Source organism: Canis lupus, chromosome 22 (assembly GCF_048164855.1).
Source record: "Canis lupus baileyi chromosome 22, mCanLup2.hap1, whole genome shotgun sequence".
Taxonomy (NCBI): Eukaryota; Metazoa; Chordata; class Mammalia; order Carnivora; family Canidae; genus Canis; species Canis lupus.
Window position 1 is genome coordinate 47,647,148 of NC_132859.1, and position 72,089 is coordinate 47,719,236.

Below are 72,089 nucleotides of genomic sequence, written 5' to 3' on the forward strand. Positions count from 1 at the left end.
AACACTCAGGGGGTCCAGCCTGCCCACCATTCAATAATGAGAGATCTAGATGATTCATGAGATTGCCAAGATCTGTCTTGGGCTGTAGAGAGAAGAGAAGTAGAAAGCCAAACTCTCCAGTCTATTCTCTAAGAATTCTGTCATTTTTTCCCCACCACTTGAAAACAAGTTTGTAAAAAAAAAAAAAAAAAAAACAATGTAAATACCTTTAACAAGGTTTAAGAGCATGACACGTTGATTATAGAAAATAAGAAAATAAAAATTTCTATAAGACAATAAACATAGTCTAAAAACACCCAGATAGAACCACTGTCCATGCGTTAATATATTTCTTTACAATCTTTCATCTATTTAATCTCTCTGTATGTGTTTATAATACATATCTATATATAATCTATGTTACTATTATTCATCTAAGATATAAGCTAAGATTGTTTAGAGAGCTCAGCCTTCTTTTCTTCTCCTTGCCATCTCATATACATGTGTGTGCACTTCTGACTTATTAGTGACTCTGATTTTACCCTTGTGAATTTGTAGCTGCTGCTGCCACAATTGCCTCTTTATCACTCTCTCATAGCTGCCCAGACCTTGCTATTATTTATTTATTGAAGTTCCAAAATATTTGTCAAAATCCTTATATTTTGAAATGTAGGAAAACTTTATAATTTAAAAATAAAATCAACCCTATTTTCAAACACCCATCTTCTTGACTTTCCTATTTGGTCTCAGCTCTGGTAAAATAATTCTCAATTAAAGGTCCCATTAATCAAGGTCACATCGAGGTGTCATTCCTCTTATTTCCCACGCATTTCTGGCCCTCATGCAGGAACTTGGGGCTGTTTGTGACACCACCCCCTTGCAGAACTTGCACAAACCTTGACTAACCTTCTGATAATGATCTTTCCCTGTTTTACATTCCAAGTAATACCATCATTCACCTTATTACCCAGACTAGAAATCTGTAGGCATCCAAGACTCCTCCCTTACCTTCATCCTACCATACAATTCCAGGTCCTTTAACCCAAGTTCCAAATTACTCCTAATAAATCTCTTCCTGTTCATTCCCTTCAATGTCACCCCAGTTCAAACTCTGTTCATGTTTCTCCTGAGTTACAACAGAAGCCTCCTCCTTGGATGGCTTCTCTCTGGCCCAGCCTTCCTTTCTTGCAGCTTCCATATGGCCTCTTTCAAACACCACTTGTCTCTACACTCGTTGCGTCTGGAGCCTTATATCTCTATCATTCAAAAATCTTCAAAGCTCGCTATCTCTCAGGCTTTCTTTCAATGTCCATTCCATAGTGCCTGAGAACCACACTAAAGCAATAAAGTGTGATTGCCACACCAGCAGCAACAGCATCAACATCACCTAGGAACTGGTAAAAGATGAATATTTCCAGGTCCCAGACAAGACCCTGCTGGTGGGACCTGGAGGTTGACATTTTACAAACTTTCCTGGTAATTCTGACACCCACTGAAGTTTGTGCAAAAAGAATGCCCTATTCAAATACATATTTCACTGGTTCTTATAACTATGAAAATTTACATCTATAAAGAACATTTGGGGGTTTTCCTTTACTCAAGTGAAGGCACTAATGCTCAAAAAGGATGTATAGAGTGGCCAGAATGACCAATGGATTTAGGAAAATGCCAGACTCAGCACCCCCATCAGTGATGGTTTCTACCATTCCATGCTGCTTCCCGGGCAATCCTCCTGCCTATAGTCAAAAGAAGTACCTTTGAATCCATTGGAGATTCTTGGTCATATAGAACACCACTGAGACAACTCACTTCTGCAGACTTTATGATCATAGAACAGAAGCCCACAACAAATATCAGAAAGTCATCAAAAATGACCATTACTCTGTGATGTATTGTTTTGTGTTTTTGGAAGTTTCATTATTATCTTTATTTCTTAATTACCTTCTTTATTTTACCATAAACCACAGAGATGTTGATTGCCAGTTTGGGCAGGGCAAGATTTATGTCCTCTATGCATCAGTAATAATAGATATAATAATATAATTACTAAGAAAAACACAGATCACAAGAAAATTATACAATAGGGTATTTGTAAAGTGTGCCAGGCAATTTTATATGCTGCTTAGAGGCATCAGGATTGGTTCAACCATGCTTGAGGGAAATTTTAAGAGATGTATTATCATTTTAAACCATAAATCTATTTCTTAGAATTTTTCCGAGAAAAGTACTTCCACATATGCACATGGAGGCATAGAACAAGGAGGTTCCATGCAGGTATTCTTATAAAAACAACAGTAAGTGGGATAACTATTAAGTTAACTAAAGCACATTCATCTTAAGCAATGCACCCCCCTATTACAATTGAATGAAGTCCTTTTATATATTTTGATGGGAAAATCTCCCCAATACATACTGTTGCATTAAAAAAGAAAGCTATAGAATCCTTAAAATTTGTAAGAATTTATTTAAAACTGCCACCAAAAATGATTGCATGTCTATATTATATATCATGTGTATGTTAATACACAGCATATTATAGGGATACATATAAAAATATAAATAGTGGTTACATCCTTGGAGAGAACTAGAATCAGTTAGGAGGACTCTGTTTCTTTCTTTCTTTTTTTTTTTTTTTGAACTAAAAGATTATTATTTTTTTGTTGTTGTTATTGAGTTCAATTTGCCAACATATAGCATAACACCCAGTGCTCATCCCATCAAGTGCCCCCAGGAGGACTCTGTTTCAATGTAATATTTTTCTAGGTTGATGAATTCAGGTTATAATTAAGGAATTAAAATGAATTTTAAAAAGCAACTCCTTCTCCCACCCCCCTCAAAAAAAAGCTATGTTATATTAACCTTGGAGAGAGAGAGAGAGAGAGAGAGAGAGATGAAATATTCACACCCTTTTGTGTTAGACTTAGGATTGCCTCTATATATCTTATTAAGGAACTCCCCACATTCCCAGTTGAGAAGCCTATCCCTGAAGTCAAAATTTCTCCCCAGTGTATGCAAATATCTGTATATTTCTTGTTCTATTCATTTTGAAGCTGTATCGACAACTTTCTATATAGTCTCAAATGCCAGAAGATTTAGTCCTCCTTCATCAAGGTGGATGGAATCTTCATACCATGCCAGAAGTGTCCTTCTGCTCAAGGAAATTTAATCTTCATTTGAGATAACCTAAAGAAAATATAGCTACATCCACACACATTGGAAGTCCCTTTATGTTTCTTTTCAATATTATGTACCTACATCTTTTTCTCTCTTCCCTTCCATAGACCAGCCTGTCTCCTCACTTCAGAACTTCTGGGAAAAACAATAGCATAGTGCCACAAATCTGAGCTTTGGAATCCAAAATCCCAGCTCCTATAATGATCAGCTTTGTGACCCAGGGAAACCAAGTTCTCTGAGCATTATCTCCTTCAACCAGCAAATTATGAAAATGCCAGTTTAGCACACAGTAGACCCTTAACACTTTCTTTCCTCCAGATTATGTTCCTCCACCTTAGACCTCAGATCTCTGACAGATGCCCTCCTGAAACATCACTTATTAATTTTCTACCCCAAAACTCCAAAGCCTACTTGTTGTTCATAGGATAAATGATAATTCCTGTATTTTTTATTATGAGGACTAGTCTGGTAACTGACTCCAAACTTTGTTTTTCCCCCAAAACGCCTTTGGTGATCTCTGTCTTGGTTATATGAACCAATCTCTGATCAAGAGTATTCCAACCCTAACCTTTTCCTCTATTGTGTTTGACTTACCATAGTTTAATTTACATGCAGCAAAATGTACAACTCAGTGACATTTTATACATGCATACACCTATGTAACTACCACACAGTGCAAGCTGCAGAACATTTCTATCAGCCCAGAATGTTCCTTAATTCCCATTCCTGATTTATTTCCTTCACACTCAAAAATGAATCACTTTTCTGACTTTTATCCCATAGATTTGTTCTGTTTAATTTTGAATTTCATACAGATGGAACCAAACCATACATACTCTTTTGTGTCTAGATTCTTTTACCCATCATAAGGCATTTGAGATTCATCAATGTTGTTGCATGTGTTAGTAGTTTATTCCTTTTTATCACTGGATAATATCCCATTGGGCAAATATGCTACCATTTGTTTAGCCATTGTCCTCTTGATGGACTTTTGGGTTGCTTCCAATTTTTGCTGAAGCTTCATTAATTTTTGCAAACAAACCATCCCATCTGTTTTACTCTCTACTTCCTACCAGAGCCTTGCAGGTTTATTCCCCTCAAGACCTCACCCAAACCCACGTCTTTCCTGACCACAGAGAACCCCATTGCTGACTCCTTTTTTTTTCCCCCTGCTGCCCATGGTAATAGTGACTTCTGTTGTCTAGAACTATTATATATCAGAGTCACATGCTGCTTTAACTTAATTTCTCCCAAGATAGCATTCTCCACATTAGATGGAAATGTAGAACAAAGCACAGGTAGCATTGTATGTTTCCTTACATGCATCATAGCCTCTAGCACTATGCCATAGGCAATATTTGTTAAATGAAAAAAAATTAACTTCAAATAACTTTCGTCATAGCTCAATATTATAAAAATATTAACAAATTCCATAAACAACATAACTAATGGGTACCTGTTGTGAGCCAGATGCTCACACCTGAATTCCATTGCCAGCTTTACCTTTAACTAGCTAGGCTTACTTGACAAGTTACACAGCTACTCAAAGTCTCAGCTGCAGGGTCTACAAAATAATATAGGTTTTTATTGATACGAGGTTTATTTAAGGCACAGTGCTTTGCACAGTGCCAGGAACCCAAAAATGCTTAATAAATGGTGGTCATTATTATCTCATTTAATTGCTATTAATATCATTTAATTTCACTTAATTCCACAGATTTGGCAGCATTTCCACCACCATTTTCTATCCCTTATTGCCAGTATTAGCACAGCCAAGTATCTATTTGCTTGCTTTCTGCCTTTTTTCATTAACATGCAAGCTCCCTGAGGGCAAGGACTTCACTTCTTTTGTTAATCATTCTATTCTCATCCCTGGAAGAATGCCTAGTATACTGCAGATTCCCAATAAATATTTATTGAATATGTGACTGAATGAATATAATATCCATCATCTTGTGGGTGAAAGACTGAGGCTGAAAGCTTTGAGTTAACTTAGCAAGTCTTCAGGCTCAGAGGTAGACCCATCTTTGCTTTCCCCACCAAGCCACCTCTCTGCCTGTCCTTGGCCAGTAGTGGAGATCCCAGTACTCAACTAAAGAGTCTACCTAGTGATTGAGAGTTCTGATTTTCAGGAAGTTCTTTCTTCTGCTGAGGTGACAACTTTCTCCCTGTGCAAAATTATAGTGTCACTGAGTTGAAAGAGACTTCAGGTAAAGATCCCATGCCTGGGCACCCAGCAGTTCCTGTTTGCCTGTGACATGTCATGCTGGAGGCAGCATTTAATTCAAATAAGAAGTGACACCCACATCCTGGTGCCTCAGCTGCCAGCAAAGGGCCAGTGACAACTTCCATTACACAGAAGGGCGAGCCAGATGTCCTAGAAAAGCTTCAGCTTCTCAAATCCCATCTACCTAATTAGATTCTCTCCACAGAGTTAGCTGGATCCCTTCCTCTGTGTCAAGTCCTAAATTCTGCTTTAAAATGTGTGCTGCTTCAGTGCTATAGTCCTGCAAAGAAAGAGGTGCAGCTGATGATCAGAGGGACAGCAGGAGCTGAGTGATAGGAAGGATGAAGGGAAGGAGATTTGGGAGAGGGAAAAATGAATATTGAAACATATCCACTTCCATATTTAGCAGAAGATATTTGGTTTTAGGACATTGATTTGTGGGAAGTGTTCAACCTCAGTAAGTTTTCAGTTTTGGGGCTTAGGGGAAAAAATACTTCTTTCCATCCCAACCTTGGTCCTGTAGGACATTCAGATGTCTGACTTTAGAAAACCTTTACATGAAACAGTTATCATTAACTCCAATTATCATGGCCTTCCTTCTCTTCCTGGTTCTGAAAATTCTATTCCAGTGGTTAGAAAGCTCTGATCCCCAGTACTCAAGGCATGCATTAGCAAAAGTACTGCAGAGCTGCTGATGAGATGTGCTGGCAGCAGAAGACCTTTGAAAACAAAACAAAACAAAACAAAAAAAGAAGAGTTTTGAGATGGTCAAGAGAAGAGTTTGCACTGATTTCAGTCTTACTGATGATACAACACAGACATCAAACTTGTGTTTTTGTTTGTTTACATTCATATGAATTGGAACAACTACAAGTAAAGTACAATATAGGGGAAAAATGAATTTTGCTTTGAGTTTAGAGTAGAAATGATACTCCTGTGTTGAGCAGTATATTTCACATAAAGAGAAATGTAAAACACTATTGTCACCAAATTTTTAATATGGAATTCAAGATTTGTGAAAATAAGACAAAATTTTTTAAATGGAGGGAAATCTCAGAAAATCTGGGTCTTATATGAATGCCTTCTGTTCACAGTAGTCCATGATATGGCTGTCAGTAAACTCAAAGAGCACCTGTAGTTCCTATCAGTCACTGCCATAGAGGAAATGTTTTCTTGAGCCATGTGCAAGGCCCTGAAGAGGGGAAGCTGCAGACATAAATAAAATAGAACTTATACTATGGTGGAGGAGGAATTATGCTTATGCAGTTGCCATGGGACATGGTCTATAGTGATACACAGTGAACCCCTATAGAAAAAGTGGACTGGAGCACCCCAAGGGAAGAGATTGTATGTTACCATTACAGCTGATGACTCATGATGTAAATCTACAGAATGAATGTAATGCAATTGAGACAAAAAGGTGGTACAGTGAGGGAGAGGTGCCCTGAGGCATGTGTGAGTTACCAGAGTGAAGAGGGTTTTTCTATGTACTTAGGTGTTGGAGTTTAGTGTGGTGCTTGAGGCCAAGGGTGGAGATAGGATGTCATGGGAGCAGGGTACTGAAGCACAGGGGAGGCCAACTGCAGAGGGCCTTGTGTTAGGTGGTGGAGTCCAGCCTAGACACAGAAAGGTGCTACAGGAAGCACTGCAGGCTTCTGAGCAAGAGGATTTAGGAAAAGCCTTCAGGTAAACAAAATAGCTTTTACAAGCCAATTCTTGGTTCCTCTTTCTCCTCCAGCCAGGTAAGGCAGAGACCTCCTGGAAAAGGTGGCATTGGAGGAGGTACTGTGGTAATGAGAAGAGAAGATGAACATGAGACTAAGAGAAACAGAGACAAAGTAAGACAAGCAAGATTTAGCCTCTGTCCTCTTCCAGGCTTTCTTTCAAGCCCATGTTTCATTCTTCAGCATCCACACTGGGGCTACAAGAAGACTGAAACAGAAATGACCTTTCCTTAGACAAAAGCAGCCTCTAGGGTCTCAGGACATCAGTAGATCAGTAGATCATATACCTTTGCTCAGTTCTAAGCAAGAAACTCTCATCTTCATCCTCTTCCTTAAGTTCCTTTGATGGGGGATGGAAAAATGTTTTAAAATACAAAAATGTCTACTGATGCAGGGTCAAATTATAGCATCTCGCTAATGCCAACATACAGGAGTTGCTCACCATGATGGTCCTGAGCCACTGACACTTTCAAAAACTCAGGTTATGGGAATGGAGGGAACAAAGAGGAAAAGGGTCACATGGCATGAGAAATAAAGAGATTGGGAAGGGTCATTGGAGAGGGAAGAAAAAAATAAAATATAAAATCAGGGGGACTGTTGACTTCTCTGGGTAGGACAAACCCTACATTTTCATTTTTGGAAAATAAAGCACTTGACACATTAAGGAAGCTATATTAGGCCACAATACAAGGTCTTCTCTTTAGAGTTGTATCAGTATCAAATGTCAAGTTCGTCTTCTGGCACTTATGCATAGCAAGTCATTAAACGAGGAGATATCACACAACTACATATGCTATAATAATGAATATCATTTTTTATTGAGACAGTGTCATCCTGGCATATTATCTTCCACTTTTGTTCATGGGGAAAAAAGTAAACATTCACCCATTCTTAGAACTAAAATACCTTTTAATATTAGAAATGTATTATTTAAAGGAAGTTAATTTTTGTTACGGATACTAGGAAGCAAAGATCTATGGAAGAAACACAGCATGTGGAAAAAGCGTGTGTGTTGAAATTCCTTATCTCCTACCTTGTGTGTGACATGAGCCTAGTGCTATGGACACTTCTGAGTCTCTGAAGCTTCACACATAGAGTGGTGGCATCAGTCTTACAGGATTTACATCATGGTGGCATAAATTAAAGAGAGAATTCAGGGAAAACTGTTTCATGGTCACCTAGTTAATTCTTAAGAAAAATTAGATACCCTGGCCCTTCATACATACTAACGAGGTCCTTTAAACTACTAATAAAATTAAGAAGAAGGCAAAATGCCTACAATCTCACATTTTTAAATAATCCATGTGGATAAATTTTGTAATGAAAACATCTCATGGTCAAGTTTGGAAAATCCAAATAATATAGAAAAATAAAAGTGTAAAGAAAACTGTCCTCTCACATTCCAAGTGCTGTGGTCCAAAGCCACCAAGACAACAGACTCACATAATTCCTTTAAGACCAATTTTTAAAATGCATTTATCAGTGTATACTTGTTTATGAATATAAAGATAATCATCATTCATATTTATACAATGGCTAATAGTGTACATGTATAATGATCTTTGTTTATTGTGCTTAGTAACACATGCTAGAGATCTTTCCATAATAATGTATGTATATATCCTCTTCATATATTGTAATGGTTATAAAAGAGCCTATTGTAATATTTATTTATATTTTTAAATACATTTTGACCATTGTTTGTTTACTGTTGTTTGTTTAATAGTAAACAGAGCAGTGCAGAACATTCTAGACCTAACAATTTGGCCAACTTTTCCTGGTACAAATCAAAAGATTGGAATCACTGAATCTAAGCACTCAGCTTTTTTTTTAATTTTCCGCTGAAGAGAAATAATAATTTACACAACTTTCTAGTACCGACTTTACCAAATTAAAACTTTTGCCATTTGAATAGATGAGAAAGTTTATCTCATTTCATTTAAGTATCTTTGTTTAGAGTATGTTTTAAGAGTATGAATGTCCTTCTAGATGCTTCCAGAACAATTTGCAGAACTGACCCCCCAAAGCAGCTGGTACCTCTGAACATCTCACTGAGTCCAGGATCACACCACCTTCACCTGGATCTTGAAGTCAGAGAGATGCCTCCATGCTTGATAACTTAAGGAAATCACCATTCAAGTTAAGATCTAGATCAGAGATAGCCATCAATCACCTTTGTAATTTTTGGTCTTGGCAACTAACATCCTCTTTTTAGTATTTTCTTTTTGCAGTGTGGCTATGTAGGATAAGATATGTGGTGATGTAAGATATTAGGATATGTGGGGTGTCTGTGTGTTGTGTGACTTCCTTCTTATATTTTAAATGATCCAGAGTCTCCTTATGGTTTTTCAAGTGATTACTTGGTCATCTGTCTCTCTGCCACAGAGAAAGCATCACATGCAGAATTTTAGCTGCTTAGCCTCTTCAACAGTGGCATATGCCTTGGAAGAACCAAACCACCATATTTGCTATATATTCTAACAGTGAACCATATTTGCATACTTACCATTTGGGACATGGTACATTTTATTTTTGAAATTCATGGAGTTATGTTTTTATATGTAATTTCTAGTTTGACCTTAATATTCATAAGTAAAGTCAGTTCATACATTTCCATTATTGTTGCTATCTTTGTAAATTTTTGAGCCTCATAGTTAAAATAGTTGTTTAAGTATCATCTAATGGTGATCCCTTAAAAACTCCCCCTACTCCTAGCTTGACATCAATTTCACTTATTTTTGCCGCTACACTTCAGTACTCACTTGTCCATCCTTTTATATTTTACTTTTCTGAGTCACACTGTTTTAGATGTTTCTTACATGTAATATGCATTGGGCATTACTCTTTGATGCAATCTGAGCCTTTAATGCTTTCGAGAGATTAAAATTTATGTCATTTTTCTATTGAACTAGCAGAATCAGTCCCCCTAGTATCCTTTTATGTAATTTTCTTCCTTTTAGTATTTTCTGTCTTTTTGCAACGTGGTTAATGTAGATTTTAGGATATGTGGTGTGTGTGTGTGATTTCCTTCTTATATTTTAAAAGATCTAGAGTCTCCTTATGGTTTTTAAGTGATTACACTTACTTTTTATAGTACACATACCTCTCTGGGTCATTTTTTTACAACCTATATTGAGTGTCTTTACAGCAGGTGAAAAAATAAGAACCTTGCATCTCTTGTCACCTCCTCTGTTCCTTCTAGGTTTCCATATTTACTTTTGTTGTTGTTATTAACATATTCTAATTATTATCTCTTCCACTGGTGTACTCTGCAACTTCCTTCATCCCTTTCTAAGGTGCATCTAAATTAAGCAGAAGCTATTAACAGAGTATTTAAAAAATATATAAGGACATTTGCACAGTCTTTCACAACTTCCTTTATCTCCCATCTCCAGGTTTTGTTTTCATCATATTTGCTTTTATGTTGTCAGAGTTCCTAGTATTTACTTTCTGCAACTACATTCCCAAAAGACACTTGGTCTTCATTTTATATTTAAATGAATTCAGCATTCACCTTTAGTTCTGTTTCCATGCTTTCCTTCTTCATATGCAGTCATATCTCTGCCATTTTGTTGTCAAGTTCTTTTCACAAGAATATTTCATGTTTCTTTTCAATTAAAAAAAATGGCCAAAAGATATGCCTGAACAACATACAAAAGAACTTCGGTTGTCTACCAAACCTTAAACAAAGCCTTTGTATTACTAACGATCAAAGGACTATTTAGTAACACACTATATTATTATTATTATTATTATTATTATTATTATTACAATTACTACTATTATTATTTGCTGTTGTGGAGACTACTAGTTGCCTACCCCAATATCTAGTCTCCTCTTCCTCTCTACCAGTATTTGCTTTTTACTTGAGTTTTTCATGGGACATATTGCTATTGTGGGAAAAAAATCTCCCAACACAATTTCACTTGTGACTAAGTATATTCATGGGGTGTTCTGGCAAATAAGAAGTGATTGGAAGTTTAATATGGAATTTCTGAGAATGCTCTGAAAGAAAGTCAAGTCAGCTAGGAGGTGTTTTTTCCTACTGCTCTGTTTTGTCTCCTTCCAACATGTAATGCATAGATCATGGCTAGAGCTCTCTAGAAGATCTTTTTTGTACTATATTTTACCTTGAAGTGGAGAAGCCATGCGCTAGGATTGTGAAGATAAACATTAGGAGCTGGGTACCCTTAACACATAGTGGACTGTTTCTACTTTTTTTATACTTGAGAGAAAAATAACATTTTATTTTTTTATTTTTATGTTTTTAATACAAAATTAATTTTTTATTGGTGTTCAAAATGCCAAAATACAGAATAACACCCAGTGCTCATCCTGTCAAGTGTGCCCCTCAGTGCCCGTCACCCAGTCACCCCCACCCCTACCCCGCCCTCCTCCCCTTCTGCCACCCCTAGTTCATTTCCCAGAGTTAGGAGCCTTCATGTTCTGGCTCCCTTTCTGATATTTCCTACCCATTTCTTCTCCCTTCCCTTCTATTCCATTTCACTATTATTTATTGTCCCCAAATGAATGAGACCATATAATGTTTGTCTTCTCCGATTGACTTACTTCACTCAGCATAACACCCTCCATTTCCATCCACGTTGAAGCAAATGGTGGGTATTTGTCATTTCTAATGGCTGAGGAATATTCCATTGTATACATAGACCACACCTTCTTTATCCATTCATCTTTCGATGGACACTGAGGCTCCTTCCACAGTTTGGCTATTGTGACATTGCTGCTAGAAACATTGGGGTGCAGGTGTCCCGGCGTTTCATTGCATCTGTATCTTTGGGGTAAATCCCCAGCAGTGCAATTGCTGGGTCGTAGGGCAGGTCTATTTTTAACCCTTTGAGGAACCTCCACACAGTTTTCCAGAGTGGCTGCACCAGTTCACATTCCCACCAACAGTGCAAGAGGTTCCCTTTTCTCCGCATCCTCTCCAACATTTGTGGTTTCCTGCCTTGTTAATTTTCCCCATTCCAACTGGTGTGAAATAGTATCTCATTGTGGTTTTGATTTGTATTTCCCTGATGGCAAGTGATGCGGAGCACTTTCTCATGTGCGTGTTGACCATGTCTATGTCTTCCTCTGTGATATTTCTGTTCATGTCTTTTGCCCATTTCATGATTGGATTGTTTGTATCTTTGATGTTGAGTTTAATAAGTTCTTTATAGATCTTGGAAACTAGCCCTTTATCTGAAACGTCATTTGCAAATATCTTCTCCCATTCTGTAGGTTGTCTTTGAGTTTTGTTGACTGTATCCTTTGCTGTGCAAAAGCTTCTTATCTTGATGAAGTCCCAATAGTTCATTTTTGCTTTTGTTTCTTTTGCCTTCATGGATGTATCTTGCAAGAAGTTAGTGTGGCCGAGTTCAAAAAGGGTGTTGCCTGTGTTCTCCTCTAGGATTTTGATGGAATCTTGTCTCACATTTAGATCTTTCATCCATTTTGAGTTTATCTTTGTGTCTGGTGAAAGAGAGTGGTCTAGTCTCATTCTTCTGCATGTGGATGTCCAATTTTCCCAGCACCATTTATTGAAGAGGCTGTCTTTCTTCCAATGGATAGTCTTTCCTCCTTTATCGAATATTAGTTCATCATAAAGTTCAGGGTCCACTTCTGGGTTCTCTACTCTGTTCCATTGATCTATGTGTCTGTTTTTGTGCCAGTACCACACTGTCTTGATGACCACAGCTTTGTAGTACAACCTGAAATCTGGCATTGTGATGCTCCCAGCTATGGTTTTCTTTTTTAAAATTCCCCTGGCTATTCGGGGTCTTTTCTGATTCCACACAAATCTTAAAATAATTTGTTCTAACTCTCTAAAGAAAGTCCATGGTATTTTGATAGGGATTGCATTAAACGTGTAAATTGCCCTGGGTAACATTGACATTTTCACAATATTAGTTCTGCCAATCCATGAGCATGGAATATTTTTCCATCTATTTGTGTCTTCCTCAATTTCTTTCAGAAGTGTTCTATAGTTTTTAGGGTATAGATCCTTTACCTCTTTGGTTAGGTTTATTCCTAGGTATCTTATGCTTTTGGGTGCAATTGTAAATGGGATTGACTCCTTAATTTCTCTTTCTTCAGTCTCATTATTAGTGTATAGAAATGCCACTGACTTCTGGGCAGTGATTTTGTATCCTGCCATGCTACCAAATTGCTGTATGAGTTCTAGCAATCTTGGGGTGGAGGCTTTGGGTTTTCTACGTAGAGTATCATGTCATCGGCGAAGAGGGAGAGTTTGACTTCTTCTTTGCCAATTTAATGCCTTTTATATCTTTTTGTTGTCTGACTGCTGAGGCTAGGACTTCCAGTACTATGTTGAATAGCAGTGATGAGAGTGGACATCCCTGTCTTGTTCCTGATCTTAGGGGAAAGGCTCCCAGTGCTTCTGCATTGAGAATGATATTTGCTGTGGGCTTTTCGTAGATGGCTTTTAAGATGTTGAGGAATGTTCCCTCTCTCTCTACACTCTGAAGAGTTTTGATCAGGAATGGATTCTGTATTTTGTCAAATGCTTTCTCTGCATCTAATGAGAGGATCATATGGTTCTTGGTTTTTCTCTTGCTGATATGATGAATCACATTGATTGTTTCACGAGTGTTGAACCAGCCTTGTGTCCCGGGGATAAATCCTACTTGGTCATGGTGAATAATTTTCTTAATGTACTGATGGATCCTATTGGCTAGTATCTTGTTGAGAATTTTTGCATCCGTGTTCATCAGGGATATTGGTCTGTAATTCTCCTTTTTGGTGGGGTCTTTGTCTGGTTTTGGAATTAAGGTGATGCTGGCCTCATAGAACGAATTTGGAAGTACTCCATCTCTTTCTATCTTTCCAAACAGCTTCAGTAGAATAGGTATGACTTCTTTAAACGTTTGATAAAATTCCCCTGGGAAGCCATCTGGCCCTGGACTCTTGTGTCTTGGGAGGTTTTTGATGACTGCTTCAATCATCCTGGTTATTGGCCTATTCATGTTTTCTATTTCTTCCTGTTCCAGTTTTGGTAGTTTGTGGCTTTCCAGGAATGCGTCTATTTCTTCTAGATTGCCTAATTTTTTGGCGTATAGCTGTTCATAATATGTTTTTAAAATCGTTTGCATTTCCTTGGTGTTGGTAGTGATCTCTCCTTTCTCATTCATGATTTTATTAATTTGAGTCTTCTCTCTCTTCTTTTTAATAAGGCTGGCTAATGGTTTATCTATCTTATTAATTCTTTCAAAGAACCAACTCCTGGTTCTGTTGATCTGTTCCACAGTTCTTCTGGTCTCGATTTCGTTGAGTTCTGCTCGAATCTTTATTAACTCTCTTCATCTGCTTGGTGTAGGATCTATTTGCTGTTTTTTCTCTAGCTCTTTTAGTTGTAAGGTTAGCCTTTGAGTTCTTTTCAGTGTTTGGAAGGATGCTTGTATTGCGATGTATTTCCCCCTTAGGACTGCTTTTGCTGTATCCCAAAGATTTTGAACGGTTGTATCTTCATTCTCATCAGTTTCCATGAATCTTTTTAATTTTTCCTTAATTTCCTGGTTGACCCTTTCATCTTTTAACAAGATGGTCCTTAACCTCCATGTGTTTGAAGTCCTTCCAAACTTCTTGTTGTGATTTAGTAATAATTTCAAGGCATTATGATCTGAGAATACGCAGGGGACGATCCCAATCTTTTGGTATTAGTTCAGACCTGATTTGTGACCCAGTATGTGGTCTATTCTGGAGAAAGTTCCATGTGCACTTGAGAAGAATGTGTATTCAGTTGAGTTTGGATGTAAAGTTCTGTAAATATCTGTGAAATCCATCTGGTCCAGTGTATCATTTAAAGCTCTCGTTTTTGGAGATGTTGTGCTTAGAAGACCTATCGAGTGTAGAAAGTGCTATATTGAAGTCACCAAGTATAAGTGTATTATTATCTAAGTATGTCTTAATTTTGGTTATTAATTGATTGATATATTTAGCAGCTCCCACACTCGGAGCATATATATTGAGGATTGTTAAGTCCTCTTGTTGGATAGATCCCTTAAGTATGATATACTGTCCCTCTTCATCTCTCACTACTGTCTTCGGGGTAAATTTTAGTTTATCTGATATAAGGATGGCTACCCCTGCTTTCTTTTGAGGACCATTTGAATGGTAAATGGTTCTCCAACCTTTTATTTTCAGGCTCTAGGTGTCCTTCTGTCTTAAATGAGTCTCTTGTAGACAGCAAATAGATGGGTCCTGCTTTTTTATCCAGTCTGAAACCCTGTGCCATTTGATGGGGTCATTAAGCCCGTTCACGTTCAGAGTTACTATTGAGAGATATGAGTTTATTGTCATCATGATATCTATTCAGTCCCTGTTTTTGTGGATTATTCCATTGGACTTCTTCTAAAAGGGGAATTTTGAGAGTCCCCTTAAAATTTCTTGCAGAGCTGGTTTGAGGTCACTTATACTTTCAGTTCCTGCCTGTCTTGGAAGCTCTTTATCTCTCCTTCCATTCTGAATGAGAGCCTTGCTGGATAAAGTATTCTTGGTTGCACGTTTTTGTCCTTTAGGACCCTGAATATATCCTGCCAGCCCTTTCTTGCCTGCCAGATCTCTGTGGAGAGGTCTGCTGTTACCCTAATACTCCTCCCCATAAAAGTCAGGGATTTCTTGTCTCTTGCTGCTTTAAGGATCTTCTCTTTATCTTTGGAATTTGCAAGCTTCACAATTAAATGTCGAGGTGTTGAATGGTTTTTATTGATTTTAGGGGGGGCATCTCTCTATTTCCTGGATCTGAATGCCTGTTTCCCTTCCCAGATTAAGAAAGTTTTCAGCTATGATTTGTTCAAATACATATTCTGGCCCTCTGTCCCTTTCGGCGCCCTCGGGAACCCCAATTAAACGTAGGTTTTTCTTCCTCAGGCTGTCATTTATTTCCCTTAATCTATCTTCATGGTCTTTTAAGTGTCTCTTTTTTCCTCAGTTTCCCTCTTTGCCTTCTACTTGTCTTCTATGTCACTCACTCGTTCTTCCACCTCGATAACCCTCGTCCTTAGGACTTCTATTTGGATTGCATCTCATTCAATTGATTTTTAATTTCTGCCTGATTAGATCTAAATTCTGCAATCCTGAAGTCTCTTGAGTCCTTTATGCTTTATTCTAGAGCCACCAGTAGCTTTATAATAGTGCTTCTGAATTGACTTTCTGACATTGAATTGTAATCCAGATTAAGTAACTGTGGGAGAGAGGATGGTTTCTTGATTCTTTCTTTTGAGGTGAGGTTTTCCTTCTAGTCATTTTGCTCAGTGCAGCGAGGCCAAAAATAAGTTGTGTTGGGAAAAGGAGAAAAAGAGAGAAGAGAAAGAAGGTAAGAAAAGAAAAAAGGAAGAAAAAATAAGAAAAAGAGAAAAAAAGAAAGAAAGGGGAAAAAAAAGGGTGGGGCAAGCAAACAGAAATCAAAAGGCAAAAAAAAAAAAAAAAAAAACTAAAAACCAAACCAAAACAAAACAAAAAACAACAACAAAAAAAAACCAAGGTGAAGTATCCTCTGATTCTGTATACTGTAAATCCCTCGACTTCCCCTGGAACTTTCCAGTGCTTCTTGGTCAGTAATTTGTTTTTCCCCTGTCCGACTAGCTGGTCTTCTGGGGGAGGGGCCTGTTTTGCTGATTTTCAGGTGTTAGCCTTGGGGGAGCTGCTCTGCCCCCTGCCTGGTGCAGGGCTCAGTGGGGGTTGTTTACCCCGTGAGGCCCCAGGAGGAACAACTGCAGTGGCGGAGCCAGCTCTGGAGCCCTGGAGTCAGCTCCTGTAGCTCAGGAGCTCTCCGTCTGCAGGGCCTGGAGGCTCCGGGGCGGGGCCGCTGATCTGCTCAGTTCTGGGCAGGAGCGTCTTTGCTGTCCTGGGCCCTCCCGGCCTCTGCCTGTCCCGGGGGAGGCCGGCTCCCGGGCTGTGTCCCGGCGCCCTGTGCTCCGGGGCCTGCGCTGTTGGATTCGAGCTCCCGCCCCGCAGCCCCCTCCGCGGAGCCGCCCCCGAGCTGCTCCCGCCCCGCAGCCCCCTCCGCGGAGCCGCCCCCGAGCCCCCCCGAGCTGCTCCCGCCCCGCAGCCCCCTCCGCGGAGCCGCCCCCGAGCCCCCCGAGCTGCTCCGGGTCCCCCGTGCACGCTGCAGCCCTTAGGGAGCTCGGCGCACTCTCCCGGGCGCAGGTGTCTGTCAGTGTCCCCGGGAGCCCGAGGGCATCCCCGCCCTCCTGGGTCCTGCTCCACCTCCCCGCGAGCCCCTTTCCGCCCGGGAAGGTCGGTGCAGCTCCTGCTCCTCCGGGACGGGGCTCTCCTGTCCTGGGGACACTCGCCCCGGCCTCAGCCCGGCTCCTCGCGGGGCCCCTCCCCCTTGGAGGCCTTTGTTTCTTTATTTCTTTTTCCCCGTCTTCCTACCTGATAGAAGCGCGAACTCTTCTCACTGTAGCATTCCAGCTGGTCTCTCTTTAAATCTCAAGAAAATGGTGTGATGAGTTATGATATTTCCATATAATTAAATATTCTGAGGACAAGTTCAGTGTATACTAATTTTTAAGTGCCCTAAAATGAACATTCTAAACAGTGTTTTATGTAGTATATAATGTCTCTGTTTAGAAACAAACAAATAAGATTAAGAATGTGAGAGAAAGAAAGAGAGAAAGGTGAGAGAGATGCCTCTCTCCCAGGAGAAAATATAAATAAAAATTAATATAAGTCTAAGGGGAAAATTACAAAAGCCATACTTAAGTAAATATGAAAAAATGAGTAATTCTGGAGGGCAATTATATACATTTATGGATATAATTATATATACATTATGTATACATTATTTGGAATGGTCAATTATCTGGAATGTGACCTCAGTTATTTTTTTAAGATTTTCTCTATTTATTTGATAGAAAGAGCAAGAGTGAGAGAGAGAGAGAGAGAAAGAGACAGAGACAGAGACTGAGAGAGAGACAGAATATGAGGCAGGGGTGCAGACGGAGAGGGAGGAGCAGATTCCCTGCTGAGCAGGAACTTCCATGCAGGCTCCATCCCAGGACCCTGGAATCATAACCTGAGCTGAAAGCAGACACTTAATGGACTCTGCTCCATAAGTGTAAAGTTTTCTTAACAGAATTAGAATGCCATGGTCAAACAGGAGCAGAAATGGTCTATAGCCTCACCACTCCCTTTTTCCCCTAACTCTAAATGCTAGTACACACCCTGAGCACTAAAATGGATGAACTCAGACAAGTCATCAATGCTGTAAAAATCTGTGAAGATTTTCCTTCATAGTGTTCTGAAACACTGAAAATATGCATCAAGACCAGAGTGTATGGATCATAAAAGGGAAGCAGGGCTGGAAGAAATTCAATCTGAGTTCAGCTCTAGAAGAGCACTATAAAAGAGAGGAGTGGTTCCCAGTAACAGGCTTAGAAGCTGTTTTCCTTGTCCATTCTCCTTTTCTGTATAACAGAGGAGGAGGAACTCCTGTCATGGAGCTCAAGACCCAGGATCTGGGCCCTCAGAGAGGCTTTGAATTTTGAACACTTGATCACTAGAAGAATGGCCATGTGAAATCATAGAAGAGAGAGAATCCAATTCCGTGACTTCCAGGCTCTTGAGTCTGGAAGTCATGAGTATCTCCATGCCAGAAGAGAATTATTCATAATCAGGGGGTTAAATTCCAAACACAGGGTAGATGCCCACACAGAAAACCACAGGGAAATCTTTATGTTGTACTGTTTAGTGGACACCCAGGAATTACAAACGTTGGTGAGGATGTGGGGAAAAAAGGACCCTCGTGCACTGTTGGTGGGAGTGTAAATTGATGCAGCCACTGTGGAAAACAGTATGGAAGTTCGCTCCAAAATTAAACAAATAAAGCTACTATACGATCCAGTAATTCCACAACTGGGTATTTGCCCAAAGAAAATGACAACACTAATTTGAAAAAATATATGCACCATTCTGCTTGTTTGCTTATTGCAGTATTATTTACAATAGTGAAGATATAGAAGCCGCCCAAATACTCATCCATACATGAATGAATAATGATGTGATACATGCATGCACGCATACACACATATGCACGCTAGATATCAGCCATAAAAAGGTTGAGATCTTGTCATTTGCAACCACATGGATGGATATAGAGAGTATAATACTAAGGGGAATAAATCAGAGAAAGACAAATACCATATAATTGCACTCATATGTGGAATTTAAGAAACAAACCAAAAAAAAAAAAAAGAGAGAGACAAACAAAAAACCAGACTCTTTAAACTCACAGAGAACAAACTGGGTCACCAGAGGGAGGTGGGTAGGGAGATGAGTGAAATAGGTGATTGGGTACCCTTAGTTGATGAGCACTGAGAAATGTATAGAATTGTTGAATCACTATATTGTATACCCCAAACTAACATACACCGTTTATTAATTATACTTCAATTAAAAAAAGGAATCAACATTCCCTTTTCTGTTCCACTTATTACTAGCCTCTTACTAGCCTCTTCTGAAAGTGTGTGATTTTTTACTTCCTTGATTCCTTACTTGACTGCCGTTTATCATATTCAAGGACATTTTCCACCAGCTTCATTGGAACCAAACCAAGATAAGCATCATCTTCCTCACATTAAGCACAAACTATAAAGATACAATTTTAATATCTTCCTAGGAGTATAAAAAAGTAGAAAAAAAGACATTTGATAAACATTTCTAAATTACTACCTAGAAACACTATATAGATTTATATTCATACTGATTCTACATAAGTGTGTAAATTTTCTTTGCTTTCATCAACAGAGGTTATGATTATTTTTAAAATTTTTCCAGTGTGACAGGAAAGGGTCATATGATATACATTTATTTGATTAAAAGTGAAGTTTAAAGTTTGTTATTGACCGTTTATAGTTTGTCTCTTGTGATATGTCTCTTCCTGTCTTTAAACCAATTTTCATCTTTGTGTTCATTTTTCTTCTTGATTTAGTTGTAATTGTACGTTGTGTATGAAAGATATTGACCATGGGCCATAGTTTTTAATGAAAAATAATTTCTCATGTTTTCATAAAGTTTTTTTTATTTGCAATAACATTCTAGGGTCTCCCCAGTATTATCCAATTCACCCAATCTCTGATTAAATACTGGAGTGTTATCTTTTGGGGAAGGAATATCTATTCTATTCTAGGCATCTTGGAATAATACCATAGTTTGGAAGGAGGCAGTAGACAATTTGGGGGATTAAAGTCAATGATTCTAACTCTTTAACAAATGAGAATTTGAGATAAAATTGTATGACTATTTGTGTATATATTTGTAAAATAAGAACCAAATCCTTGTTTTTCCTTATATATAGTCCTTTAGTCCTTACTCATTTCTTGACTTGACTTTACGATAAAAGTTGATACATGTTTAAATAATTTTTAAATGAATGAATAAGTAAGTAAATAGGTAATAGAATTTTCCTCACTGATAACTTTCTTTTTTTTAAGGTTTTATTTATTTATTTGAGAGAGAGAGTGAGAGAGAGATCACGCACGAGCAGGGGGGAAGGGCAGAGGGAGAAGGGAGGGCTGAACAGGGAACCTGACACTGGACCCTATTCCCAGGAACCCCAGATCATGACCTGAGCCAAGGTGGACGCTCAACTGACTGAGCTACCCAGGCGCTCACACTGATAACTTTCAAGGCAGTGTGATCACTAACCTTCCTAGCTATTTTTGCCTTCTTCCATGATAGACAGATTTAGTTCTGCATATTTTTTTTAGAAATCTGCAACTAACAAGTTTCAATAAAATATTTTGGATCTTATAAATATTGAATCAAAGAGCTTTCTCTTTCTGAGAAATGTATTTGGATGATTATAGGCATTCTCTTATTTTGTTTATCACTTATCATAAGTTTATAGGACATAAATAAACAGTAGTCTGACTGTACTGCCTGGTTCTGAAATGCAAGCTCAAATAATAATTCCCTTATTAGATAAAAATAAAAGTCTTATTGACTATAAATTGTACTACTGGGTAATTTTAAATGTCAAAGTTCATAAATACATCATTTATGATATCATAGAGGGGTACATTTTAAGGTTTGGGAGAGCAAGACCTGGGCAGATACATAACATTGTGAAAGAAACACAATGAGTCACTCTAGGCTGGGATGACCTGGGGTCTACAATATAGGGAACCCTAAATACTCAAGAGTGCACATCAAGGGCCAAAGAGTGACAGATATGAGTATGGAACTGATGAGTACATCACTACTTTAGGGTTGAAGATTATGGAGTTAAGGGAGAAGCTGTGAGATGTCACTGGAAAAGCATATAGACTTTGCAGTCAGACATTCACAGGCTATAGTCCTGGCTATGCTCACCTGGGTGATCATAAGTGGGTTACTTATCCTCTAGGATCTTTAATTTTCTTATTTGTGAAATTATAACAATGAAGCCCATCTCATAGAATTGTTTAAAAGACATGTCCTTGCATTGCATCCGGCTTTTTTACATTCACTCTGGTTCTGCTGTAATAACCCATATTACTCAGTTATAAACTGGTAGCACCTTGCCTCAGCTCTGCACAGCACAATCTCTAGCATCCCTTATCACTATCCTCTGACATAGAGTCACAGGGACCTTCAAGACTCTCACATATGCATAGCCTACAAGTCCTATCAGAATGCTCGATCAATGGGGCACAGGAGTTAGTGGATAAATGCTCTCTTCTTAAGGCCCTTGAGATAGAAAAATTGGATGTCTGTTCTTTATGGTTTCTCAGAAGATCTTGAGGTTCTGATCTGCCTTTCCTTTCCTGCTTCACACTCCTAGTCTCTCACTCCTGTTCCCTCTGATGACTTCCTAGACTTTATCATCGGCCCCTTTCTCAATCTCAGTGTCTAGGAGGAACTTAGGTTAAGAAAAGTCTCTAGTCAAGCATATGCTAAATGACTTTGAACATTAATATCTTAATTTTGGATCCCTCCATTCTTTTGTTGTTGCTGCTTTTTGGTTTTTGGGCCCTCCACCCCCATTCTTTAAAAAAAAACAACTCATATCCCACCTAGGCTAACATCTTCTGCTTTAGAGTTGTGGTCTATTAAGTGCTTGATGGGAACCACTAACTATCTTCTCTAGTTTTAATCCCTTCCGGACCAGGTAACCCATCAAATGCCATTTTTTCTCTATATGTATTAAAAGTTAGCATTGGGCACTTAGAAGTCAGAAGGTAAGCTTACCATTTATGTATTGATTCACTCACACTCAGTAAATCATTTAATTTCTGCTGAGTATCCCATGTTCTGGAGTCATGTAAGGACACAAAAATGCCATGTCTATCCTAACCTAAATCTTTTTCAGGAGAGGAGAGAACATACAAAAAAATTTAAGAATATTAATGTAACTCAGAACACCAGAAAAGTTACCAAAATCAGCTTCCCTTGTTAGGTGTGGCCAATCTCCCCCAGGCACAAATGTGTGCCATGACAATTTCCCTAGGTCTCTCAACACAACTCTCCTTATGCATTAGAAAGATAGGCTAAAAAAAAAAAAAAAAAAAAAAGAAAAGAAAAAAAAAAGAAACAAAAAGAAAGATAGGCTCATATGACTGATTCTCCAAGCAGACTGTGACCAATTCAAGGGCAAGTATCATGATTTATTTACCTCTACATCAACATTCAGAAATTGGTAGCAATCAAAATATCATGTTGATTGGTCATCAGTTTATTCATAGGAGCTCTCTGAAGGATATTCCACTTAAGTATACCTTGCTTTACTCCCCTTCTCAATGGTCATATAACATTTAAGGTGGTCTTTCTAAAATGCATATCTACTCATGGTTATTTTCCTGTTTAAAACGTCAATGGGTTCCCATAATTTTTATGATAAATTTTAAGCCCTTTAAGATGGTTTATGATATTCTTTGTGAAATGGCCTTCACAGCTTCATCTCTTGCTATTTTTTTTCAAATCCCCTTTCTGCACCAGAGAACTATATTATGAAAGTCCTATGAGTAACTATCATTATCTTAATTGAAACAAGACTGTGTGTGGACATTCATATGGGATGACAATATAAAAGAATGAAGGCTAGATTAAATTGGGCAAGCTCTTTAATAGCGACTCTGAGAGTATGACTTAAACCAATAAGCAGAGAAAGTCACAGTAGGACCTAGAACAAGAGAGCAAGAGCTGAATCAGTGGCCTTTCAAGTGTTACCATGGACTAGAATCACCTGGAGGGCCTGACCTCCACCCCCGTCCCCCAGATTTCTGACTCAGCAATAACATGAGCAAGCTCCCAGGTGGTGGTGATGCTCTATGCTCTGAGGACCACTCATCTAGAATATGCAGAGAAATATCTGAGGAAGATTCACCCCACAGATAGGCAAGATCTAGAAAAGGAAAAGACAGAAAGGGAGAGGCTGGGCTTGAGGTTTTACAGAGGGATTGAACACAATCATTGTTGTATAAAGCAACTATTAGTCACAATAGGGTGGTGGCAGGGAGAGGAAGAAAAGTTTGGATCCAAAAGGCATTGCAGAAGGATTGGCATAATATGGAGATACTTGAGTTGGAAATGGCTTATTAAGAGAAAACAGATGTCAAATTGGCCCAACATAATTCCAAGGATATGAGTAACCCTATTTCATACATTCAACAAGTATTAGTGACTGCTTACTATGTGTCCTGGTAATTCTAAAACCCTGGGAAATGAAAGCGATGGGATATAGGCCTCGTTATTAAGAAGACATGAACCTTTGCCTTTTTCTGTGCCACACTCATCTATGTGCTAGATGTTTCTTATGCACTGATTCATTTCAATTTAACAGCCATGCTGTGAGTTGGGTAGTTAGTTTCATCTTAATTTGTGAGTTTTCTTTCATGGAGTTCAGTTTTAAATGTCAGAACGATTCCCTGCAAGCAGTCAAGATGAATGATGTAATCAAAGCAGCAGATGCCTGGAAATGATTCCAAAGTGGTGATTTTTGTGCCCCACCCCTCCCTGTCACCTCAAATGTCCTACACCTAGCTTCTGCCTGTCCAGTTTTATTGCAGTGCTGCTCTCCATATGTCTGACATCAAAGGAACAGTCTTTCTGAAATCCCACAGTGCCCAGTTTGTGTGTTTTATGTGCACCATAGCTTTCTCAACCATGGCTATTTATAAGCTTGCACATCTCGGTGATAGCTAATAAATCCCTCCTTCATAACCTATTTTTGCACCCTGTGTAAAGAAAAGTATGCAGACAGCACATGATAAAATGAATGAACTTTCCCCACAAGAGATAATTGAGGGTGTGGCAATATTTATTCACCAATTTCATTTACTTCACTAAAATTTAATAATAAAAATAATACCCTCTTCCCAAGAAGTATACTCTTCAGTAAGAGATTATATGTATGAATTTTAACATTAGCAGGTTTTTTTCAGTTTATAATGTTAATTGGACTATTGACGGTAATAGTAACTATAGCAGCATCAAATCCTGTATGTTTAGTGATGTCACACTTGTTATTCCCAGTGTGAATGCAAAATTAAGTATCAGAAACACATTTTTTAGTAGGTGATATTATTTTTCCAGCCACTAGCATATCACATTTCACAGGTTTGGAAATCTGGTTGGTATTATGTTCCTCTTTCTCAGAAGTGTGTTTTGAACATGTTTCGTAGAATCTGATAGACTGTCAAAATGTTCAAGGGATTAACACATGTTTAGAAGTTGTGACCCAATCTATTTCGCTGCTTTCACTTTTTTAGGGACCAAAAGATTTTGAGATGGGAAGAAAAAATATTGCTCTGTTCAAAGCCTACTATTGACCTACAGTGCAACATTTTGTTTGAATCATTTTGGGGCTATTTTTTGAAAGCCAGCCACCAAGCAGAACATACTCTCTAGTTGAATTTCAGAGTGTAGTATAAAACACCTAACTTCTTTTTAATTTTCCAGTGTAAACTACTGCAAGGAATCTCCATAACAAGTAGTACCACTGCTAAGGAAGATTAACCCCTGTCTGTATATTAAAGAGTTTGGTTATCCTGAAAGCCTGCCCCAGGTCCTGTGGCAGACACAGCAGTCAGAACCAATACCTGCCTGCTACCAGCGCTTGTACATAATACGGGGGAACACAACAAATGCCCATCTGCCACAATAGGATGATCACAGTCAAAAACCTCACATGCCTGGGACACAAATACAGGTTATTTTTTCTTATTCATTCATACCCTTTTATTGTTCTTCCTTTCTCAAATCCTCATTTTCTTTTTTTTCCTTCTTTGTCTTCCAATTCTCAACCTTTCTATTTTCTTCACACCTCCTACTATAAGTTTCTTCCCAAGTATAAATTCTATTATTAATCTTTCCACTCATCTACCTTTTTATCAAAGTTTTTTTTTCACCCAATGAGACATTCCCACTCAAAATGATATGCCTAGACCAAATCACAAGAGGGGACAGGAGTCATCTCTAGTAGCTGCCCAAGGGCATGAGCTGGGCTGTAATAGCTCATTGTATTTGTGATTTCTAAAGTTCACTGGCAAATATCATACTGTAAGGTTTCCTAAGCCAATTCAGGAATGGCTGGGTTAAAGTATTGGAAAAGCCAGTGAATATTGTTAGATAAGCTGGTTGCATGATCAGATTTCTACTTAGAAAATTCATTACATTAGCAATGTTCAAATAAATTAGGAGTATGGTAGTGACACAGAGGAATATATTAGGACACTATTTAAAATATTTTTTCATAAAAGAAGAAAGAAGAGTCAAGTTTCTGAACTTTGACAGTAGGTGGTCAGGATGAGGGGGTAGGAGACATAAGTTGCTATTGGTTGGTATGGGTGGGTGGACATTAAACCTATACTGGAGGTTCACTGAGGCAACAGTATGATTGAAATCAGTGTAAAAGTAGGGAGAAGGGATTTTTAGGCATCCATAGACTCATAGTGATAGATGACACTAGGCATCATTCCCCCAACCAAGCATAAACCATATTTATGCCATATGAACAAGGCCACTCTTGGGATTCTATTTTGTAGTTACTCTACAACCACAAAAATAGTGAAGTATCGCCCTGGTCCAACTAACAGGAGTGGCTACTCTCTTTAATCATCCTGCTTTCTGGTAAAGCTCACCAGGGTACCCAATCACTGACTTGCCTTCTGACAGACACAGTTCAGAACTCTTTCCCATGGTGACTCTAGTGTGAACTCTCCTGAGCCACAATAAACTAAACAAATCTAATTTTACTTGGCTACAAGTGTATTCCTTGCAGCCTGGTCTTCGTCTGATAGTCATCAATAAAAACATCCAGTCGGAGATTCTTGACACTTTGTAGGATATATGGACAAAGAGCTCATCTGAGATAGCTCAACTAAAGATACAGATTTTGAAGTTATCAATATACAGGTGACCCTTGCCGCCAAGGGATCTAATGATATTTCCCATAGAAAGAATCTAGAGAAAAGGGGCCTGACAGGATCCTAGGAGTCCCAGATATTTCAGCAATTAATAAGGTGGAGAGGTGATCAAAAAGAATTCTGAAGAATGTTCAATGTCAGAAATGCTAGAAAAAAGAATGTTCTAGGAAAGAGGGAGTCCTTCATGAAATGCCAAATGATACAGAAATAGTTGAGGAAAATAAGAACTGAAATATATTCAATCAATAAGCTAATTGGACCAGCTCAGCTAATGGAGAAAATGATTATGACCAAAATGAGTCATTTAAAGGCTTTATTTGAATTGGCATAGTGTTGTGGGGCAAGAAACAAATAACTGTTTGTATGTTCTTATTACATGAATAAACAGTCAGATATGTATCTAAGGCTGACTGGAGTAGCCATGATTTAATAGATGCTCCAGATTTCAAAGCCAAAGTCTTACAAGGGGTCTGGCATCTGCACTACCTGATTTTCCTGGCATAGACACTGTGATTTTAAAAGGCAATTACTAAAAAAATAAAAAATAAATAAAAAGTAAATAAAATTAAAAAAAATAAAAGGCAATTACATAAAGTCAAGCAGGTTATTTGTGACAAGTCTTAACCCCTTATCATAATAGCAGGAGAAGGTTCAGGCTAATCCTGTGTCACTTTATAAGAATGAAAGTATGATAATTAGAGCCTCTGAGACGTGCTAAGACCTACCTACAACAATGTTTTGCATAGATTGTCTTTAATCTTCAGAACATCCAGGAAAGTAGGAGGGTTTTTTTTTTTGTTTTATTTTGTTTCATTTCCCCAGTTCTCATGGCAAGACATGAAAGTCTGTAGAAGTTAAGAAACTTGCCCAAATTTACATGTTTAGGCAATTGGAATTTGACCTTAAATCTGTCCTTTTTCCTTTGTGCCTTGCTGGAAGGGAAAGGAAGATGTGGATGGATCCTGCAATGCAGATACTGAGCTACCGTTGTGAGGACCCTAACTGGTTTGGAGAATGCCATCTTTTAAGAAATGAGAGTAGGTTGCCGGATGTCAACAGAATAAGATACCCTATGTGACATCAGTGCAAATGTCCTGAGTGCATGATCCATTTCTTAGTCATTCTTATCTCATCAGCACTGAGTACAGTGTCTGACACAGAATAGATACTCACTTTATTAATTAATCTAATTTAACTGAGGGACTCAACCTAGTTGCAGCACTAGGAAATGACTTTTCATTTCATCCAATTCTTGCTAAAGTTGACCCAATGAAAAAAATTAAAATAATTTTTTCCTACCTCTAGAGTTAATTAATGCCAAAGTGCAATTCAATCCAAAACAAGGATTCTAGTTAAATGTCAACATTCTTGGAAAGATTGATTGTTGAGATTTGCTGAACCCTCTGAGAATACTGATTATTAAATCTAGTCTCGGACTAGATTTGAAAGTGTTTGACCCTTTTCAGGGACTCACAGTGTTGAGCTCTCCTTGAGTCTCCACAGATTGAAATCAAGAAGAAAGGTAGTGCTGTGTGTAACAGAATTGGGAAGACTCTGCTTGAATCCCATCTCCATGAGTGCTACTGAACTCGGGACCTAGCTACTGCTCTCTGAACTCCATCACTGTACCACCGCCACCCTTCCCATTAGCTGCTCCCATCCAGCGACTGAGAACGTGTGTCCATATTGGACACATCTTCCTGGGAGACATGTGACTTCTTTGACAGTGGCTTTGGTTCAATGACCTTTTGACACCTTGCTTAGAACTGCAAGAAAGTCTGAGACACTTCCACTCTATCTTCCTTCTCTCTTTTGCTCTAGATCAGAATGCATCATGGTCTGAGGCTCTCCAGACCTTTCTGGTCCTGACTATATTGTCTCTCACAGGCATTTTCCTAAGAAACTTCTCATAGGTTTAATCCCATCTTGGCATCCACTTCTCAGAGGACCTTGAACTAGCACATGGAGCATCTCTGATACCCAGTGCACATCTTGCCTCTTTATCTTCCCAGATACATTGTCATCTATCCTCCCTTAAGATATCATTACAGGGACTCACTCTTCTCTGAAGGAGTGTCATTTCATTATTGCATACATCCAATTGCCCCAATATTACTCTTCAAGTCCAAATTGCTTTCTCTCTGTGACTTCTACTTATTGAATATGCAGTTTTCTTCTCTCTCTCTCTCTCTCTTTTTTTCACCTGTATTTATCTAGTGGGGCCCTCCCATATGTCCTGACCTGGGCTGGCACTTTACATACACTATCTCATTTAATATATGGCCTGTGAAGCCTGTTGGTTCATTGGTGTTATAGTTGGGGGAAAAAAACCTGAAGCCCAAAAAGGTTATGGATTTGGTCAAAGGATATATAGTATGTAAGTGGCAGAATCCAATTTCAAAGCTAGATCTGTGTCCTTCAAAGACTGGTTAACCTCGCATCTAGATTCAGTTCTGATTCCTGATGCTAATGTTCCAAGTACCCAAAGAGCAGGGATTCCCAGAGAGTCTTCTCATTGTCCCTTGCATGGAAATGTAACCTCTAAGAGGAGACTGACCATGTTATATTGGAATAACGATGTCAGATATTAAAATAATTGGGAATCTGCCTATTGCTACTAAACACTCATAAGCCAAGAGAAGTCAACAGATGGTTGGAGAAAATTTAAGGAGTAGTCCCAGATAAAGAATAATGGGAGTCACTGACATCCAGAGAGTGACTTGCTCTGAAAGGCAAAATAACCAAAAAAGATGCCTCCTTGCAAGAATTACAGTTATTCATTCCATAAATATTTATTGAATACCAATCCCTGCACTAAATTTAGTTTGAAGTTTTCGAAATCTATCCATGGACCAAACAAGGTAAAAGTTTCTGCCCTATTGAGTCTTATATTTCTAACTGGGGAGAGGACAACAGATGATTTTGAAAAAAAAATATATTAGATAAAATATGTGGACAAGTTAGATAGTGTAAGTACTCAGGAAAAAAAAAATGAATTGGGGAATGGAGAAGCCCATGTCAGGGGTTGAGGATTTGCAGATATTGAAGATGCTCACTGAAACAAGATAATTAATCATTGTGATGAGACAAGGACTGAAGAAAATGTCAGAGGTTAAGTATTCACAGATGTTCACTCTTTCTTGTCTCCTAGGAGTGAAAGAGCAAGGTAGCTAGTAGAACTACATGATCAATAAACAAAGAAAGGGCACAGAACTCTCTGAGGAAATGGAATGAAGACAAGGAGAGAAACTGGCACAGCAGAAGAAAGGGGGGAGAGAAAGACAGAACACAGAGTTAATGCAAAAAATTGAAAAGTTGTTTTAAATTGCAAGACTCTAGAAGAAGAAAGGGATAAGAAAGGTGTGCAGGAGTTTTCCGGAGTCATGTGCTGTGAACTTCCACTTCTGTATTCCCAAGAACAGTTGAGTAAAAGCCGCTGAAAGACGTATTCATTATGTGTAGTTGTATCATTTACAGAGAGGGTTCTAATAGGAATTCAACAATAGCCCCAGCATTCACAACCTCTACCCCTGTCTTCAATGAAACTATCCCATTAAGTCCCACACCATTGCATCTAGACTCAATGTAAATGATATTTGCATTCACAGCTGCTTGATTCCCGTGTCTTTCTTAGGCAGCCCTATTCTCAATCCTGGAATCCCAGTGTCTTCATTGAGGTTCCCCTCATACCTCAATACTGAAAAGTTCAAGGGTTGCCACCCCTTAGAGACAGAAGAATGTTTGGGACCAAGCGAAAGCCTATATCTCTGGCTCTGGGGGCTTTGTGTGGAAGAATGCGGTGATTCTCTAACTTTAGTGGCTTAGGATGAAAGTTCCTGGGCTTTAAAAGAGAAATCACAATCCAACTGAAGGGCATCCTGTGCTGTACAAGTGGATTTGAATTTAGGAATGAACCCCTGATGCACAAATTTGTATCTTAATCCTTATGGAAACCAGGATCCTTAAAGCTAAAAAGCCTGTTTGTTCAGAAGTCACCAAACCCACTGCCTCTTGGTTCACCTGCACGCCCCCAGAAGCCATCAGGCTAAAGGCCTCACTCTAGATACCTGTCCTTGAGCCCATAACCAGCAACACTCTGGCCACCATTTATTAGGTTGCAAGGTAATCAGTTATAAACAAATAAAGAGAAATCAACAGAACTATGTCATGTAAATAGACTAAGGGGACTTCACATGATCATCACTATAGTGAAACCTCTGCCAGATACTTCATGCCTGATCAGCCCATGGCACAGCATGTTTGATCTTAGGTCCTGACTCAGGATTGCCTCCTCAAGTTTACAGTCAAAAGTCAAGATTTTAAAAAATAGGTTCATTGCTATATAATTGATACATAATAAACTGAATATATTTAAAACACATATTTTAATAAGTTTTGGTATATAAATATTCAGTGAAACTCTCACCACAACCAAAATAGTGAACGTATTCATCACCCATAGAAGCATCTCCCTGCCCCCTGTCTCTTTCCTGGTCCACCTTCCAGGCAGCCACTGCTTTGCTTTCTGACACCAAAAAATTGAATTTCTAGAGTTTAATATAAATAAGTCACATAATGTGTACTCTTTATTACCTAATTTCTTTCACTCAGCATAATTATTTTGAGATTCATCCTTGCTGTTTGTATTAGTCATTCATCATTTTCTTATTGTTGAATACTATTCCATTGTATAGACACATTGAACTTTGTTCATCCTTTAACTTCTGAATGATCATTGGGTTTTGGCTATTAAAAATAAACTGCTATGAATACTCCCCAACAGGTTTTTTTTTTTTTTTTTTTTTTTATAAACATATGTTTTCAGGCAGCCCCGGTGGCTCAGAGGTTTAGCGCTGCCTTCAGCCCGGGGTGTGATCCTGGAGTCCCAGGACCAAGTCCCACATCGGGCTCCCTGCATGGAGCCTGCTTCTCCCTCTGCCTGTGTCTCTGCCTCTCATTCTCTCTCTCTCTCTCTCTCTCTCTGTCTCTCTCTCTGTGTGTGTCTCTCATGAACAAATGAATAAAATCTTAAAAAAATAAAAAACATATATTTTCATTTTTCTTGAGTAAATTCCCAGGAGTACAATTGCTGGATCAAATGATAGGCATATGTTTAACATTTGTGGAAACTGAAAAATATTTTCTAGAACAGTTGGACCATTTTAGAAGCCTACCTAGACTGTGAGTCACTGTTCTTCCTCATCAGCATCTACATCTAGTACAGTAAGTCTTTTTCATTTTAGCCTTTCTGATAGTTGTGTAGTGGGATGACCTTGTGGTTTTAATTTGCATTTTTCTCATGACTAAGTATGTTAAGCATATTTTTATGTTCTCTACTATATGAATAGTTTTTGGAGAAGTGCCCATTCAAATCTTTTGCTTATTTTTTATTTGATTATTTTCCTATAATTGAGTTTTGAGAGTTATTATAGTCTGAGTACAAGTCTTTTATGAAGTATTTTCTCCACATCCATAGCTTGTCTTTTTATTCTCTTCACAGTATTTTACAAATGGTAGTGTTTCCTTTTAATTTTTATTTAAATTCAATTTGCCAACATATAGTATAACACCGAGTGCTCATCCCATCAAGTGCCCTCCTTAGTGCCCGTCACCCAGCTACCCCATCCTCCCACCCACCTCCCCTTCTTCAACGATTATCCTTCTCCGATTGACTTATTTCACTCAGCATAACACCCTCCAGTTCCACCCATGTAGAAGCAAATGGTGGGTATTTGTCCTTTCTGATTGCTGAGTAATATCCCATTATACATATATATGTACAGAAATACGCGTGCAACTCACGAGTGATTGATGTCCAGACCAAGATGGCTAGACAGCATTGGAGCTCCTTTGTCTGCCCAAGGGTCAGCCCTGTTACCTGCTGGATATTGGCTGTGGTTCTGGGCTGAGTGGAGATGATCTCTCCGATGCAGGGCACTGCTGGGTGGGCATCGGCATCAGCCCTGCCATGCTGGATGCAGCCTTGGACCGAGACACTGAGGGAGACCTGCTTCTGGGGGACATGGGCCAGGGCATCCCCTTCAAACCAGGCTCCTCTGATGGTTGTATCAGCCTTTCTGCTCTACAGTGGCTCTGTAATGCAAACAAGAGGTCTGACATCCCTGCAAAGCGCCTGTACTGCTTTTTTTCTTCACTTTCCTCGGTGCTGTTCGTGGAGGCCGGGCCGTCCTGCAGCTGAACCCGGAGGACTCCGAGCGGTTGGAGCTGACGACGACCCAGGCCACCAGGGCTGGCTCCACCGGTGGCGGGGTGGTGGACTTCCCCAATGGTGCCAAGGCAAAGAAGTCCTACCTCTGCTTGTTTTCTGGGCCCTCGACCTTTATGCCAAAGCCCCTGAACGAGAGTAACGAGAGTAACGAGGAAGAGGAGGTCCAGGAGGCCGCATGCACCCGAGAGAGGGAGGCTCCCCTGCAGGATCGCGCGGCGGGGCGGTGAGGAAGAGCCGCGAGTGGGTGCTGGACAGGGAGCGCCGGAGGCGCAGGGCAAGGAGGTCAGACCTGACCCCCAGTGCCCTCGCCGCAGGCGCAAGGCCCGCTTCGAGGTGGTTTGCTCAGGCTGCACGCAGTTGTTCCAGGCGAGCAGTTTTCTCTGTTGAAGTGCCTACATCCATCAGCTGACAGAAATATTGTTTTAGAAAAGTTTTCATGTTCTAACAGTTTCTCTTCACTTAACAAAAGTTTTAATAGCATCTTATTTTGTTCTAAAAGCAATAAACCACTTCCTGTGTGGGGGGGGGGGCGGGGGAGGGTTGGGGGGGGGGAAGCAGCCTCCTAGAAGGCCTGGGAAAGCCACTCTCTGCAGAGGTGGAGGGAGTGAACACTCAGACTTTTCCTGAGCATTTGACACTCCTCCCTCGCTTTCCCCTGAGCGTTCCCAGCCCAGGCCAAGGGTGGCCCTTGGTGCAGAGGTGACCAGGCCCTGTTTGAACCAATGAAGAGGCAGAGCTCAGAGCCCTGCCGTGAAATGCCCTAGGCCGTTCAGCCAGCCTAGTCTTCCATCTAGCAACAGATGAACTTTGTAAAACATTTGTTTTGTTCATCCAACCAGCCATCCAACCTTCCCATCTACCCAGTAAATATCACTGGGGCATGCACATCTCCATGTGCTGCAGATTTGGGCAGCTCACCAGAGAAGGATTCATGAACCGTGGCTTGCCAAGGCTATCATTGAGAAAGCTCCTTGAGTACCCGGAGGAAGCACCCCAAGTCAATTAATTACTCTGGGTTTTGGTTTTACATGTTACTATACGTATACATAGATAGACATAGATATAAATACAGATACAGATATTGTTTAATCTTCAAATGCCATTGTTAAATGAGACAGGTTTTAGTTTGATGGCTCGGAAATCTCTGGAAAAATTGGGCTCCAAAATAGTGTGAGATGACATACCTCATACTTTAAGCTCATATTTTCTTTCCTCAAATTCTATCACTGGCCAAACTTCCAGAGCATGAAGTGGGCCCTAGTCTTCCATTTTCCTTGCACAAATAGCCCTGCAATGCCTAGAAAAGTACACCAGACACAGAACAAAGAAAGCTGGATTATAATTCTAGACACTGATCCTTTTCTGATCTGTGGTCTCATTTTTCTTCTTTCTCAAATGAAGATGTTGAATTAGGCCCTTCCATGTATTCAAACATTGTTATTGTGTTTCTACTAAAAACAAAGCCCTTGTGTTATGCCCTCGAAATTCAGAATCAAAAGATGAAATCCTTCTCCTCAGAATATTCACAGTCCAATAGAAAAGGCAGGCATTCACACAAAGGACAAGGTGATAAAAATTATAAAAATATCATCATAGTCATAAAACCAGTTAACATGTAGAGTACCTACGGTGTCCTAGGTACTCTTAAGGGAGTTGTGCACATATTATCTCACTTAGTTTTTGTGCAAAACCCCATAATGTAGGGAATACATTTTTACCTCCTCTTTACTGATAAATAAACTGAAGCATGGAATGGTAAAGTACTTGTCCAAGATCTCACAGCTAGTAAGAAGCAGGGCTGACATCCACTTTTGGCAATTCAACTCCAGAGGTTGCCTTCCCAGCCACCATTCTCAGGTTGGTGGCTCCCCCAGCAACGGGAGTTATGGATTACGGAAGTGTTCTCAGAACACATGGGGAGGACACCTAATCCAGACTGGCAGGGACACAAGTGGGTGTCCCTGGGTGTCCCTGGGTGCCTCCCCCAGCAATGAGAGCTATGGATCATGGAGGTGTTCTCAGAACACATGAGAAGGACACGTAATCCAGACTGGCAGGGACACAAGTAGAAGGAAGATAGTCTGGGGAAGCACTAAGTTGCTCCCTTATCATTCCTTTACAAATTAAAGAGGCCATGATTTCTTCTAACACTAAAACTCTTCCCTGTAATGAAGAACTTGGCTTGGCTGACGTTTCTTGTTTAAATGACAGGTCAAAACCTTTCCATTCTAGCTAATGGCTACAGATTCAGCCGACCTAAGGATTTCTGGAAGATAATGATGAGGTGCTGGATTCACTTCGCCAGAGGCACTGCCTGGAGGTTTAACTGCTAGACCATCGTCTACTAACTGGGACAGCAGGGGCATTTCAGTTATTTTTAACCTGCCATCTTGACTCGTTTTAAACCTTTTTTAATCAGAAGTTTCCCTAAGTGTTACAGCATTCTAAAATGCCAGCAGGAAGGCAGGAGTGGACGGGTGTGATGGGGCATCAGCGGACAGGCTCTTCCCAGCAGAGAAGTGAACTCTGACCCACAAGAGGGCAACAAATAATTAGAACTCACAAGTTTCAAAGAGGAAAAAGTGAAGTGCCAGCCAAGAGCTGCCTCATAATTTTTGCAAGTTTAATGAGAGGCCAAAAAGAGAAGGACGTTACAAATGTTTGCAGGTAGATGTCAAGATCCACAGTGTGGGTTTGTTTCTCAGATTGGTCCTTTTATATCTTCCACTGCTCTTGGATGAGAAGAGGTGGGGCTAAGTATTCCTGGCTTTTAGAGCTTTTGCCTCCAGTCTGAATAATGGACAAAGCATGTTCCATACGCAGGATACAAAAAGCAGTTGTCCCCTAGTGGGATATACTCCAGAAAGGGGCAAGTGTAAAACAGTGACAGGCAAGGACTTCTATCAGTGATAAATACATTCAGGTATTTAGTGAATATATACATTGTACCGGGCACTGGAACATAGAGATCAAAGAAACACCAACCTTGTCTTCAGGAAGCTCACAATCAGTGGGGAACAACAATGCATAAAGGGTGGTTACAAGACAGAGTGAAAGGCAGAAAGCACGGGGCTATGTGAACACAGAGAAGAGGTAATGCAACCAGCCTTGAACACCTTAAGGTGGCTTCCAGAAGAAGGGAGCCTTAATTTCGAGTTCAAGTTAAATACAGTTGGCTGAAGAAAGGGAGAGACTATACCAGGAAGAGAAAGCTGCTTGCAGAAAGGCACTTTTGGTGAACTTCCAGGAGCTTGGTAAAATGCTGGGAAGGAAGATGGGAAATGGAGTTTTTCCCACCAAGATTTGTACCAATGAGAAATTAATCTAAACGAACTGATTTTGTATCATTCATTTCACCTTTGGTGGCTTTATGGACCTATTCTGCTATTTCCCTTAGAAATTATCTTTTACTTGGTTTCCCTAAAGTAGGCATTTCTCATGGATGTCTTTTTCACATTGTGTGTGTGTGTTTAACTAAAACGCTGATATTAAAAAAGGGAAAAGAAAGAAAGAAAAAGAGAGACTAACATTTATTGGCACTTAATATGGACTGTGACCCTGAAGGTTTATATTATTATCAAATACTCATGACTTCATTAATGTATTCATTCATATATTAAACATCAGCACTGTCTTAGACACAGAATACAAAGTTCTTCTGGATTAGCCTTTTTCATCTAGGGGATATATGTAAAAAGGGCATGCATTAAAAAAGTCTGATTTTGGGGATCCCTGGGTGGTTCAGCAGTTTAGCCCCTGCCTTTTCCCCAGGGCATGATTCTGGAGTCCTGGGATCGAGTCCCACATCAGGCTCCCTGCATGGAGCCTGCTTCTCCCTCTGCCTATCTCACCTTTTTCTCTCTCTCTCCCTGTGTCTCTCATGAATAAATAAAATCTTTAAAAAAAAAGTCTGATTTAGTGCAAAAACTATAACAATAGAAATGTTAAAACTATTAAGATTGTTCAAAAGAATGAAGGAGGGTTAAGAAGATGACATATTTAAGCTAGGTTTCAAAGATAAATAGAAAATAACTAGGTCCACTGGGTGAGGAAGGAAGTGCCATGTAGAGAGACTCTTTAAGCCTAGGGATAGGCATATACAAAGAAACGAAGGGGCTGGCTCTACAAAGTTAACTAAATGGAGAGTTAGAGAGGACTGAGTTGAGTTGTGGGCAATTGTTAGATTGTAGAAAAGTTTACATGTGAGGAAAAGCCATCCAGACTTTAGTGTAGCTTTTATAGTTGCAGTGAAGGGCTAGGCACCTGGGGAAAATACTATCTTGACTAGGAGAGAAGGGAACTGGAAAGGGGTGTGAGATAGGAGGGAAACCAACTAGAAGGCCATTTCAGTAGTCCAAGTAAGACACCACAACAGTCTGGTCTAAGGGGATGGCATTGAAGAAATGAACAAGTCACAGACTCAAAAGATATTTAATGGTTAGAATTGGAAAAGTCTTCCTGACCACCCGGATGTGAGGGATGGAAAGCAAGACAGAGTCAAGGATGGCTTCTAAGTTTTGGATTCAGAGACACAGTGAAATCCCATGGGATAATCACCTCTCACTCTGTCTCCTTTTCTCCACAAGAACAGTGAGATACAGAGAAGTTAATTACTTGCCTAACATCCTGTAACAGGAAATGGCTGATTTGGAATTCAAACTAGATCTCTCTAAGATCACGCTCTCTCCTGGGTGTTCAGTGAGACTGCTGTTTAGGATTAGGGAGTAGGAGCACAGAGAGGGGGAAATCCTAAACTTCCCACCTTATCAGACCATCTAGAGAATATAGGGCAGGATGAAAATCACAAAAAGTGGAATGGGAAGAGAAGCACCTAGAACTGGCCCATTAGTTTTATTGCTTGTGTTTACAGTTTGGTTTCCTCTAAATTACTCACCAGGGCTCTAACGAATCTCTTCTGTTTGGATCCTCCCCATTCTCAGCTGCATTAATTCATTCTACCTGGAAAATAAAATACAGTTAGAAGAACACCCACTAATTATAACTTCCTTGAGTGTATTGAATTATGAGAGCTGTATGATCTTTTTTGGCCACACGAACCTTCTGTCCCCTCCTGTTCTCCGACCCCTCCCTATGTCCAGGAATGTGACAACCTATCAAAGAAGTCTCATAGTTTGGTTAAATGTCATTTGAGAATTCTTTCTATCAGTGTAAGAAAATGAAATAAGGGGAAACTATAAGCTATAAATGAAGACCCTTTAAGGCTCACACATATTTCGAGACAACAAAATGAAGTCATTAATCCATGAGGACTTCATCCATTTATCTCCCTCTTCTATTCTCATTTCATAAACACGAATTTTCTGTTACATTCCCAACACATTTGTTGGAAGAGGGGGGTGAAAGAGGAATTAAATGAACACCCACTCCATAATTCCTGACCTTTCCTTTAGCATGGCAGTTTTATCAGTCAAGCAGAGAGATAATATGATGAGGATAAAAAGCTAATATTCTCTCCTGGTGAAAAAGAATCAATGACACTTTCACCCACAGCTTTATTGAAAAATGGATGATAATGGCTCAAGCACACCTACCAGAGTGAGCTGCTTGAAGCTACATTTAGCAAACTTCTTAGGAGATGAAATATAGCTGAGATTGTAGGGAGGCCCACAAAAGAGGTGCAAGAATATTTCTTAAAATGAATGCAATAAACACATTTCCCCACAGCCTATGGAGGAGCAATGAAGTGCCATTTATGGATAGGGAGAATGAATGCTGTAAATTGCCTGAGCTCACTGCATTTCACAATGAACATTCTTGTTTGGTGATCCTAACAGTTTTAGCCCTTGGGGAAACTTGCTCCAACTTCTGGACTACAGCTATTAAGCTGGAGAGAGGAGAGAAATGCAGTCAACAATAAAAGTTTTATTATCAATTACAACTGGAGCTTCTAAAAATTATGTATATTTGAAAAGAATATTTCTGGCCTCTAGGAGAAAGATTCAAGAATATTCTCTCTGCCTATCCTCAAGGTTCCTAATTAATTTACCTTTAGAAGTGTTAACCTCATTGGTCAGAAAGCAAAATACTGATTGGGCTACATTCTTGAGTGAGTTATAGATAAAACTATACTGTATATTTTCTCTTGGGGCTGAGAAAAGTGTAAGTCCTTCAAAGTAAAATATTCTGAGGTTGAGTCTGAGTTTTAAGGAGGGGTGTTATTAGACTGAGTTTTTCACTTGTACTATTCTAAACTGCTACAGATCTGCAGTGGAGTTTGGTCTGAACACTTAGTAATATTAAACACTCAGACCAATTTTCCTATCTTCTTATGTATGCTCAGAGACTTCACTGGGCCAGAGGTTTCGTATAGTCTTACCTTATAATTTCCAAAACATTCTCATTTCCTGATCAATTTTAAGCCTCATCTGTCTTTCCCACTTCCTGAGCTTCTCTTCCCATCCTATAAATTTCTGTATCATGAGGGAAGGTAGCTGTCCTCTATTATCACTCCGAATTCATGAGAATAGGAGCCGCCTAAAAGTGTGGTCTGCAATAAAGATTACACAAAATGAAACTCAATGATATCCCCAAAGCACACAGGAATGTACACTTATTACACCATGGCCAAGATCAGGTGCATAATTTTCAGGGCCCAGTGCAAAAATAAAAATGCAAAGCACCTTGTTAAAAAATGATTAATAATTTCAAGATGGTTACAGTAGAGATTAAACCAAGTATTCATATGTCACATGTCCATGTAGCACAGCTCAACAACATCCATGGCCTTGACCTCCACCAACAAGTCTCCTCTATGGAGTGTGGGCTTAGAGAATGGAAGAATCCTGGACTCCTCATCAAATTTGGAACATGTCACTAATACCCCACTGCTATGGATTCTTTTTCCTGATAAACTGGAGCAATGCCAGTGATCAGTAGGGTTGAAGCTGTTTGGGAAGGGGAAAATAACAGCAGGTTATCCTAAAACGTGAGTTTATCTTTATTTTCTCATCCTTCTCCCTGCTCCTGTGTCTCTACCTGGGACCAATGAGACACGATGCAAGTCCTCCACCACTTCATGAATGTCACTTTGATGTTGACTTTAAATGCTTATAAAGTGAATTAGTATGTTTTCTACTGCATTTGGTGCATAGTCACATTCTTCACTAAGTCAAAAATCACTTTTTCTTTCATTTTATGTCTCAGATTTGATTTATTACAGTTCACGCATGTTTTTCCTGTTAGTATTTGCTTATGCGATAACTATGCATAATATCATGAAAGTAAAATTCATTGGATTTTCCATCACCTTATAACATTCAACACAGTAAAGACCATCTGTTATTAACCTAATCCTTTATTCTGACAGGGAAAATAACATTGTATTCCATGCATGTACAGACTACCTAACTCTATTCACCTTATCCAAACCAGTCTTGCATCTACCCATGTTCCTGATGGGATCACATGCCCCTTCTTCACAAAGTACCAGTAGAGATTTTTCCCCCTGAAACTGATGCTGTTCCTTTTAACCTGATACAAAAGAGGTTACTGAATCTCCATCTTTCCCATATTCCACATGCTTCCAATGACCAGTGGAAGAGGGTAACCTCTTGCTTACCCATTCATATCCTAAATTGAGACCCAGAATGGATGAGATTATTATAGGACCTAACAATCTAAACACAGATCTTTAAAAATATACTTGATACTTCCTGGGCCCTAACAGTGCTTCCAAAACATGAATTATAATCCAGAAATATTCCCTAAAATGTCCAACAGAGTGCTAGCATTCCTTAAATTCTTCCATGGAAAAAGTAAATTAAATGCAGAGTTGTCCTGAAATGCAGAAGTCTCTTTCCTAAGATATGTTTGAGCTATGGAGATGCTCATGTTCATCATGAATCTCAAAGAAGGGACTCTTGTCTACAATATTTTTGAAATCAATTTTTCCATCAGCTTCCCCAAAACCCACCTCCTCTCCCACATACATACACTACAAGATTACATTCTTAAACCTGTACTTTAAACATTAATGTCATCAGCCACAGAGCAGATCCTCAATGTGTCCTAGGAAAAAAAGGATCTCAAAGAAAAAAAAAAAGACTCACATAATGTTTAATTTTTTACAAGGTTTAATGTTCCCAGTTATATAAAGTCTATTGCCCAGGAACTTAAAACTCATTTGGGAGAAATCCCCTGGCAAATATGTTACAAGACTGCCTTATGCCTTAAAGTGGGGCATTTGAGCAATTCTGGTCCTTTTACTAGATACAGATATTTGCAATGGCAGCGTGCTTATGCTTCCTGGCAACTGATTTACTGCTAATGTTCATCCATATTAACCTCACTACATTTTCATTAGCTACGATTCTTTAATTCTCCATTCTTAGTGTTATGATCCAGCAGCAAGCATTTGGGCCTGCTATTTCATGGTCAACACAGGCCAGAAAGCAACCATCATAGGCTTGTTCTCACAACCTGTATCTTCTCTTCTGTTTTTCTCCATCCTGAGCAAAACCATGAAGAACTTTTAGCATTTTGTGAAATTTTTTGTTGTTGTTTTTTCCAAAATAATTCCCTCAGAAGCTCAAGTTGAAGAAAAATGTCCTTTGCTCTGTGCCTTTTCCACTTTCAGTTTCCTTGGCTTTTTACTCCTCTGGGCCATAGGGAGTCATTATGACTCCATTAGTAAGATCCGTTTCTATCACTTAGTTTTCTGTTGATTCCATTTAGAAAATCCCCACTTACAGCATAGAAATATCATATTTTATGATTTTTTGCTGCTCCAAATATATAATATTCATGATTGTCTGTATTTTGTTCATAACCAATAATTGTGTTTTGAGACTATTTTCATTTTAAATTTTAGAATTTTATTTCTCTTCTTTATTCCCAGCATTTTACATATTTGATCATCCTTTTCTAGTTCAAATTTCCTCCTTTCTTAGAATAGCATTATCTAAAGAGGCAGTGTGGCATAACAGAAAAACCACATATTTTGAACTCAAACAGACCTACTATCTTCAAATGCAAAAACACCCATACTAGTTACATGGTGATGAAGACGTTATTTACACATCTTTAGACTTAGTCCCTCTATCTGTAATGAGGCAGAAGCAATTCCTATTTTGTAATATTATTATCATGGAAATTCATTCCTTCATTAAAAGAAATATTTATTTGCTGCTTTTTCTGTGCCAGGCACATTCACTGGACTAATGCATAATGTTTTATTTAGCTCAATGCTTGGTATATAGTAAGTATTCAATAAATTGTATGTATTGTGTTCCTTCTCTGTTCTCTTTTGATTGTGGACTTACTCAGTGTTCAATATAAATTTGGTGATGCTCTCTGCTTTCTACCTGGAAAATCTTATCTATGTCCAAGGCTTTAACTATCACTTCTATACTGACTCTACCCTATATCCAGGCTTCATATTGCACTTCTATTTATCTATTACACATTTCCACATAAATGGCCTTTCAATACTTGAAATTCAAATTTTCTAAAATATAAACATCTCTCTAGGAGAAATATATCAAGTAAACCACTTACCTCCAAACAGAAAGACTAGAATTAGGCACACATTCAGTTCTTAGTTGTTAGTTCATTTTTTTTTCACCTCCTACAGAAAAATTGGCTTAACTCCTTTGTTTCCTTTTTCCTGTCACCAGCACCATCATTCCCAGGAGTAAAACCTTTGAGTCCATATATAAGGCCTTTCCCCATTTGCCATAAGCAGTCACCAGGTCCTATTAATTCAGTTTCCGTAAGTCTCCCCTGAACTTTGTATAATGTTTGTTTAATGAATTCTTTGTATAATGAATATAAATGTTTTTTGTCTTTGATTTAGATAAAGTAGTCTAAATCACTTCTTGTGTGAGTTACTAAATTACCCCAACTTGTCCCTTTTCTTTCCAGCTCCTTTCTTTCTGTCTTTACCCTGCATACTGTAGTCACTTTATTTTTTTTCGAGTATAATGGTTTTATTTTTATTTTATTTTTTTATTGGAGTTCAATTTGCCTACATATAGCATAACACCCAGTGCTTATCCCATCAACTGCCCCCCTCAGTGCCCATCACCCAGTCACCCCAACCCTTTGCCCACCTCCTTTTCCACTACCCCTTGTTCGTTTCCCAGAGTTAGGTGTCTCTCATGTTTTGTCACCCTCACTGATATTTTCAGTCATTTTCTCTCCATTAACCTTTATCTCCTTTCACGATTTTTTATATTCCTCAAATGAATGAGACCATATAATGTTTGTCCTTCTCCGATTGACTTATTTCACTCAGCGTAATACCCTCCAGTTCCATCCATGTCAAAGCAAATGGTGGGTGTTTGTCATTTCTATTAGCTGAGTAATATTCCATTGTATACATAGACCACAGCTTCTTTATCCATTCATCTTTCAATGGACACCAAGGCTCCTTCCACAGTCTGGCTATTGTGGACATTGCTGCTAGAAACATTGGGGTGCAGGTATTCCAGTGTTTCACTACATCTGTATCTTTGGGGTAAATCCTCAGCAGTGCAATTGCTGGGTCGTAGGGCAGGTCTATTTTTAACTCTTTGAGGAACCTCCACACAGTTTTCCAGAGTGGCTTTAATCTTTCCAAACATCTACTTTTTACCATGTCAATCCCTTACTCAGATTCAGTATTTCATTAATCAAACCCCTCAATCTCCCTGACATCCAAGCTCCTCTGTTATTTGCCCTCACCCCACCTTCTCACTATTATATTCTGTTACTTTCCTGCTCAGGAACTCTGTTTCTCTCAAACTTGTCTAATCCCCAGTCCATAATCATCCCTCCCTGAGCTCTTCCTTATGGCATGGAGGGTTTCCTTACATGTGATAATTGTCAGGGAGGAAAAGAAGAATGAGCCACTTGAATTCACATATTTTAGTAGCAGACAGAAGACACAAAAATAATCAGATCAATTACAATAAGTAGATAATATGCTAAAACCAATGTATAATCCAAGGGCTATGAAGCTATATAGCATAATGGAAAGGACAAGTTCTCATAAAAATACATATATTAACAAATGCTATGTATTTTTTAATCCTACCAATTATAGCAGGATAAAACAGACACATCCCAGAAAATTTATTATAATAGAACCTCAGTAGCAGGTTAATATTAATTAATAAAAATCCCAGTAGTAGCATATTCTTACAGGTAACGTTATGTGAAATTCTTAAGTTTTTAGTGAAAAAAATTCATTATGAGAAAACTTACATAACCAGAGATACAAAGTTGCACTGTGGCAAAGTATTCCACAGCATAACTACAGAAGATGCACAAATGTTTTTTGTTTAGCTCTTTCTTATACTCTTCTTAAAAAAGCTAAGAGCAAAGCACTAACAAGCATCTTTCACGGAACACTCATGTCACATCACTTGTCATATATTACATGCCATCGCTCAGAGGTAGCAGTATCATCTTCCACTCTGAGGAATTTTGAGGTTCAGAAAGAAGTTTTCCAAGATCAAAGTGCTAGTAAGTGATAGAATACATTCAAAACAACACTGCATGTTACATATAGTCTTATTTATATTTTAGATAAGAGTTTCTCAGCCATGTGACTATTGATATTTTGTTGTGGGGGCTTGTCTACATCAGCGAAAGACATTTAACAACATCCACATAGATGTCAGTAGCACTTCCCAGATTATGACACCAAAAATGTTTCCAGATATTGTTAAATGTCTCTTGGGGAGATAAAATCACCTCCAGTTGAGAATGAGTGCTCTGAGTGAACAAACTATCCATCAGCCATTTTTTTGTTTGTTTTGTTTTTTGTTTTTTGTTTTTTGACCAATGTCTTAGAGCTAGTAGTACTTGAGACACAATATACAGCAGAATGCATGCCCAAATCTTCATTGTGCTCAGACCACATACAAAGGTTGTGTGGGGCACCGATAAACTGATACTGTAAAAGAAATCTGTAGCTTTTATTCAAAAGCCTAGAGACATTGAAAACAAGTGATCAGTCAACTCAAGAAAAACTGCAAATAGAGTGGAAGTGTCAAATTTGGGAAGAAAGGGATAAACTCTTATTATTAACTGATGATTTGATTTCCTAGAACTCCATAGAATAAGCACACTATCAAGACTAATAAAAGGGTTCCTGACCATTGCCAGATGTAAGACCAATTTAAATATTCTCCTGCACCAGTAAACCTATCTAGGAAATATGACAGAAAATACATTATTTAACATAGAAACTATAATTATCAAGTGATATCATAATAACATGTGAAAAGATACAGAAACTCATTGAAAACCATGAAAATTCAAATGAAAACACAAATAGGAAATCAAGAGGAATTTCTACAGTGATGGAAATGATAAATGTCTTAATTGGGTTAGTGGATACACAGGTGTATTCATTTGTTGATCTCTTTGAGTTGCACATTTGAAATCTGCTTTATATATATAAGGTAAATTATATCTAAACAAAGAATGCAGAGAAAAACATTGGACCAACATTAAAACTGTGAGTTTATGAAAGATTAAAGAGGTAGATAATATTAAGACCTGGCAAAGGTATGAACAAGAACTCCCATGTACTATGAGCAGTAATGTGAACTAACATAGCTATTCTGAAAATAATTCTGGAAGAATCAAGTGGTTTTGAGTGTACATATGTCCAAACCCAGATATTTCTCACCAGGACTTATATTCTAAATAAATACTCTCAGAGATCAATAAAGATGCATATAGTTGGATGCCTATTAAAATAGTGTTATTTTTTGTAGAAGAGCACTACAAGATATCCAATTACAATTATTTAAAGAAAAGAAAAATAAAATGTGGCACATTTGCATTACAGAACATGAGTAGTTAGAAATAAAGACTAGACATACAAACAGTAAGATGAATAGGTCTTACAGATAGTCAAATTTTTGTTAAAAGAATGAAACAGTTGTGATCTATAGCAAAAGACCAATATAAGCTTTGGAAACAAACAAAGAACAATGCTCATGTTACTCAAGATATCTGTGCATATTTATAGACACATGTCAAACACATTAGAGTCAATGCTCATAGTGGAACTTGGGATCAAGAATGAAGGGGATAAAAGGGAAATAAAAAAATACTAAAATAAAATAAAATAAAATAAAATAAACAGAACCTTGACTATACAAATAATAAACTGTGCTATGAACTAAGGAGAAAGAGAAACACCCACTTTATACCTGAGTTCCAAAAGCAGAAAGAAATGTAACAGAAGAGAATGTGGCCAACACTGGATGTGTATCCAATTTGTCCTAGATTTCAAGCCCATGATATCTTCCATTTTCATAAATCAATATGCTAAAATATTTGATACTGTATCATGGTTTCTTAAACTGTAAACATTTTGGCTTAGAGGATCAGTATCCCACTACAACATCTGTGTGCAGCCATAATTTATAAGATAGTACAGGCAAGTCTAAACATTATCTTAGAAAAAATTCACAAGTTTAAAGTGGGAAGCCCTGCTCTGCCTACCATTAACTGTCTTTTATAGCTTTGAGCAAGTCATTTACTCTTGGAAAGTGATGGCTTTAAAGAAATCCTCTTCCAATCTTTTTCTTCTAAAATAGGTTATATCTAGACACAGAATACTGGCAAAATTCAGCAAAACTACCTTTAGCATTCACACACATACTGACACATGACTCTTGAGATTTACCAAGAGTCAAGAAGGTGTTGGAGACATGAAAATATATGTGATTTAATTCTAACCAGTTAAGTTCAATGTAAGTGTTGAATCACTACATTATACACCCGAAACTAACTTTATGCTATATGTTAACTAACTGGAATTTAAATAATTTTAGGGGTGCCTGGTGACTCGGTTGAGCCACTGACTCTTAGTTTTGACTCAGGTCCTGATCTCATGGGTCTTGGGATTGAGCCTTGGGATTGATAAATGCTTCACATCATTTGGCATCAGGGAAATACAAATCAAAACCACAATGAGATCCCACCTCACACCAGTTAGAATGGCTAAAGATAACAAGTCAGGAAACAACAAATGTGGGTGAAGATTCAGAAAAAGGGGAATCCTCTTACACTGCAATTGGGAATGCAAGCTGGTATAGCCACTCTGGAAAAACAGTATGGAGGTTCTTCAAAAAGTTTAAAATAGAGCTACCCTATCACTCAGAAATTGCACTACTAGGCATTTACCCCAAAGACACCAACATAGTAGTGATCAAAAGGGGCACCTGCACCCCAAAGTGTATAGTAACAATGTCCACAATAGCCAAACTATGGAAAGAGCCCAGCTGTCCATTAACAGATGAATGGATAAAGAAGAGGTGATATAGGGGCACATGGTTGACTCAGTCAGTTAAGCATCTGCCTTTGGTTTAGGTCATGATCTCAGCATCCTGGGATCAAGCCCCACATCTGGTTCTCTGGTCAGCTGAGAGTATGTTCCTCCCTCTCCCTCTGTGCTCTCTCTCTCTCTCTCTAGTAAATAAAATCTTAAGAGAAAGAGAAGAAAATGTGGTATACATATATAATGGAATATTACTCAGCCATCAAAAAACGAAATCTTGCCATTTGCAACAACATGGATGGAACTAGAGGATACTATGCTAAGCAAAATAAGTCAATCAGAGACAGGCAATCATCATATGATTTCACTCATATATGGAATTTGAAAAGCAGAACAGAGGAGCATAGAGGAAGGGAGGGAAGGATTAAATAAGATGAAACCAAACAGGGAGACAAACCAAAAGAGACTCTTAACCATAGGAAACAAACCGAGGGTTGCTGGAGAAGAAGGGGAGTGAACAGATGGGTAACTAGGTGATGGGCATTGAGTAGAGCATGAGATTTAATGAGCACTGGTATTATCTACAATTGATAAATCACTGAAATCTACCTATGAAACTAATAATACAGTATGTTGATTAATTGTAAATAAAATTATATTAAAATTTTAAAAATAGATCTTAAAATAAAAATATTGAGCACTGGATGTTAATATGATATGTTGGCAAATTGAACTTAGATAAATGTTAAAAAATAAATAAAATGAAAAAAGTAAAAAATAAAGAAAACTTTCAAAAAATTTTTAAAGAGAAAATTTTTAAAATAAAAATTAGATTAATCTTGCGCTCTTGTCAAAGTAAGTCTAGCAGTATTAGTTTCAAAATCAGAAAAATTGGTATTAATATCTTTGACAAACATTCATTGATTTACTCATTTAATAATGAGAGTCTAACACGTGCAAGGCAATTTTGTAGGTACTGGGGAATCCAATATTGCATAAACCATGTCTCTGAGGGTTTAAAGCTTGAAGGAAGAGGAGTACTAACCCACTATTACACAACAAATATAGTTAATTACATTGTGATAGCTGCTATGGACAGGATGTTATAAGAATATAGAACAGCAGGTTCTTACTTAGCTTGAGTGATATCAGGGAAAGTATCGTCTATGTATGAGGCATTTATTTATTTATTTTTATTTTAAAGATTTTATTTATTTGAGAGAGAAAAAAAAAAAAAACATGAGAGAGAGAGTGTGTGTGCATACAAACAATGGGGAGGGACAGAGGGAGTGGGAGGAGCAGACTCTCCACTGAGCAGGGATCCAGAAGCCTAGCTGAATCCCAGGACCCTGAGATCATGACCTGGGCAGAAGACAGATGCTTAACCAACTGAAGCATCTGAATGCTTCACCCAGGCACCTGGATGAGGCATTTAAATTGAGACCAGAATGGTGAATATAAGTTGGCTGGCTGAAAGGATTGCATACAAAAGGGGAAAATGCTCCAAAGAGAGATACCAGAGAGAGAGGAGAAACTCATGTAGTTAAGGATATTCGAAAATCATGTAAAGGAAATGGGAGACAATTAAAGGTCTTCAGAAAGGCAATTGACTTAATCACATTCCCATTGTTCAAACATTTCTCTGGCTTCCGGGTGGAGAGGAAAAGCTATCCAGAGAGTGCTTTGTGGAACAAAGTAAGAACTCTGAAGAGACAGCTACAGAAGTCCAGTTAAGATATAATAGGACATAGATTAGGGTAATAGGAATGAAGAAAGTAAGAAGTTCATGGTTTTTAAAATACCTATTGGAAATGGGATTTACCTGACTTGGGTATTGACTCACCATAAAAGAGAAAAGGATAGAGAAATTAGGAATGATTTTGAGCTTTCTTTCTTGGAATTGGGTGGATTCATTCACTGAGATGGATAAGACTGGAAGAAGAACAAGTTTCATGAGAATGATAATCTGGCTCCTAGAAGGAGAAACATCAAATCTAGCTTAAGTGCAGATTATAGAAATAGAGGATTCGTAAGGTTGCTACCTACACACTCACCGCAATAAAGCCTGATATAAAGCGCAGTCTCCTTTCTTCTCTCATTGAATATGGTGCTCCACACCAACATCCTACACTCTCATCTTATCTCCTCTGATATAGGCTAACCTGGCTTCTCTTTGTCTCCTTTCCCTAGACTACTCTTGCTTACTGTTGTCATCTTAGTACAGTCAAGACTGCCTTCCCTCAACATGTTAACCTCATATTCCTATCCACTTAAGTCAGTATTTTTCTTCCCCTCCAACACTACTTAATGTTTCCTGTGCTAGGGCTGCCCCTCTTTTCTTCAAGTTCTATTCATCTCCATGAGGAAATACGTAAGTACTCTCCAACAGGTCTTTCCAGAGACCTGGGGGAAAAAAAGAAGTCAGCAAAGTATAATAAAAGTATTGTGTGACTATTAGAGTAGAAGAGTCACATAGTTCTAAACTACAATACTTTTAATATGGCAATCTCATCATGGGAATGAGACGTGATCTTTATATACAATGTTACTACTTGGGGAAAATCACAATTACTACTGACAGCCCTTTGATAAATGATGTCTCTTGAGCCAATATTAACTCTGGTGGAACAGATCTTCAAAAGCAGTAAAGTCCTTCCTATAATGAGATCTCAACCTCCATGTTTAGCTTAGTCTTCTGGTTTGCTATTATTCCTGAACCATTGACGTACTGCCTGTTCTGCCCATAAACCTTCCACCAACTCAAGCAATATTATTTTTTCAAGCTAAAAAAATATATAACCTGTTTTAAAGTAGTTTCCTTTTTTCCATAACAGAAGGATTTATTTTATGGAAAAAAAAACAGTTCTTGTTGCAAGAACAGTCTCTGCTAAACAAAATATCCTGTTAGAGATGCATGATTCAATGATATTGAAGGTTGCATGTCCTCATCTTCCTAAGTGGATAAAAATCCTAACTGGTGAATCTGATTTTATCTCACCAGTTTTAATTCTGACTTCTTCCTCATATGTTGTACAGTAATTCAGTAGCATAATGTGGATAAATTATATTTTACTTCTATACTATGAATTATGGAGATTTAGAGATTTCTAAGTGCATTAAAATATAGGCGAAGATTGAATAGTGATTATGATTCCCAAGAGAGAAGAAAAAAGATGTATTGTTTAATAAATAAGCTTCTGTTTGACCTCATGTATTAAATAAAATAAATTTTATAAGCTGACTTATCTATTAGGGTCACCTGGGTGTTATACTAGGTTAAGTGTCCAACTCTTGATTTTGGTTCAGGTCACAATCTCAGGATCATGAGATCAAGCCCTACGTCAGGGCTTCCTTTCAATTGGGAGTCTGCTTGGGACCCTCTCTCCCTCTGTCCCTCCCCTGCTCAAGCACGGTCTCTCTCTCTCTCTCTCTCTCTCTCTCTCTCTTTTTCTCTCTCTCAAATAAATTAATAAATATTTTTTAAAATTGTGTTAGCTTACACCCCATGATGTGACAAGAGGAATTAACATGCAAAAATTATGACAAAGCATTTGAACACACTTTAAAGATGAAGAAGACATGAATCACTGCAAGATCATAAAAATCGTTGTCTTTGTGACAATACAGGCCTTATCTTTCAGGAGAGATCATTCACAGTGCAGGCCAAAAACCCACAATACCTGTGACTCTGAGTGGCAACAGAAAGAACCAAAAGCTAGTGAAGCAGATGAAGAACTGACATTTAATCCATTTGCCTCATTTAAAACCTTATCTGGGAAATCTCCTTTATTAGCAAGAAGTCTAACATTTTCCCCCTATCTACAGGTCTACAGGTTGTTTTTTTTTTTTTTTTTTTTTGTCCTTTAGCACAAAAGATGCTCAAGTTTCTCTTAACTTGAAAACAAATCCAACAATCAACAAAAATCTTCTCATTGATTCCTCGAGAAACTACTTCAACTAACCCTTTTTTTCTTTTTTTTAACCCTTTTTTTCTTTTCACCAAGCTTCTGAAGAGACTCTTCTTCACTATCTCACCTGTGAATTTGTCAACCTACAGCAAACTCATTTCATTATCACTGAAACTACTGTTATTGTTACCAGAGATTCTTGTGACTAATGTGACCACATAGCCTATCATCTAAACTGGTGAAAGGGGGCATTATTAATAATTAAGCTTCAACTTGGACTGCCCTGAACAAACAAGGCACATGGTCATGACACTCCAGACACTCTAGCTGTAAAATCTAATGGGCTAATTACTCCTTGACCCTTTTTCATATACTGATTTTGTTGGCTGTTATTCCCTGTGTGCACCTTTATCTTCTTTACTTTATGAGACACCCCTTTCTCTTGGATTTCCTCCCAACCATTGTGCTGCTTTACTTCAGTATCATTTGCAGTATCCTTGTTCTTTTTATTATTTCAGTGTTCATGTCCCTAAGGCATTAGTCCTGGACAATTTCTCTTCTCATAGCACACAGATTTTTGGATATTATCATTCCCTCTCATAGATTCAATTTTAATTTATGCCAATAACTCCTATCACCATGTTTCCAGCTTTATCTTTTCCTCTGAGCTCCAGAATCATATCCAAATCCCCAACTGGCATACAGCTTTGATAAATCACACCATAACAAAAACGGTTGATTATGTCTAAAATTATCTTTCACCCAAAAAATTCATCCTACTCTGCATGTTCCAGAGTTTGGTAAGATATTATTCATCCACCCATATTCTCAAGTCATAAATTTATTTATTTTTAAAAGAATTTTATTTATTTATTTGTTTGTTTGTTTATTCCTGAAAGACACAGAGAGAGAGAGGCTGAGACATAGACAGAGAGAGAAGCAGGCTACCTGCAGAGAGCCCAACATGGGACTCAATCCCAGGACTCCAGGGTCATGTTCTGGGCCAAAGGCAGGCAGTCAACCTCTGAGTCATCTAGCCATCCCTCAAGTCATAAATTTAAGTGGCAATTGTATTAATCAGGAAAACTCTAGCTGCCATGTAAAAAAAAAAAAAAAAAAAAAAGGCATAAAACTCCAGTCTTCACACACACACACACACACACACACACACCTCTACCATTTCTCATTCTCGTTAGAATCAATATAAATCATTGAAGTCTATGTCCCATGCAATCATTTGGAGATGCAAGCTGCTTTCATCTTTTGGATCTGCCATCTACTAAATGTGGCTCCAACATCATCCTAACATCATCCAGATGACTACCTGGAAGATGAAACAGAACATAGAGAAAGCATGCCTTCTTTAACTCTTTTGCCCACAAATCACTTCTGTGTACATTACATTGGCAAGAACTTTTCATGGGGTTCCACCCCACTGCAAGATAACTAAGAAATATCAATTATCTCTGTGCAAAGGAAGAAGGACTGGATTGGGAAGCATATAGCTAGTATCCACCATGCTATCTTGTTCTCTTCCTTCACCTTACATCGAATCATTTACTTAGTCTTGTGCATACTTCTTTCAGAACTCCTTAGATATGCTGCTATTTTCTAACCTACATTGCCAACTTTTTATTTGAGAATATAAAAATTCCTACCAAGATTCTCCAGTTGCTCATGTTTTTCTTTTCACTGGCACAATTCTGATCTCTAAAGTTTAATTGATCATATAATTGCCTTGGTTGGAATTCTAAGACCTCAAAATAAAGCTCAAACCCCTCAGTCTAAAGAAAAACTCTCTTATTATTGTGGATGCTGCCCAGATATCTCATTACATTTCTCATAACTTGTTGCAAGAAAATACTCAAGCCAGTCTAAAATTCCTGTAAGACTTTAACTCTGTGTCTTTGAACATCTTAATCTCTTTCCATCTTTCTCTCATTTTTTTTTAAGTAGGCTCCACACCCAGCATGGGGCTTGAACTTATGACCCTGAGAGCAAGAGTCACATGCTCTACTGACTGAGCCAAATAGGCCCTCCATTTCTCTGTCTTTTTAAATGGTTAGCTACCATTTATTTAGCCATCCTGTATCCAGATATCATTTCCTCAAGGAAAGCATCCCTGACTTCTCCCTATCAACTCCTGGGTTAGACTTCCCTATGTCCAACTATTGTTACACAAAGACATGCTTCTCACTAAATTAAAATTGTTATAATTGCTTATTTATCTGTTCTTTATCTAGAATACTGAATGTATAAGAAATATATAAAAGTTACATGAATGAATTAATCATTATGAAAGAACATTTGAACCTTTTACAATTTCACAGTTGGATTGTGATTCAATTCTTCTCTGTCCCCACTGAAATCTAATAAGCAGAAAACAAACAAATTGCCAAATAGAGGATCTAGATTAAGAAGAGAACAAAAAGAACCAGTGAATTTTTTAGATAATTGAATGAAATCACAGAGTGGTAATATAATTTCTTTAGGTTAGCAATGTAACTTTTGACTCATATTTTTTAATTCATTCTGTAAACACATCATCTCTTTAAATATTCTCCTTGAATAGGTCTTTCTTTGTACAAATTCTCATCAAGAATTTCTGGCTTTATTCTGTTAACTGGTCTCTCTCCCTTCTTTTTGTCCCAAATGAGTACAATGTGCATGTTGTTGCACACTAAAACTCTCCAAGGCATCACTTTGAATAGTTACTATCACCTCATCCCAACTGGAAATTATTGTTGTTTCCTCGAAGGACATAATTGTCTGAAGGACCAATTTCCTCTGTCTACTCTGAGCATTTAAGGGCCTCCAAAATTTCACCTTGTCCATTTCCTCTATCCAAACATACTAATACTGCCCAGCATGGAGATGGCTTAACCAGGTGAAGACTGTTCTCACATTTTGAACCAATATACAATTTTTACTTTCCCCTCTACTCAATTCCATTGCATGGGAAAAAAATCTATAAATTTTCCCGTGCATACCTTCTGATTTACTTAATAAATCTATAGCATTTAAAAGGGTAAGTTCTCCAGAGTAGAAGATGATTATTCTTTTCTTATGCCCCAAGTATTGGACACATACACTGTGGAAACATGTTGTCATAAAACAAACAAAAACAAACAGAATGCTTCATTTTTTCAAAGCCTGGTACTGATTATTTTATTAACTTGTAAAGACATGAATGGCACCAAATATGTGTTAGTTTCATTCAGTTGAACAAGAATAATTCACCTAAGGGCTGCTAAATTTAAGACAAAAAGCCAAATATTTCTTGACTTTTTAATTTTAGCCATTCTGACAGGTGTGAGATGATATCTTGTGTGGTTTTGATTTCCATTTCCCTGATGGTGTTGAACATCTTTTCATGTGTCTGTTGACCATTTGTATGTCTTCTTTGGAAAAACATCTATTCAAGCCCTCTGCCCATTTTGAAGCAGATTATTGGTTGGATTTTCATTTGCTTGTTTTGTTTTTTGGCTTTTTTCTTTCTTTCTTTCTTTCTTTCTTTCTTTCTTTCTTTCTTTCTTTCATTCTTTCTTTCTTTCTTTCTTTCTTTCTTTTTTTTTTGGTTTTTTTTTTTGGTGTTAGTTGTATAAGTTCTTAATATATTTATCAGACATATCATTTGCAAATATTCTCCACCCTCCAGTAGATTTCCTTGCCATTTGGTTGATGGTTCCCTTCACAGTGCAAAAGCTTTTTATTTTGCTGTAGTTCCAAATAGTTTAATTTTTATTTTGTTTCCCTTGCCTGAGGGTGTATCTAAAAAAAATGTTTCCATGGCCAATGTCAAAGAAATTACTGCCTATGTTTTTCTTTAGGACTTTTATGGTTTCAGATATCACATTAGGTTATCAATACATTTTGAATATATTTTTGTGTATGATGTAAGAAAGTGGTTCAATTTCATTCTTTTCATGTTGCTGTCCAGTTTTCTCAGCACAATTTCTTGAATAGACTGTCTTTTCCTCATTGTATATTCTTGCCTGTTTTGTCATATATTAATTAGCCATAAAAGTATGGGCTTATGCCAGGGGCACCTGGATGACTCAGTGGGTTAAGGATCTGACAGGCTCAGGTCATGACTTTGGGGTCCTGGGATCTGTTCCACTTTGGCTCTGTGCTTAGCAGAGCACTCAGCTCCCTCTGACCCTCCCCCCACTCATGCTCTCTCCCTCTCTCTCTAATAAATAGAAAAAAATCTTAAAAAAGAAGAACTTTCACTATTTGAAAATGATGCAATATATAGAGAGAGAACTTAAAGATTCCACCAAAAACTGCTAGAACTGAACTATGCATTCAGTAAAGTCACAGGATACAAAATCAAGGTACAGAAATCTGTTGCATTTCTATACACCAATAATGTAGCAGCAGAGAGAGAAATTAAGAAAACGATCGCATTTACAATTGCACCAAAAATATTAAGATGCCTAGGAATAAATCTAACCAAAGACATGAAAGACCTATACTCTGAAAACTATAAAGCACTGATGAAAGAAACTGAAGAGGATACAAACAAACGGAAAGAAATTCCATGCTCATAGATTGGAAGAATAAATATTGTTAAAATATCTATACTCAAAACAATCTACCCATTTAATGCAATCCTTATCAAAATACCAACAGCAAAAAAAAAAAAAAAAAAAAAAAAATACCAACAGCACTTTTCACAAAACTAGAATGAACAATTCTAAAATTTGTATGGAACCACAAAAGGCTGTGAATAGCCAAAGTAATCTTGAAAAAGAAAAGTAAAGCTGAAAACTTCACAATTCCAGACCCCAAGTTATATTACAAAGCTGTATTAATCAAAACAGTATGGAACTGGCACAAAAATAGACACATAGACGAATGTAACAGAATAGAAAACCTAGAAATGAACACACAAGTATGTAGTCAGTTAACTTTCAACAAAGCAGGAAAGAATATCTAAAAGAGAAAAGACAGTCTCTTCAACAAATGGTGTTGGAAAAACTGGAAAGCAACATGGAAAAGAAAGAAACTAGACCACTTTCTTACACTGTATATACACAAAAAAATTTAAAATGGACTAGAGACGTAAGTGTCAAACCTTAAATCATAAAAATCCTGGAAAAGAACACATGCAGTTACTTTTTTGACATCAATCATGGCAACTTTTTCTAGATATGTCTCCTGAGGCAAGGGAAACAAAAGCAAAAATAAAGTACTGGGACAATATCAAGATAAAAAGCTTCTGCACAATGAAGGAAACAATCAATAAAACTAAAAAAGCAACTATGGAATGGTATAAGATATTTGTAAATGACATCCAATAAAGAGTTAGTATCCAAAATATATAAAGAATTTATAAAACTGAACACAGAAAAAACAAATGACCCCATTAAAAAATGGACAGAAGACATGAGTAGACATTTCTCCAAAGAAGATATCCAGATGGACAGCAGATGACAAGACGCTCAACATCACTCGTTATCAGGGAAATAGATATCCAAATTACAATAAGATATCACCTCACACCTGTCAGAATGACTAAAATCAACAATACAAGAAACAATGGGTGTTGGTGAGGATGTAGAGAAAAAGGAACCCTCATGCACTCTTCATGGGAATGTAAAATGATGTAGCCACTCTAAACAGTATGGAATTTTCTCAAAAAGTTAAAAATAGAACTATCGTATGATCCAGCAATTGTACTACTGAGTATTTATTCAACTAATACAAAAATACTAATTCGAAGGGATATGCACACCCCTATGTTTATGACAGCATTATTTACAATAGACAAGATATGGAAGAAGCCAAAGTGTCCATCACATTGGTGAATGGATAAAGAAGATGTGAGATATATATATAATTCAGTCATTAAAAAGAATGAAATCTTGCATTTGCAATGACAAGGATGGAGCTAGAGAGTATAATGTCAAGTGAAATGTCAGTCAGAAATCATGATATGATTTCATTCATATATGGAATTTAAGAAATAAAACAAATAGCAAAAGGAAAAAAAAAGAGAGGGACAAACCAAGAAACACTCTCCTAATTAGAGAGAACAAACATGGTTATGAGAAGTGGGTAACAGGTTGGGTTAAATAGGTGATGAGATTAAGGAGTGTGTATGTCATGATAAGCACTGGGTAATGTATGAAATTGTTTAAACAGAGCAGCCCTGGTGGCTCGGCGGTTTAGCGCCACCTTCAGCCCAGGGCCTGATCCTGGAGACCTGGAATCGAGTCCCACATCAGGCTCCCTGCATGGAGCCTGCTTCTCCCTCTGCCTGTGTCTCTGCCTCTCTCTCTCCTCTCTGTGTATCCTCATGAATAAATAAATAAAATCTTAAAAAAAAAGAAATTGTTGAAACACTATATTGTACAACTGAAAGTAATATAACACTGTATGTTATATTTATTCCACAAATATTTATTGAGTATCTGTTATGTGCCAAATATACATGACATGAAAATTATTTCTTGAGAAACTAGTGTGCATGGTAATGAACAAGGACTAGAACTACAAGCATTAAGAAACAATAAACTTGTGTTGTATGCCACCTTATTCCAGATATCATTCTAGGGACTTTTGCTCAGCAAATTATTATCCATCTACCAAGACTCAATTCAGGCATCAAACCTTGGTGGTATTGCCTTCTTTACACAGACTGGGATTACCTCTGTCCTCTGAACATAACTGCTGTTATGGAATTAATCAGTCCATAGTACCTATGTACCCTGCCTCTTCCCTTATTCAGGCTTCATGAGACAATGGCTGGCATGAGAAACATCAGAAGTCTCCTGGTATATAACATCTCCTCACAATATTTGTTTAATCAATATCCTTTCTATAAGGGATATTGTGGTGTTCTGCACACATCCACCATCTTCTTTCACAGCTGTATACCTTGCCATAATCATATACGACTCTGAACGTCCACCTAGAGCTTCTTACTACATCAACTGAGGCTTCAAATTAGTTTCTCCCTCTGCCATTAAGGCCTCCCTTAATTCCTTGCAGATGTGTCCTCTAAAAGTACTCACTGAGGAAACGTACACAAACTTTCATCTTAGAATCTTTTCTAAGAAACCCAACCTAAGACAGCTGTCTTACAATGTTTTCTTTCTTTTTTAAAAAAAGATTTTATTTATTTATTCATGAGAGACATAGAGAGAGGTAGAGACATGGAAGAGGGAGAAACAGGCTCCATGCAGGGAGCCCAAAGCAGGACTCAATCCCAGGACCCTGGGATCATGACCTGAGCCAAAGACAGACGCTCTACCACTGAGCCACCCAGGTTCTCCATAAAGGAAAAGTTATAATTTTACATAGTAAAATAAGAACTTTGGTTTAGTCTGTGTTTAAATCACAGGTTTGACTCTCTACTTCATTATATTACTTCAACCAAGTGGCTATCATTCTGAACTGCTGTTCTTGTATCCGTGGAATGGAGAGTTCAGTATACCATGGCAGGACTTTAGAGATGATTAAAAATAATATGTGAAAAAAATGTCTGCCACATGATTGACATTCTGATAGTATCAATTGTTATAATTGTTTAGGGAGTGGGAATGAAAGAAAAGGGGCACATGGTAAATCCAGGTTGGCTGGATCAGAGGCCATATTTATGTACTATAAATAAAACTAAGGAAATATATGAACAAAACTGCCCTAGTATCTGTTTGTTTTTTTTTTTTCCTGGCTATATTTTGCTTCTATATCAAAGTAAATTTTTTTTAATTTTTTATTTTATTTTATTTTTTTTGACATGAACAGAAATCTCACAGAGGAAGACAAAGACATAGCCAACAAGCACATGAGAAAATGCTCTGCATCACTTGCCATCAGGGAAATACAAATCTTTTTTTTTTTTTTTTTTTTTTAATAATAGACTCAAGATACATCTTGAGGATGGGGGGGAGAGACGTTTACTTCACAAATTTGAAAGACAACATTACTTAGTAACATGGCTTCAGTGTGCAAGAAATGTTTCAAGTAGGAATTGATTCTTTAATGTGGAGAAACCAGTGAAAATCTTTCCCAATGATATTCTGGGGAAATTTAGCAGATGAATGAATGCTAAAAGAGGATGTGGGATTTTTTTCTTAGACTTAAAAGACTGAGGCACAGAACTTAGGGACATTTCATTATTTAAAAGGTCACAGAAGACATTCAGCTCCCTTTACTTCTAATTTGAATTCCTTAAAGTGTACAGGGTAATATTAAGAGGATTAGAAGGGTAAGCCCAGAAGTACAGGCTCAGGAACAGATCTTCCCCTCAAACTCTGCGTGCTCTCTCATTAATGGTAACGAAACAAGTGGAGTGAAGAGTGGTGTAAACTGTTTAATCCTGTCCTCAGTCCCATGCAAGGAGATGAAATAATTCTGTTGTACAATATGATGGTCACTGATGCCAATTACCTTCCTTGGGGAAAAAAAATGAAATTCTAAACACTCTTCTCTTCACCTCCAAAGGTGTTTAGTTTATTATACCCATGACTCTAGTCCAAAATGATTTATTAGCATGGCTCCATTAATATTGCTTCAATCATGATTAAATCCTTTATTGCTTTATTTCTCTCTTTTTTCCTTAGCTGATAACTATGCTAACTCTAACCAGCTATCTTGAATAGGTTCTGTATCTTTCTGCTTCTGACTGTTAGGAGAGCTTTTGGTATCGAGTTTTTTTTTTTTTTTAATTTGTATTTATTTATGATAGTCACACACAGAGAGAGAGAGAGAGAGAGAGAGAGAGAGAGAGCTTTTGGTATCGAGTTTTTTTTTTTTAATTTGTATTTATTTATGATAGTCACACAGAGAGAGAGAGAGAGAGAGAGAGGCAGAGGGAGAAGCAGGCTCCATGCACCGGGAGCCCGACGTGGGACTCGATCCGGGGTCTCCAGGATCGCGCCCTGGGCCAAAGGCAGGCACCAAACCGCTGCGCCACCCAAGGATCCCCTGGTATCTAGTTCTTACAGCAACATTAAAGTAGAGCAGTAACCAGAAGCCATTTAAAACTCAATGAAAAACAAAACTTGGAAATTCTTCTCCTTGTCTTAAATGCACACCTTATGATCTAAGCTGATTAATAAAGCCAATCAAAAACTGAAAAATACAGATAATTGAAGATGTGTTCAAATGTCAGTATGTATATTCCTCCAATCAATTTTGTTTGGCCCCAGAGTATAGTTCTAGACATGAATTAGGAGCCCACTGACCATGATGATAACATAGGCAATGTATTCCTCATTTGGTCCTCTGTGTGTAAATCTCAAACTTGTCTGTTACTGATTTCTAATTTAACCTAATTGCAATCAGAGAAACTTCTTTATTACTTTATTTAAAATCGTTTTAAGTTTCTTGAGTCTTCTTTTCCTTTTAAGTCCTGGCATATAGGCTATCCCTGCATGAAGTTTCATGTGTACTTGAGAGAATGAACTACTGATCTCCTCTTCTTTCAGGCAGAAGAATGCATGTCCTGCTGTTGCTGTGTGGATTTTTCTGTCTGTCAGGTCTGGTTGGTCGCAAGTGTTGTTCACATCTTTCATTTCCCTGTTGATCTTCTGCCTATTTTTTTCTATCTATTATTGAAAAGGGTTATTGAATTCTCTAACTACTCTTGTTGAATGGAATTTTTCTCCCTTCAATTATGTCAGGTTTATATCTGTTTTGTAGATGTATATATAGAGTTGTAATATCTTTCTTTTTTGACTCACAACTTTATCATAATAAATATCCCTCCTTTTTTCTAATAAAAAACTTCTGTCTTAAAGTTTTTTTGGGTGGGCATCTAATATTAGTATAGTACTCTGGCTTTCTTTAGGCTGCTGTTTGTATGGTATACCATTTCCATCCTTTTACTTTCAACCTGCTTTTTTTTTAAATAGTGTCACTATATAGTAAACATCTATTTAGATATTTTTAATGCCACTCTACCAATTTCTACACTTTTATGGAATGTTTGATCTCTTTATATTTAACGTAATTACACAGAAGGCAGTATTTACATTTGCAATTTCACTATTGGTTTTCTATACATCTTATGCTTTTGTTTCCCTGTTCTTACATTATTGCCTTCTTTTGTGTTAACTAAATATTTTTCTAGAGTTCTATTTCTACTTTCTTGCCTTTTATTTAAAAAAAAAAAAAACAACTGTAATTCCTGAGATGTTTTCTTAGTGGTTTTCCTGACAATGGTAACTAGCACAGTAACTTAAAACAATGCATTTCAGGTTAATACTATCTTAATTTTAGTACTATACAGAAATATTGTTCCAGTATGCCAATAAAATTTTACAATTTCTGCATAGTCTATTTTTCTTTAAAAATATACCCACACTTATAATATATGTATTTTTGAAGATGTGTCAATAATTTTGCTAAAATTCACCCAAAAATTAGAGCCAGTAATATCAAAGAGACAAAGGATCCATTTTATAGGAAGCAGAGCAAAGGTCATATCAGTGAAGGTATTCCCCCCCAATTCTTACATACTGATAGTATTCAGTGCCAAGGCATCTTATCCCTGGACCAGTGCTCTTTCAATCACATGGGATAATGACCCTTTCTCTGGAGTATTTTAGCTCAGAAATTCATTTTTACAGAGATGTATCATTGATGATCTGGAAATTCTACTGACTCAAATATTCAAGAGATACAACTGTGAGTCTCTGACTCTCCATCATTACTCTCTTCATTTGGAAATGTTCTTAGTTCCCCTGAGCAACAAGGATCCTGCCTGCAAGGAAATGATGATTTTAAATCTTTCTTATTTCAATTAACACAAGAATCTAAGTATAAAAGTAAAGTAAAAAAATAAATAAATATCATCTACATCTCCTCCTCAGGTGAGCAAGTCATTAACTTACTGCCTACTTTACCTTCAACTCCTCAATCCCTTAGTGTGTAATTTGTATTTATTATTACTCCACTGACCTAACTACAAAACATAAAGATAGCATTGGAATGGGGGGAAATGCCCTTGAAATGAAAAGAGGAGAAGCTCCCCCATGCAGATACCAGAGACATCATTAGAATAAATGAAAAGAATCACTGGACTACAGAAAGCACATCTTCTCACACAGAGGGCTCTTCATCTGAGGGCTATTCATACCCTCGGGATTAAAATCACTCTGTGGACACTTGATTATAGAATAAAGTCCAAAAATATCAGCTCTTGTCCTGTCACATGGCTCAACCAATTCATCCAGGGGCTAACCTTTTATTCTCTGTATAACTCAATGAACTTGATCATCAACTGCATCATCTGTATGATTTTTTCCCTGTTACCTGGCTTCCATCTCAACCCTACATAGAATATCACTGAAGAAAGTCTCTTGGCTTCATTTCTAGAATATTGAGAGTTCATGTGTGTATCAGTCAGTTTAAGTCAAGTTAGTATGCAATAATAAATGATATTAAAAATAGTGAGTTGAAACAAAGATTATTTTTTGTCCACATTAAATATTGATCATGGATGTGTTCAGTTCTCCTCCATGTTGCCTTCACCCAGGGACTCAGAAGAAGTCCTATTTTCAAACACTGCTTGCTTCAAGACTGAGGGAAAAGATCTCATAGTAAAATACACACTGGCTGTTAAAAATGTTTCCTTAGGAAGTACACACATTGCTTATGCTCATAGTTCACTGGACAAAGCAAATCATCTGACCAAACTTGATGACAATGGGGCAAAGGTATATATAATTCCCCTGCAATGAAGAGGTCTATGTGCAAGGTACTCCATGAAGAGACATGCAGTAAAGAAGTAAATAAATCCATGAAAATTAATATAATATACAACAATATTTCATTAAGTTATATTTTCTCTAGGAAATTAAAGCTCAAAAGTAATGCTTCCCATTAGAGTTTTCAGTGAAAATGAAAATATTCCATATTTGCTATATTTAATATGGTAGCCACTAGCCACATTAGTTGTGGCTAACTGAGAAACTAAATTTTTAATTTTGTGTAATTTTTATAAATTTAAATTTAAATAACCACGTGTGGATCTCAGTTACTAACTATATCGGGCAGCCCTACTCTAAAGCTTATATTTAGAGAAAAGGAACCAGAATACCACCAGGTCCTAAATAAAATGAACATGGTAATGATGCTTGGGGGAAGACAGAATGGCAGGAAATGGAGGGAAATCACCCAAGAAAGTCTCCATATGGGTTGTAACAATTTAAAGCAAAGTGGAGTTTGATCTTAATAAGTTCCCCTATAGAGGTAGCTGGCTGCTTATGAATCATAGAAAAAAATGCTGATGTGGCAGTACAAAATGTTAATGTGATCTTGAAAAACAAACAATTTTTTAAAAAATGAAAAATGACTCCATGTTTCTGGAATGAAGACCAATAATACTTCTCTTCAAAACAAGAATTTGGAAAGAAACGTATTTTGGAATTTCCAGGACTATCCAGAGTCATGAAACAGATTTTTCAGATTTCAAGAGGCAACACTGTCCTAAGACTTTAGCCATAACAAGTTGTATCCATGCCCTCCTTGAAACAGGCTTTACAATCCATACTCACTGTACACAGAGTAAACACAAATGCTTGAGGGTTTCTCCTGACTGTGGGATACACACTGCTTGAAGCTCTATATTCTGATGCCCTTGTCATTCTGTATGTTTAGTAGAAACATAGCCCTGTCTCTTCCTTAACCTCAGCCCAGCCCCGTCTTAGCTCCATTCCCAGGCTTAGCACCTCTGATAAAACCTGAAAAAGCTAGTCCGGAAGTGGAGTCTGCGCTTGTGTTACAGAAGGGAGTGGTGGTGAAGGATGAGGCTCTGGAATCAGAGACCCAGTTTGAGTCTCAACTTTGCCACTGAAAGCTATGTGACCTGGAGTAAGTTGATGAACTTCTCTGAGTCCCACTTACCTCATCTGTAATATGTAGATAACAGCACCTACACCATTCCCTCTGAGGAATATATGAACTAAAGCTTTAAAGTGTTTGGTCTATTTTCTGTCATAAGGAAAAGTACTCAGTGAATGGCAGGCTTATGTCTATAATTTATTCCAGCTCCTAAATTTTTTTAAAGCTTTGTTTATTTATGAGAGAGAGAGAGAGAGAGAGAGAGAGAGAGAGAGAGAGAAATAGAGAATGCACACAGAAGCAGGAGGAATAGAGGAAGAGGGAGAATGAATCTCAAGCAGACTCTGCACTGAGTCCAATGCAGGGCTTGATCTCACCACACTGGGAGATCAGAACCTGAGTGAAACCAAGAGTCAGATGCTTAATTGCTGTGCTATCCAGGCACCCCTCAACTCCTCATTGTTTTTTAGTGGGAGTTAGCAAAAGGGGGAATATTTATTTAAAATTAATTTAAATTAATTCACTTAAGTCTAAACATTACCATATCTAATTTATCAATTATGCCTCATTGTACACACCTTGACATACATCTTTTATGTATTTGCATTGAAAAGGATGCCAGAAAGACTTGAATGTTAATTCTAGCTCTAGCATTTCTTAGCTGGGTGTATGCACACACTACCTTCAGATTAGTCCCTTATCTTTGGAATGAATATAATCATATCCACCTTGTGGATGATTAAATGATTAATTGTACATAAAGAGCCTATACCACAGCATCTAGAAAAGGTACTCTGTGAATTTCTCTGGACTCTTACTTCATTGCTGCATTTGGAGATTTCAGATACACAAAAACATTCAATATCCTCTAATTTTATTTTTAAAAATTTTAAAAAGATTTTCTTTATTTATTTGAGAAAGAGGTAGCAAGAGAGAGCACAAGCAGAGAGAAGGGGAAGAGGGAGAGAGAGAAGCAGGCACCCCGCTGAGCAGGGGCACCCCACTGAGCAGGGACACTCCCCTCCTTTCTTCCCTCTCGAAACAGGACTCGATCCCAGAACCCTGGGATCATGACCTGAGCTGAAAGTGACTGAGCCATCCAAGTGCCCCTGTCTCTAACGACTTCTGCCTTGTCAAACACTTATGATCATATCTGTCATCTGAAACAAAACTCAAAAGAGTACATTTTAATAGTAAGGAGGGAAACCTTATATAAGCCTAAGCATTTACTCCACTGGGGCAAAGAAAAATGCAAAGTTTAACAGTACATTACAGTTACATCATATAAAAGGGGAATTTGATTCGTGTTGATGGCTTAATCCTAATATAACATAGCAATACTCCTCTGGCTGCATGAAAACTGTTTCCTTTGACAGTATCTTGAGACTTTTCTGCTTAAGACAAAGATGGAGACAACAGAGAGAAAAACACAGAGAGATGACCCTAGAACTGGTATTTATTTCAGGTACCACCAGCGTTCTATGAATCTTTTGGGGGGAACATGCAATCTTGGTGGATAGGGATTTGCCTGGTACACTGACTTGTCTGACATGAGGTCAATACTAATCAAGTAGCGGGATCCCTGGGTGGCGCAGCGGTTTAGCGCGCCTGCCTTTGGCCCAGGGCGCGATCCTGGAGACCCGGGATCGAATCCCACATCGGGCTCCCGGTGCATGGAGCCTGCTTCTCCCTCTGCCTATGTCTCTGCCTCTCTCTCTCTCTCTCTGTGTGTGTGTGTGTGACTATCATAAATAAATAAAAATTTTAAAAAAATACTAATCAAGTAGCAAAAATTTATTATTTGAACATGGATGAAATATAATTTGGCTGGACAATATAAATTGTCCAGCCTTAGTCATGGCTGTTTCAGTAGAAGCATTGGGAACAGTAGAATTCATAACAAGAACTATAATATATGTCATTGTAGCCTCACCAAATTATTAAAACTCAACATACTTTACTGCATTGTTGTATTTCAAAGAGATAGCATACTTTTAAATGTCTCTAGGAGATCTAATTGGAAACTGATTTCATTGATTTATTCACTTCATTATTCAAATATATATTAGAAAGCTTCTATATCTCAGATACTAGACTAAGCACTGTAGATCCTAAACAAACGGAACACACTCTGGCTCTCAATGTATTCAAATATTTTTTTGGGGGGGGAGGATGGGTCACCTCAGTTCAACTTGGTATATATCAATACAAGTCATGACTTAAGAATAAGCCAATCCACTCAGTCATTACTCACCCCCCATTTTTCCATCAACCTATTTTCATTCCATCAGAACACTTGCTTCTAAAAGAAAGAATCATTATAAAAGTAAAAAATGTGAAAAAAATGAGCATGCAACTGCTAAGGATGCCTTAACAAAATACCACAAACCGAGTGACTTAAACATCAGAAACTTATTTTTTCACAGGCCTAGAAAGGTCTGGAAGTCCAAGATCAAAGCGTCATCAGGGTTATTTTTTGATAAAGATTCTCTTCCTGGCTGGTAGATAGTTGCTTTTCCACCATGTCCTCTCATGATCTCTTCTCTGGGTATGCTTGAAGAGAGAGAAAGAGACACAAGGAGATAAAGAAAGAGAGGTCTGCTCTCTCTTCCTCTTCTTATAAGGACACCACTCCTGCTGAATTACAGCCCATCCTTATGACCTAATTTGACCTTAATTACCTCCTCAAAGACCCTATGTCCAAATACAGTCACATGGGGGGCTAAGGTTCAACATAAGAATTTGAGGGGGGACAAAATTCAGTCCATAAGAATGGGACTGTTGAAAGATAAAATTTTGAAATTGCATTGTGCATGGACTAGGAAGAAGCAGAATATTAATTGAATGCCCATTTCAGACACTGCATCCACTAAAGACATTTGTAATCACTTAACTGAAACACAACTCACTTTTTAAGTAATTTATAAGCAATACACTCCTCACTAGGATTTTGAAAGTAACATTTTCTTTCCATTCCTTCAGCTCACATTTGATTGTACTGGCAGGAAATCAAGACTCACAGAGCCACCTCCTGTCTAATAAAAATTGACATACAGTAATAATTGGAGGGGCACTTGCACATAATATAGAATGGTGCCAGTTAGAAATATTGCACTGAGTTCAATGTGTATATTTTTCTAAAAGCTGGAGAAGGCAACTTCAGTCTCTATGTTAAAGAGTAAAGATTATTTTTGAAAGTAGGAAGAGAGGGCAGCCCTGGTGGTGCAGTGGTTTAGTGCCACCTGCATCCTGGGGTGTGATCCTGGAGACCCAGGATCGAGTCCCATGTCGGGCTCCCTGCATGGAACCTGCTTTTCTCCCTCTGCCTGTGTCTCTGCCTCTCTCTCTCTCTCTCTCTCTCTCTCAAATAAATAAATAAAACATTTTTTTAAAAAAGTAAAAAGAGAACAATTACTGAAAATCTTTCTTCATCAGTGTATTTTTATGAGATTCCCAAGGTTAATTTACTCAGGGTCCCTGAAGTATCCCAGCACCCACAAAAATGCAAACATTTGTGTAAAAGTGTTATGAAGAGCAAAAAAGCCAAAACGTCTTGAAGTTTTGCGATTTTTCTGGAAAGTACCTTGAGAAGAACCTGACTAGAGGTTCATGCATGGTCTTAAGAAAAGTTCTCTCCATTCCTGCTAGGGAAGCTGAGAATTCTGATTAGAAGTGATCTGACTTGGGAAAAATCATGCATTATTCTATTCAGCCACTCCCTCACTGAGTCTCATCACAATCCATCTTTCCCCATGTTGAAGCAAAGTTTGCCAGATTGAACCAGTTATTTTATTTTTGGCAAAATAGCAGGATTTCTAGACTGATCTAAGAGCTAAATAAATATTCTCCCTGAGAAAGCAACTTAGAGCCAAAATTAATCGGTTTCATGCTAAAAAATTTAAAAATTAAATAATTACTAATTGAATGAAAATTCCAGACAGTTATTACTTTCATTCAGCAAAGATTCAGAAAACACAAATGTCAAGAGTTAACGATGCATGTCAACAACTCTATTAATTTCAGAAGTTATTCTTACTTAAATGCAATGAAATCTATATTTCTTTAACAACCTAACAGCATGATGAATTTTCTAAAGTTTTAATGACAGATAAAGACATGTTAGGAAAAGCTTATACAATAAAACCTAACTACAGTGTTCAAGCTAGGAGGCTCAATGTCAAAGAAATAGTGTTATTGTTTCTTTCTACTGAAGTAGCTAACATGTTTCATTTTCCAAGAATCTTGGCATTCTCTAAATTCAACATAATATAGGGCCTAAAAATTAACTTTTCAAAAAATGCTGAGTGTCAGATGTCAGGTGTAAAGTTTTCTTTTTTATTCCCATTGTATTTCCAATGTTATCGGAAATAAACAGAAAGTGATTTCTCCTTTCATTGAAGAGGACAGACAACATGGAACAGTGCAAGAGGAAGGACCAGGATATGGTATCACACCTGTTAAGGTTGACAAAATCGTTTCATCTGGGACACAAAAGACAAAAGTGTCAATTATGATTCAAGCAAATAAGACAAGGGAAAATGTAGAACAATAGCAAATAAACAGGGATTGTCTACAAGGAAGATGTGAAGAAGTAAATTCATAAGTGTCAGCCAAGTCTCAGCAACAGACTCACACCAGAGAATGCATAGGAATAAAGGAAACATGAAGACCCAGATAGACACTCTGGTCTCCAACAGCTGAAAATGTGGTCTGCAGAGCAGCAGCCCTATTGTCACCTGGGAACATGTTAAAGATGTAGAATCAGAGGCCCCACCTGAGGGCTATCGAATCACAGTCTATATTTAACAAAATCTCTAAGTGACACATATGCATTATGAGACTTGAGAAGCATTGCTTTAGTTTTTGCTTCCTGATCCAGCTCTGTGCCATTACAGCATTCATAATCGTAGATCTCATGTAAATTATCTACTCTCTCAAAACTCCTTTCCCCTCACCCTGCCATCCTTAACCTCTAATGATACACTTTTTGTCTTCTCTTAATAAGTGTAATAAAATTCTTTTTTTTAAAATATTTTATTTATTTATTCATGAGACACACAGAGAGAGAGAGAGAGAGAGAGAGAGAGGCAGAGACACAGGCATGTGAGAGAAGCAGAGAGAGAAGCAGGCTCCATGCAGGGAGCCCGATGGAGACTCAATCCTGGGATTCCAGGATCATGGCCTGGGCTGAAGGCAGGCATCCAACCATTGAGCCACCCAGGCATCCCAAGTGTATTAAAATTCTTATTGAAAACTTAAAACAGATACTCATGTATATTTGTAATTTTTGGCATATAATTTTGGTCAAATGAAAAATGAAGGACATTATTATTTATTAATTACTATGGGATTAAATATTTTCCTATTGGGAAAAAATGTGTTTCCACCATGCATTGTATAGAAAACAATTTCTAAATAGATTAAAAGTTACGTGTGAACAAAGAGCCTTAAAAACCTAAACATGATGTACTGCCTTATCTCAAAGTAAAAAAGGCTTCTCCAAATATATTTTCAAAACAAAGAGACAAAAGGAAAAAATATTTATCTTATTATATAAAAAGTGAAGACTACTTTATGTAAAAATACAATAAGCAAAAGTAAAAGAGAAACCACAAGCTGTGCGTATTTGCAAAATAAAATGGTAACAAAAAGAATAATATGCTCATTAAAATGAAAGCTTTTACAAACCAATAAGAAATATGAATGCCATGAACATGCCATGAATTTCATGCTAGAACATGAAATAAATAAGCAATTCATTAAGGACAGCGTTAAATGCCAATATTAGAAAACCTATTCAGTACCATTAGTTAAAAAACATATAAATCTCCCCCCAAAATAATAATGAAGCACACTATCAGGTATCAAGACCCATTACATTTTCTGAGTAATTATGACAAGGTAGTAGTGATGTAAAGAGATATAAATGGACTCTGGAACAGAATAGAGGCCAGAGTACCACACTTCTATGGTCAATTGATTTATGACAAAGGAACACTTGCAGCAGTGGAATAAAGAATGATATTTACAATAAATTGTATGGAGTGAACCAAACATTGTTGTTGAAAAAAATGTATCTTGGTTTCTACTTTATATCATAAACAAAAGCTTTTCCAGATGGATTGCAGACCTAAATGTGAAAGGCAAAGAACTAAAAATTTTAAGAGAAAGCACAGGAGCATATCTTTATGCCTTTAGAATAGGTAAAGACTTTTTAAACAGAACAAAGATCTGCAAACTATAAAAATTGATAATATTGTATTTGTTGAGATTAATATAGTTGAATTTCATCAGTAGTTATCATTAAGAGAGGGAAAAGGTAAGCTACAGGCAGAAAATATTTGACTGTATCTAATTGAAAAAACTCATCAAAAATGTATAACATTATAAATCAGTTCAAAAAGGCAGTTAAATGAGAAAAGAATGAGCAAAAAAGAGATAGACACACAAATGATAATGTCTTACTTGCTCACAATTCAAATAAGTTAGGAATTCAGCCAAGAGTGCACTGGAAGCATCTCCTCTCTATTGCATGGTATCAGGGTCCTCTACCGAGGTGGCCAGATAGAGGGGGCTGACTGGGATTTCTGAATGAGGGTCACATGTCTGAGGCCTCATTATATCTTCCAGCTTCCAGTGCTCCTCCAACCTCTTCCATGTGTCTTCTCCATGTAACTCGGGATTCCTCAGAGCATGGTAGTCACAAGGATTCAAATAGTGTTCCAGAAGGATGAGCCTCATTGTGAAGACCTTATTAGGAATATGCTGGCATCACATTTGCTAATGCTAAATTGTCCATAGCAAGTTACATATCCAAGCCCACAATAAAGGTGAAGGGGACTATCCCAGGATGTGAATTCCACTTCTGTCATCTGGAGATAGTGGTATATTTGTAAATGTTTAACAACCAGCTCTCCAAGTAAAAAAGCTCTGATTTGTCACATTTGACAAAATTCCTACTGTGACCCATTGATGTTACCAAAGCGATGAGCCAAAATAACAAAATATGGAGCTGGGTATAATCTGGAGTTGCCTCTCAAGAGCCAGTATGAGCTAGCTCAAGCACACGACTGTCCGGACACTTAAGCTGTGACAGCATTCACTAGGGACTAAACCTAGACCAGAAAAACAAGAAACACGACTGGTGAGATCAGAAGAGCTGAAATAAAAAATGCACATACATTCCAACCACACCACTCACCGACCCAAATGCCATGCCTTGGAGTAGAAAGGTGGGAAGGATTTTAATTCTGAAAGTACAAACATTAACATATTTAAACTGCTACATCAAAATGAACTCAATGGATTGATCTAAAATATGGCATTCCCTATGCTCCAGTGGGATGTGGGTTTGTAATACAGATCAGATCAATTAGAAAAAAAAATAACAAAATTGTATTTTGAATGAGGATTTTTATTTGAATGGACAGTGCTTCTCCGATAAAACTAAGGACAATCCCTAAAGAAGAATTTGTAATTCTAATTCTAGCAAGTTAGGGTTGGGGGGTGGTGCAGAAAGAAAGATTAATCACTTCTCTGAATAATAATGGGAATTAATAATTACAAGGAAAGGAGAAAGTACAGTACTAACGATGAGACAGTTAAATAACTGCTCCTTCATTATGGATTTAGTCCAGATTTAGAAATCAAGCCCTGAGGCCCAGAACAGCAAAGGAGAAAAGTTAACATACACCCTCTTCCCACAAATATATGCACACACAAAACAGCATACACACACTACATGCACATACACACACCACACCCCATACACATACATGCACACCACACACACAGACCCCACAATGCACATACCCCATAATGCACACACGAGTGCTCACAAACTCCCTACATCACACCCTATACACATACATACACATATCACACATACCACATATACACACCCCGTATATGCACACACCCCACACATGTACACACACACTCCCCACACCACAGCTCATACACATACATGCATACCCACACACACACATGTACCCCATGTACTATACCCACAAACATGAGCACATACACTCATGCCAACCCCATACACTTACATACACACACACCACACACTCGTATACATACACTATAAACATTGCACACATACATGCATACACACACACTCCACACACCACATAACCCACACCACACACCACATACACACACCACACCCCATACACATATACGCACATATACACAAACCAAACACACACACATCACCTGTGCAGTAATACATGACATTCCACACTTGGCCTTAGGAACTGGGGATAAAAGGAACTAATGAGAATGTGGCAAAATAAAAATGATATGCCCAGTCCAGGTAGCCGGTATCTTTTCAAGCCTATTTTTGTCAACTGGAATGTGGCCTTGTTTTGCTCCATATTCTCCTTTTTAAGAGAACCTGGACATACACATGTTTAAATGAAATCCCAGAACTTCATGTG

General features: G+C 37.9%; 1 pseudogene; it reads left to right on the plus strand.

Moving 5' to 3' along the window:
* The first annotated feature begins 6,920 nt into the window (after positions 1-6,920).
* Positions 6,921-33,087, plus strand: LOC140614394 (18S rRNA (guanine-N(7))-methyltransferase pseudogene; annotated as a pseudogene).
* Positions 33,088-72,089: the final 39,002 nt, after the last annotated feature.